The sequence below is a fragment of the Eublepharis macularius genome, chromosome 3 (genome assembly GCF_028583425.1).
Source record: "Eublepharis macularius isolate TG4126 chromosome 3, MPM_Emac_v1.0, whole genome shotgun sequence".
Taxonomy (NCBI): domain Eukaryota; kingdom Metazoa; phylum Chordata; class Lepidosauria; order Squamata; family Eublepharidae; genus Eublepharis; species Eublepharis macularius.
Window position 1 is genome coordinate 98453080 of NC_072792.1, and position 61936 is coordinate 98515015.

The window sequence follows — 61936 nt, forward strand, 5'->3', positions numbered from 1 at the left end:
AGCGCATGACATTATTTCATTAATCTAAAACAAAGGATGAGCAAGCATTCTTGGTGTGCAAAAACTCTACAGCTTTAGAAGCGCACACGCCAAACCACCTAACAGAATTCTTTCTCTCGCGTCTTAGGCCGCGCCCTGCAGGCGGAGCGGCCAAACGCTCATCAGCCCCGTGGAATTACGGAGCCACGCCACAGCCTTTCCGAATGCCTTTCGCTTTCCAAACCAAGCTTGCGCCACACTAGTTGTCCAATCAGCACGCTTCCTAAGTGGCAGCCCGTTCCGCCCCTGTGACGCCCAGCATTACAGACTGACTGGTCAGAATTCCTGTCACTCCATCCGACGCCGACCGGTGGCGGAGGCCGGCAGCCAGCCAACTGGAAGCGGTGGATGGAACAGCAGGGACTTTTCTAGGTGAGGGGCCAGGAGAGGCAGGAGCTATACCCCCCTTTTGCATTGGGGCCTGGAGGAGCCTGTGTTTGAGTGTGCGAATAAACTGTTATTCATTTCTATCGGTTTTTTTGTTAGTTTTGTTCCTGTGAGGAATCGTGAGGCTATTTTCTGTAAGGGGTGGGGGGTGGCCTAGAGGGCCACCTGTCCATTGGCACGCGCTGTTGGGCTGAGCATCAGCGGAGGGCGCCTTGCTTTTTAAAGGCTGCGAGGCTGAGCATCAGCGGAAGGTGCCTTGTTTCCTTTTCAGCTTTTGTTTGGGCGTGGAAGAAGGGGGCGTCCTCCTCCTACTGCTGACCGGGGCTGGGGGTTGATGGGAGAGGCTTTGCAGCCTGACCTTCGTGATGTTAAGGGGGCGGGAAAGGGTAGGGAAGGTTTTTAGCGGGTGCCCTGCCCTGCCCTGCGAGAGAACGAAGAGCCGTGAACGGCCTGTCTCTCGCCCTGCCCCCTCCGCTCACCTTTGTCGAAAGCCAGGGTTGAGTTCTTCTCTTATAGCTCACAATTATCTGCTACCAGAGACGCGTTTTCTCTTCCTCTGATCTTAACGTTTGCTTCGGTGACTTTCAGAAGGGGTGGAGTGAAGCCTAGTCAAGGGATGAACACCGTCGTGGGAATACTGGGGCCGTAATCTTTAGCTCGCGAGTTCATCTTTGCAACCTTCAACTTAATTACATACACAGCAATTGGTTTCACCCTTCTAATTTTTTTTTTAATCTCGTGAAACCGGTTTCCCTTGTGGGACTACACATCACGCTTGGAGATGGTGACTAAAGTTTTATCTGGATGCTGGCAAAGATTATTATCTGAATGGAGCCTTAGCAGCCTGTAACAATCTTTAAATCCTTAATAAAGTAATAAGAGTTCAAAGTTCAAAGTAGTATTTCTTAAGGGAGTTTGGTTGTTAAGGAAGTACCTGCTGTACTTTAGTTTGTGCTGCACTTAATCAAGTAAGGAGGTTGTGTATTTTGCTCGTACCAAGATGGAGCTGGTCCCCAAGGTGCACATCATACTTTTCAGAGACTTTATTTTTGTAAGTATTAATTCTGCCTAGAACTACAGGTTCCTTTCATTTCCTTTTTCTTATAGTTTCTAACCCCAACCCCACGACCAGTGATTCTCAACAGCTCAGCTGCCATGTTTCACCTTGTTATTACTGAGGTGGCTTGGAGAGATGTTTGTCCTCACAAACTGCTCTAGGTCAGAGTCTTCTTTAAGGCATTTGTAACCGATATGGAGTGTGTATGTGAAAACTTGAAAGCCATCCATCTCCTGGAAAAATAACAATGCTGTGCTTATATACCACTCTACCAAATAGATTAGTCATCACTCACAGCAGTGAACAATACAGGTGAGGAGCTGGGGCCAAAAGGAATGCTTTCCCAAGGCCACCTACTGAGTTCATGGCAGTAGGGGGATTCAAACCAGCAGAGCACTGATTTGCAATCCAACCACTTCACCTCTATGCTACAGCAATTACTTGCATTAATTGCTCATGAATGGATTTGTCAGTGATCATCTATTGTTTTTACTGAGCATCCCCCGCCCCCAAGTTTTTTTAACCTGGCACCTTAGCAACATGTCTGTCTGTCTCTGTCTCTCTCTCTCCCCCCTCCCCCCACAAGTATGTGTTAAAAGGTGGCTGAAAGTAAAAACAGCAAATGGGTTTTGTCATGGGTTCTCAGGTACTCTCTTGTATACACTTCTGCAGTTCTCATTATGAAGACTATGACAACTTTAAAACATATTCACAGGTATAACTCATTTAATTAAATGCCAACAAAAATATAGTTTTACCTGCACAACTTAACAAATTATAATATTTCTAGTAGCCTGATTAGCACTCTTGCTGCCAATTCTGTTGTTTGGGAATGGCTTGATTATGTGGTAGATGTTTTGACCATGCTCAGTCAGCAACCTAGAAAAAACTTTTTTTGGACAGTTTATCTTAAAACTTCATTTGTGCAGCTCCCCATTTTGAATAAGGTTCACGTAGGAAGCTTCTTTTAAATAGCATCCCAGGCTTTCCAGTATGTCCTGTTGTAGTCTTGAGTCTTGTGTAAAATATTGGGGGTGTTGGCTATCCAGAAAAAATGAATTGCTATTGCTACTTCTGTTTTTTTATATTTTAGATCATCCATTTATTGTTTGAGATCTGTTCAAATACAGAGTATCCATGGACTGTATGATTGGGTTAAATTAAAGCGAAGTCTTGTAGTTGACACTGGAGTTTAGGATGGCACTTTACAGCAAAGAAGGAAAAATCCAGTATTAATGGCATGCCTCTGGAGAGCTGGTATATACATTTTTTAAATATGCTGCAGTGAACAAATCTTTCCTTTCCCTTCAGTTCCAAAAATAAAACCAGCAAAGTGACTAATGGTATCCTTACAGTCCAATCCTAAAATGTAATTGTTTGGAAGTAAGTCCCATTGAATTCAAGGTTCTTGCTTTCAAGTAGGCTTAGGAGACTAGTTTTTTATCCATATACTGTCTTTAGATACCAATCTCATTTTTGCCATTTCAGAAGAATTCCTGAAACGTTATAACAAATTTTTCATGTCTTGAATGATGTCTGCATTGCTTCAACATCATAAGTATCAAGCCATGTATATCTTACAAAATATTTGTAAGTATATGACGTGTGCTTACTGTAATCCTGTCTGATTTTTAAAATGTATACGTTATGAACATATATGTATCTTCTTCTGTTTATGTTGAAGAGATGTTATTTTGGGTTTTATGTTGTACTTAGGGGGGTCAAAGTATTTTCAAAGATTTCATGCAAGCAGCTCATAGATCTTTAACATAAACCCCATAACATTTAACTTGTGATGGAGGAATCTAGTCTGTTCTTTTTCCCTAGGTGATATTATGTGTACATATGAATAATTTATAAATAAAGAGCATAGGAAACAAAGTTGCATGCTGTAGTTTTCTGGAAGGCCATTGATAAGGCTGATACTGAAAGGCAGGTTTCTGCTGTTGCTCTGACTTTATATGATTTATTTAATATGTTCCTGATTCAAACCCTTAATATTATTGCTGAACGTAATAGCCCAGTCCTAAATTATTGCTGTTAATGTTTTGCTTTTGTATACTCCAGCAATTCCTAACATCTAGGTGTATGACTGACTATTTTAGTTTAGCTGATCCTGAAAGGAGTACAAGTCTAGTGTAGTATAACACTGACAGTAAAATCCTAAGCAGAGTTACTCCATTCTATGACCATTGAAATCAGTGGGCTTTGACTGGAGCAACTCAGCTTAGGATTTCACTATAAGTGTGAACTGTGAACCAGGAAGTCCCTTATTCAGATCTCATATCACCCATGCATTCACTAGTGACCTCTGGCAAGATATTTGTCAAATACTAAGAGCCAACATGGTGTAGTGATTAGAGTGCTGGACAAATCTCCAGCTTCTCTTTGCTCAGTGAGGGAAAATAAATCTGTTCCCATGTGGTATCCTAATCACCGATCTCCTAGGTCATGTCTAATTTAGCCTTAATATATGAACATAAAACACTATATTCTTAAGGAACATCAGGGGCACAATCTAATATGTAACCTAGTTAAGATAAAATATTAATGCCACTTCTGAATATGTACCATGAAAATAACCTTGCTGATGCCTTTTGGATTTTTCTTTTTTTCTCCTTCTGTTTAGGACTTGAAAACTTGTGAAAATCTAATGTAAACACTCTCTTAAAGAAGTGAAACACAGCATTAAAAATGGCAGGCTTTCTAGACAATTTCCGATGGCCCGAATGTGAGTGTATTGATTGGAGTGAAAGAAGAAATACAGTTGCTTCTGTGGTAGCTGGCGTTCTGGTAAGACCAACAAAATAGACTCTGTTAGCATGCTATGAAGCAATACTTCATCTCTATCATGCATTTTAACTCCTTGTAAGTGATTGATATCTGGCAAACCTCCATTTTTGCAACAACTTACAGCATTTCTTTGGATAGTAAATTAAGTCACAGACATCATTGCCTTAGGCCATCTATAAATGCTGTTGCTCTTCTCAGAGAGAGATGGATGTGTTGGCCTGGAAATGTGCACAGAATGGATATATGCTAAAGAGCAAGCTTGTAAGATGACTAGCTAGAAATTCAGTTGGCCCAAAGATCAATATAAGAATGAATGTAAACTAAAACTGGAAAATGCTGCCATTAATGAGTGGGAAGCAGTCACAGATAACAACAAAATGTCCACATTACAGACGCTATGATGGCTTATACAACTGGGATAAGAAACAGCTCTGACTAACATAAAGATAAGAAATAAAGTGCAAAATCATGATATATACACAAGATGATTGGTAAATAGTTGTGGCAGGCCGTGCCATCTTGAGATTCATCTCTTCAGAAGCCAGAAACTTTGTTTTGCTGAAACATGCCTTTGTTTTTTTTTAAAAAAAATTTTTATTGGTGAGTACATAGTTATTACATACACTCCCCATCATTCCTAATTTATTTCAACCCCCACCCTTTCCCTCCCCCCTCCTTATAGACTTCCAACAGCTTTCCAACCCTTAACCTATCTTATTACTTAACTTATTTTCCATTAAATTCTTCTAAATCATATATGTATTCTATCTCTTACTCTAAGCATATTCAAATTCTCTTATATATACTCTATCAAATCCACTAATATATCCATTCTCTACATCACTGTTTAAACTGTATATTTTTGATAAAGTCTCTTAATAGTAATACTAGCTTAGGTTAGCTGAAACATGCCTTTGGACCGGTATGGCCAGAATAGGAAGTTTCTTTTCTTGAAAATTGGAAGTGCTCTACAGGTCTGAGACTATAACTTCGCTAGATCAGCATAATGCCTTGATAGTTAAGCACTATTCTAAGCACATGTGATCCAAGTGCCAAAAGTGATGACTGCTTTCCTAAAATGAGTGCTTAATTATTTAGTGATACATGGAGCCACAATAGATTTGGATAAAAACCTCTATACTTTGGCTTCAATCTTGAAAATGAGTTCTATAAATGCTAGATAGTCTCTTCTACAGAGTATGCTTCCTCTTTTGCGAAGACTTCCGTTAGCATAGGGTCCAGTAGAAAACCCTTGATCTTGTGCGAACAGAAAGTTTAGCAGAAGAGGAAGCACGTTCCATGGAAAGCACTAGCTAGTGCGTGCAAACTGATTGTAGGAGCCAAGCCTGCTACTCTGCTTAGCAAAGTTTTGAGCCTTCCTCCAACTTTAGTGACTCTCCTGCTGGCGGAAGAAAGTTTCAAGCTTTGCTGAGTGGAGTAGCTGTATACAGGCCATTAACTCAAGGGGAATATTGCTTAGGATGATGAAAAGCTGTTGTGAGAATCTTGAATGTTTATTGTGGCGAGTGAGTTGAGAGGTCTTGAAAATGCCATTCCACTACCTGTGGCATCTGCTTTGGCTGTTTCCTCCACTTCGAGCTCATACATAGTATGTCAGTCTTACAGTTCTCGCAAAAAGTAGAACACCGTGACTTACTTACTAAGCGTATTCTTAAAGATACAGTGAAACAAAGTTGAGGCAAAATAAATTTTTCTTTATACTATGTATAGAAAAAGGGAAGGCAATTAGGTCTATATCAGCTGGCAAAAACAGTAACATTTCAATATACATACAAAGTGCAAAAGTACTTATAAACTTTTTCTTACAAAGTGCATGTGCCAGCGTTAAAGTGACTGTGCTTCCTTATAAATAGATATGGTTAAATAACATACAAATTAATACAATATATTGTAAAATCCAGAATGGGAATAAGTGAAACTTTAAAGACACTATTATATCTTCATAATTCATTTGTAATAACCACATTCATAGTAACCACAATGGGTCTGCATGCGAATAGTCCTCCCATTTCCGTCATTGTAACTGCTGTGAAGAAGGGTGACTGGAATGTTACTCTTTTTGCTGATAAAAACCTAATTGACTTTCTCTATATATAGTATAAAGAACAATTTATTTGGCCTCAACTTTGTTTCACTGTATCTTTAAGAATACGCGTAGTAAGTAAGTCATGGCATTCTACTTTTTGCTTGGTCTCTTTATCATGACTCTCTCTGTAATCATTGTTCACTCTTGCAGTTCTGTCTGGGAGACACGTTTCAAAGATATACACAATATTTACTGGTAATTTATAGTGAGGGTTTTTTTGCCTCTGGTAATATTAAGAAGTTGGAAGGATCCCCTAGGTCCAGTTATATTACTTCTATAAGCTTAGAAGCGTGATTTCTGTTGGGGGAATGAGTGGAACCCAAAACTTATAGGGTAGAAAAGTAGGTTGAATTATATAGGTGGCCATTCTGTAGATTTCTAATATGGCTTACTGGTCACCTGTCTTACAGTTTTTTACAGGTTGGTGGATAATGATAGATGCAGCAGTAGTTTATCATAAGCCAGAAGATATGAATCGTGCATTCCATACTTGTGGGGTCTTTTCCACATTAGCTTTTTTCATGTAAGTACATGCAGGTAAATTCCCTATTTCAGAACAGCAATTGTTTGAAAATTGTCTCAGATAGCAAGCTGTTATAGTGAAAACAAACAGGAGTCTTGGGACACTTTCAAGACTAACAGGTTTTTATATGAGCCTAAGATTTTTTTTTTGAGCTTTCATGCATCTGAGTAACTGGGCTAGTAGTATGCAATCTTTTTGGCCGTTAATGCCAAAAGAACCTCTAATGCTTACTGGTGAAAATATTGCTGTGCTGGTAAGTGAAAGGGGAGGGAAGAGACAAGGATTGTACATGGCCAGACAGTGCTGAGCCCCAGTCACATTGGCAGCGCCTCAAGTGCTTGCCTTGGTCCCTTGGGCAAATAATTGCCACTGTGTATTGAGCAAAATAGTCTGGTGTGCCACTGTTCGGCATGTATGGGGGGTGGGGGGCGGGTTTGCCTGCCTCTTCTCTAGTTCATGAAAGCTTAGTCAGGAATAAAAACTTCATAGTTTTGAAGGTATCACACATATCCTGATAGTTTTCAAAGGGCAAAGAAAGCCTAGGAAGGAATAATGAAAAATATAATTCAGCTTTCTAATGATGTATTGTTACACAATAGTGTGGTTCTTATCATTATTAGCTCCGTGGCCACTTTCCTGGAAGTTTTTCAGCTGTTTTTCATGGTTGTAAGTAAAAGGAAGTAATTGCAGCAAGTATCTGTTATTATTTGAGCGTGCATTTTCCACAATATTTGTTATTGTGCTGTTTATTTCATTTAATCCATTCTTTACTAGTGTAACAAAGATACCTTAATTGGAACATATTTTAACATTTTATTCTATAAATCAAGTCTTCACCATTAAGTATTGTTTGAGAGGCTTGGCTTTTCATTAAACCCAGCTGACTGAATTACCACATTTGGGGAGGTAATTAAATGCTAGGTGGTAATATCTAGGGAAGACCTTGATCTCTCTGCCCTTTTTATTGGTCCTTGGGATAACCAGTTTGGCCATTATGTGGAGATGCTGGACTAGATGGACCACTGGTCAGATCCAGCAGGGCTCTGCTTTATTTATTTACCTAATTTATACTCCAGTTTCTTCCCAATGGGTGCTCAAAGTGGTTTACAATATTGCCCACTTCTCCATTTTATCTTCACAATACCCCTATGAGGTAAGTTTGAGAGAGTTCTTAATTATTCCTGTTAATTTTTAAAAGGAAAATATCCTTTCTAAATCCCAAACAAGCTGTCATTCCATGACGTAAAATTTAAAATATTAGTTGATCTTCAGAACATTCATCATCCCAGAGGGCAGTTATGCATGTAGAATTTTGAACAAGTGGCTGGTGGATTGCAGATCGTGTTAATTGCAGATATGTGGGTGGATTGCAGATGTGTTAATATTTCCTGTAACACATGAAGCTGCTGTATACTGGACCAGACCACTGGCCCATCATGGTCAGTATTGTCGATGCAGACTGGCAGCAGCTCTCCAGAGTCTCAGATTACAGGTGTTTCACATCACCCCCCCTAACTGATACTTTAAGCTGGAGACGCCAGGAATTGAACCTGGAACTTTCGTCATGCAGAGCATTTTTCTCTGCTATGGAGCCATAGTCCCTCTCCAATAACTAACTCTCTCTGTGTTATGTTTCTGTTATACTACTTCAGTGAAGAGTTAATCATATTTCCAAAATCTCACATTCTTACACATTCTCATATCTCATGTAGTTTTTTGTTACATCTTAGTATCTTAACCTAAAATGTAAACAGTTCAGCACTTTTATAAACATAATGAAACACTAATATTACTCTTACTCATATTTGTTCCTCAAAAAAAAAAGGTTAAGCATCCTTTTCATAGTGGCGTCGAGCTTTTCAAAGATGTCATGCAGTACAGATGGCCTGTAAGATTTTATAATTTTTTAATTACAAAACAATGCAAGTGATTGCCATAAATCTTATTTTTTCCTCTGTTACAGGATAAATGCTGTATCAAATGCTCAGGTGAGAGGTGACAGTTACAGTGATGGATGTTTAGGAAGAACAGGTAAGGCTGCTCCCATTTATCTGAATCAATTGCACATATAATCCTGATCACAATACTTGCTTAAGCAAGCAAAGAACTGTTTAGGATGGATCATAGCAAAACTACTGTTGCCGTGCATAGTATCTTCCAGGTGCTGTTTGTAGTTGAGATGCTGTTAGAATCTCCTCATATAAGGGTTTATTGTTCATTATTTTTAACATTATTGTTAATTACTTTTAGTAGTGTCTAGTTTCGTGAAAACAAATTTGTTAACTTGGAAATCTCACCAAATAAAGGGTAAATGCTTCATCGGTGAACTTCTTGGTGTATCACAATTTTATCTTCTATTCTCCCATACAGTTCAGAGTAGCATATATAAGGCTTTTCCTAGTTTATTTTTAACAACAATCCTGTGAAGCAGGTTACATTGGAGGATGGTGACACTCCTTAAGTGAAGATCTTGTTCATCCAAATGGAATAATCTGTCCCCTATGCCACACTGACAATGCCACTAGAGTGTTTGCTAATATCCCCTTCGCAGGACTTCCAAAACAAAGTCTTTGTGTTTTCCAAGTTCATAAAAACAGACTGAGGCATATTTCCCTGGAAATCATATTCCAGTTTTCCTGCATAATGTTATAGTTCATTTTTCTGGAAGTTCTCATGAGTCATTGATTTGGCATTTAGAAGTACAGTATCCTTTATAGATGTGTCCTGATCTGACCTATTGTGATAAAAGCAAATCTTCTGTTATTCTCAGCGGATACTGAAATAAAATTAGTAATGCTGCTTTGCACTGGCCTCCTCTTACTGACTTTGATCCTAAGAACTGTAATTAAAACACAGAAGGATCTTTGCTGCCTCTCCTTTATCACTGAAGCTGCTCTTTAGAGATAGGGAATACTTGGGAATAGTGAGATGCGCAGTGGGGACTCTAGCTGGAATTACCTTTCCCTGTTTGCAACCCACCCATCACATCCTGATGCTGTTCTTAAAGCTCTCCAGATTCAGGAATGGGGGAAGGGGAAGCTCCAGTGGGAAGGGGGAACATCTCTGTCTTGTGGATGAGTATGCCGGTTCTTGACTTGTTTTTCTTGCAGGTGCTCGTATTTGGCTCTTCATTGGCTTCATGTTGATGTTTGGCTCACTTATTGCTTCCATGTGGATCCTTTTTGGAGCATATGTTACCCGAAGTAAGTTTCATCCCTTGTTCCTGTTTATGAAAAAGAAAAGAATTGTAGTCACGATCAAGCCAAATCATGGGCTAATAATGGAATAACCAAGTTTAAATTTCATTCTGCCACAACCTTGTTCAGATTGTGCATGATCAGCCTAACAGAGTTGTTATGGCAAGGATCATGAATGCTGCCCTGAACTTCTTGGAGGCTGGGCAGAATAAAAATGCCATAAATAAAAATGACACCTTTTCCCAGTGAATATTAAGTACCTACTTAATTAGCTTTCCACAGAAGATAATTACATGGTACTTACAAGTACTTAAGAGTGGGAAATGTTGTTAACATTTATTGACGCCTTTCCTTAGAAATTGCCCAAAGTAGTATACAGGATAACCAAAAAAAATCAAAAATAATATAGAGCATTGATAATATAGCTTAAATAAAAGCAGTAGATACCACACAAGAATAACTTAAAGGTTTGGTAAATTCTGAAAAAACAATATCATGCATCAGGAGCCAAAGGTGGGGTAGGTGAGAAGGTTATTTCATAAAATTGCATTGAAGAGGATCTCCCCATGAATAGAAGGAACATGGAACAAAGCCTCACCCTATGATCTCAAGGTGAAAATCAGATTTGTGTAAGAGAAGGAGCCCTCTAAGGTATGTGAGGCATCAGACGATGTTGGGCTTTAAAAATAGTAACAAGCCCTTCAGTTGAACTTGGAAGCTAAAAATAGCAATGTTGTTGTGTCAAAACAGGAATATTGACACTAGCCAAGTTGCAGAACTGTGAATCAGCTGAACCATTTATAAAGGTAGCCTCCGTACAATGTATTACAGAAATCTAGTCTTGAGAGTACCAATTTTGAGTAGCAGTGGCTAAGTCCTGCTTATCGAGGAGGTCTGAGAAACACTGGAGGTTCCTGCCAACTGAGATGGTACAAGACCTTGCAAGATCTCATTCATCATTTGAATTGCCGTGGCAATACCTCCACCACGTGTTTTGTTATAAGATACTAGATTTAGTGCCCTCGTCCAAGTATTGAGTGCCAGGTAGATGGCCTGGTGTTTCTCAAAAGGCACTGAATCCTAAAGCCAGTCCCCCAAAGTACAAGGCACTTTCTAGTGGAGATAATATAGGGAGGAAGCAAGGACCAAAGTCATAGGTGGGGGCTTGGGTAAGTATAGGCTTTTTTCCTTGTGGGCCCCACATTTGTCATATACTGTTGTGATTTACTTTGTTTGGTAATTTCTGTGCTTATTATACAGTGTTTGATTTTCCACCAATATGTTGCAATTAAAGAGCCGTTGAGTGGGTGGAAGTTGCATGCTGACAGCAGAAGTACTTTAAATACATACTTTTATCACTCTGGTTCTAAATGCACATATTTTAAACTGAATTGCTTGGGTAAGCATTCTTGAGATTACAGCCCTCTTTTTTTACTGGACAAATTGATAGTATAATATCAAACTACTAGTGTATTTATTTTATTTTTACTTCATTTATACTCCACCTTTCTCCCCAGTGGGGACCTAAAGTGGCTTATATAATTCTGTCCTCCATTTTATCCTCGCAGCCCTATGAGGTAGGTTAGGCTAAGAATGTGTGACTTGCGCAAGGATCGCCCAGTGAGCTTCCATGGCAGAGTTGGAATTTGAACCTGGTTCTCCCAGATCCTGGTCAGACACTGTAACTACTACACCAAACTGGTTTTCTGTTTATTTAAGATGAGTACCTTACTCTTTGGTGACTTATTGAACATAATCCACCAGAAGTATTCTCTTACCACTCTGCACTTCAGTATGATTTGTACAAGGGAGATTTCCATTCACCTGTGCGCTCCATATCTTTAGCATAATTGGTACCTGGGACCCTATTCATATACTGCTTTCCTGGAAGAAGTCTTTGTGTTGGGGCCCTTACATGTCTTCCCATGGTCATGGAAATCAGCAAGAAAATGTTCTTTCCCACATTCATGAGATTTCCTTTAATTTATTATCTGCTTTCCCACTTTTATCTGGGGGTCTTATCATGGAGTCTAGAAGTTCACATGACTCTCTCTCTCTGTGCAGGGAGAGGGTAAAAAGTGGAACAAAATGACTTTTTGAGCTCTGAACATGGTCTGGATATCTGAGTGCTCCCCCATCCCCTTGCATAAAGGAGGAAGTGATAATCTCCCTCTGCCGTCTTTTTTAAAAAAAACACTCTTTCATGGCTGTATTTAGAAATTTGGTACAGAAAATATTTGAACATTTGTCTTTGTTTTTTAGATGTTAATGTCTATCCAGGATTAGCAGTGTTTTTCCAAAATGCATTGATATTTTTTAGGTAAGTAACACATTTAAAAGTTGGGTAGGTAAGCTAATTGTGCAAATATTTAAAACTTGCGGAATTCTAGGCTCAGTTCACACATGAAACGTGACTTAATTAAACTTGTTGATGTGATTGTCTGAAAATGAGCCACTGTACAATCTGAAGTTATTTAGGGACAAATCATTTATTTATTAATTAATTATATTAGATTTTTAGTCCGCCTTCCCTGCCAAGCGGGCTGAGGGCGGAGCACAACATTTTAATGTACATAAACACATAAAAGCAGATGAAACATTACAATAAAATTTAAAAACACTACCTACAATAAAAACTTCTCAGATGGCGATGGAAGAGTTACTTCATTTCAGACATGGCCCATATATCCATATCTATAGATAGATATAGGGTGGTGGACAGATCTTTTCAAGTCAAGTCAAGTATGGCTGGCGGGGGCCCAGCCTAGCCACTGGCGGAACATCTCTGTCTTACAGGCCCAGCAGAAGGATAATAAATCCTGTCGGGCCCTGGTTTCATCAGACAGAGAGTTCCACCAGGCCGGTGCCAGGACCAAAAATGCCCTGGCTCTGGTCGAGGCCAGGCGAGCCTCCCTAGGACTGGGAACCACCAAAAGTTTTTTTGTGTGTAGAACAAAGTGTCCTCTGGGGTATATATAGGGAGAGGTGGTCCCGCAGGTATACTGTACGCATAGGGCTTTATAGGTCAGCACCAAAACCTTGAACTGGACCCGGTACTCAACTGGTAGCCAATGCAGCTGGCATAATATGTTTCCCAATCGGGACTCTTGCAATCACCTGTGCAGCTGCATTTTGAACCAGCTGTAATCTCCGTATCAAGCCCAAGGGAAGCCCTGCGTAGAGCGAGTTGCAGTAGTCTAATCTAGAGGTGACTGTTGCTTGGATCACTGCTGTTAGGTCGTGGGTCGACAGGTGCCGGGCTTGTCTCAGATTGATAAATGAAGACTGGACAACTGCTGCAATCTGTACCTCCATAATCAAGGAGGCATCCAAGATCACCCGCAGGCTCCTCACTCTCGCAAGCTGTGCTCCATCAACAGCGGGGAGCCAGAGTCCCGTACCCATGGACCCCAGACCCACATGCAGGGCCTCTGTCTTTGTGGGATTTAGTTTCAACGGACTCTTTCAACCACCCAGTCACAGCTTCGAAGGCACGCTCCAAGACATCCGGGGCAGAGTTGGGCTGGCTGTCCATCAGATATAATTGTCATTGGCATATTGATGACACCCAAGTCCGAAACTCCGCACCAACTGGGTGAGGGGGCGCATATAAACATTAAACAATAGTGGGGAGAGTATCGCCTCCTGAGGGACACCGCACAGCAATGGGTGGCAGGATGACAATTTCTCCCCAAGTGCCACCCTCTGTCCCCAACCATGGAGAAAAGAGACGAGCCACTGTAAGGCAGTCCCTCGTATCCCCACATCGGTGAGGCAGTGGGTCAATAGATCATGATCGACCGCGTCGAACACTGTTGACAAATCCAACAATATCAGCAGTGCCGATCCGCCACAATCCAGTTGCCTGCAGAGATTCTCAGTGAGGGCCACCAGCAACGTCTCTGTCCCGTAACGCGGGTGGAAGCCGGACTGGAAGGGATCTAGGGATGAGGAATCGTTCAGGAAATCCTGTAGCTGCTCCACCACTGCCCGCTCAATCGCCTGACCCAGAAAAGGAAGATTTGAAACTGGGCGGTAGTTGACCAGGTCAGTGGGGTCCAAAGATGGTTTCTTCAGTAGAGGCCTAATCACAGCTTCCTTCAGTGCTCCAGGAAAGACCCCAGAGTTCAAGGACATGTTGACAATGATCTCCAAGGCAGTCTGTAGCCCATCCACACTGGCCTTCACCAGCCATGATGGGCATGGGTCCAAGGAGCATGTGGTAGGTCTCACCGCTCGCAGGGTCCTGTCAATCTCATCTCCAGAGAGTGGGTTGAATTGATCTAATATCGGCCCAGTAGACGGCCAAGAGGCCTCTAATTCACATACTGTATCAATTGTGGCTGGCAAGTCACAGAGGAGAAACAAGATTTTGTCAGCAAAAACGGTCACAAAAGCCTCACAGCTAATATTCAAATTTAAAATTTGAGAGTCTCCCCTGACAGGGAGACCAGAGACCAAACCACATTAAATAATTTTGCTGGGCGTGAGCTAGCTGACGCAATGGAAGCTGCGTAGAAATCCTTTGTAGCTTTCACCGCCATCTCATAGGCTTTCATAAATGTCCTATAAGATGTTCTTGCTTCTTCATTGCGAGATCGTCGCCACACTCGCTCAAGCCGTCTTAGTTCCCGCTTCATCCATCGTAGCTCCTCAGTGTACCAGGGAGCCAGTCTGGTGCGGGTTGAAGAAGGCGACGGGGGCGATTTTGTCAATGTGTGTCCTGTACTTGGTGTGTGGGAGTGAAAACAAACTGGGAGAGCCCCAGTGCGGCCATGGAAGACACTAGGTCTGCAGCCCAAATAGAGGCAGGAGCAGCGTGGACACTGAAGTCTCCCAACACCATCAGTCTTGGGTACTTTAAAGCCCACCCCGCTACTGTCTCCAGCAGGTGCGACAGGGTATCTGCTGGTGCGCTATGCATCGGTACACCACACAGATAGCCAAACTCTCCTCGGCGGCCCACACAATCAATGCCAGAGACCATGGGGACAGGGAGCGGCTTGAAGGAAAATGACTCTCGGACAAGAATCGCCACCCCTCCCCCCCAGCCTCCCGTTCGGGACTGATGGAGGACTGAGAACCTGGAGGGGATCAGTTCTTTTAAGGCAACTGTTTTGCCCTCCCTTACCAAGGTCTCAGTCATGCACACCAGATCCATATCATTTGCTGCAAAATAATCATGCCGTGTTCTGGTTTTATTATTTATGGACCTGGTGTTGCACAACATCAGTGTTGAAGTGGGGTTAAATTTCCTAACTCCCCATCCAGCATACCTCAGGATGGGATGAAGGTTGGAAGGACACTGAGCCCTACCATATCTCCGTGTCCTTCTCATCCTAGCCTACATCCCACCGCCATACCTCCCTTGTCCCCAGAGGACTGGGATCCCCAATCCCAGACTAGCCAGTTTCTTTGTCCACCACATTGATGCTTCCCTGTACCCGCAGCTTCATCTTAACCTGATTTGGGGGCGGGGGGGGGGAGAAGGAGGGAATTCCCTGTCTCTCCTGCATCGGGTCAGTGATCAGGGTGGCCAGTTTAAACTAGCCTCCTGGCGCTGCCTCCTTCACTAGATGCCAGGGAGGCGGGCAGTCTCTCTCCATCTCCCTGGCATCGGGTCAGTGGCCGCCTCCCCCACTCCTCCCTGCCGCTGCCTTCACCCACTGCTAACGGGGCCAGGGAGTTCCCCGGCCGCGGCAGCACTGGGTGAACCAGATGCCCAGGGACAAAGCATGGGCTGAAGCCCGCCTCCCTGCTGCCCCCTTCACCCACTGCTGATGGGACCAGGGAATTCCCCGGCAGCACCGGGTGAACGAGATGCCTGAGGACGAGGTGCGAGCTGAAGTCCACCTCCCTGCCGCCCTCTTCACCCAATGCTAATGGGGCCAGGGAGTTCCTCGGCCGCACTGGGTCAACAAGGCCCCCTGGGACGAGGTGCGGGCTAAAGCCCGCCTCCCTGCCCCCCCCTTCACCCACTGCTGACAGGGATAGGGAGTTCCCTGGCGCTGGCAACACTGGGTGAACAAAGCACCCGGGGACGAGGTGCTGGCTGAAGCCTGGCTGCCCACCACTCCTTCACCCACAGCTGACTGGGCCAGGGAACTCTGGCCCCAGCAGCACCAGGTGAATGGAGTGCCCAGCGGAGAGGTGCAGGCTTAAGCCTACTTCCCCACCATTCTCTTCCCTTTATGCAAGAGGGGCGGGGAGAATCTCTCCGTCCCTCTCGCTTTGGGAGAGCGGCACTGCTGGGCTGCTGCACCTGGTGCAAGAGCAGTGGGGAGAAGCTCCCCATCCCTCGCATCGGGAGAGCGGCAATGCCGGGCTGCTGCACCCGGTACTAGAGGGGGACAGGCATTTAAACTCCTTGACCCGAAGCTTCCCAAAGTTATACAAATAGCTTTGGGAATCTTTGATTTGGGTTTTCCAAAACAGACCCATCATGCTGCTTCGGAAATCCCAAATCTTTGCGAATCAGGTCCAATTCGGATATTTTTCCCAAATCAAAAACCCGAATCGCACATCCCTAGTTGTGAATTAGCACTCTGCTGGTTTGAATACTACTACTGCCATAAGCTCAGCAGGTGGCCTTGGGTAAGCCACTTCTCTCAGCTCCAGCTCCCCAGCTGTATTGTGGGGATAATACACTGACCTTGTTCATTGCTGTGAGTGAAGAATGGTGTAATGTTCCCTTGCTCCCCAAACAGAACTTAAGTTTTGTGAAGGGCAAGGGGTTTTTGTTGTTGTTGTTGTTCCTCTGATTCCCCGTGTCAGGAAGCCAGAGGAACCCTTTGTCTCTTCAACAAACCCTGGCAAAGACACCAGATGACCTCCCCTGGGTTCCAAGGTAGAGTAACTCACAAGTAAAAGACTCCTGTAAGTAAATACGTTATATAAGTATTCAATCAAATATTCAACTAACAATTTATTAAAATCAAACCAGAACAAATCTCAGCAGATATCAGCATTAAGAAAACAACAAAGCTTACCTTGTCTAGCTGTTATAGCAAGTACTTAGAGCTGAGTTGAAACTTTGGTCCAACACATATAGTTGAGTAGCAGTTGGACACTGAAGCATACCAGTACTGAAGCACCACAGCTGAAGTATGTAAGCACCCAGAAGGTACCAGAGTACCCAGGAACTGGGACCTTAGGCCAATTATAGCATACTGATCACTGTTAACCATTGGGAAGACCAGCTTCTGGTAACTTTCCAGAACTTTCACAGTAGTACTCATTTCTCCCCCTCCCAGCATTGAACTAATTAGTGCTGCTCTCCTGGCTGAACAGCCTTGAGATGATAACTGGAAGAGAGCATCTCTATCTAGATGCACTTGGCCGGTAGAACCGAGCTTTTAACTGTCCAATTAACCCTTGATGGGAGACTTCCGGTTTGGCTAATGGCAGGCTGACACGGTCCAGGGAGCTGGACCGTCAAGAGTGACTGTTTTGGGCAGGCCAGGTGCTCAGATCACCGGCTGCCACTCCTCTCCAGGTAGGAGAGGAGCCAGAACGCTACAAGTTCCAGAGAGAGCGAGATCTCGGCGGTGGGGAGGGTCCTGGATGAAGGATCTCCCACATTGCTTTGAGGTACTCTCGAAGAAGGATGAGCTAACATTTCTGCAGCACTCTTTGAGTCATTGTTTGGCATAAGGTCGCCAGGACCCAAGATTCAGAACCAGATTTGGCTAATTGGCAACGAAAGAGGCAGCACGGAAGACCCAAACGGAACAAACTGAGGTAAAAGATCTTTATCTGGCTTTCGGACTTAAAAAGAGAAGGAAATTTTTTATTAAAAATGAAAATCGTGGACTGAGATGATAGAATAAGACAGGAGCAAGGCATCTTGAAGGAAGAATTGAAATTTGATAGACTATAAAGTGCAAAAGAAGTGAAAATAATTTTTGTTTACACATACTTGCAGTTTGGAGAAAGATAGCTGGCTGTGAGAGAAGGGGAGGAGGTGGAGGAACGGCTGAGTAAACATCGCGAGAGAACGGAATGCAAGAAGAATAGCGAGTGGAACTGCCTAGAGAGGCTTGATTTGGAAAAGCAGGAAGAAGAAAGTAAAGCAGTAAAGAAGACCCTGAAGAAATAACGCGAGATATAGCAGCGAGAAGACAGGAGGAAGAGGATATTCATCATTTTGAACTACCATAGAGCTAACATAGAGACCCTCCGCCCGATATCTGGTGAGACTAAAACAATACGAATATTTAAAGCAAAAGATAAAAAAGATGTGGGGGGGGGAGAACTCTAGAGTAAGCTTGAAGAGAGTGGAGAAGGAATGGCAGGCTGCCATGGGATCGGCTATAAAATCGCTGGGAGAAAAAGTTGCAGAGGGTCACAAAGCATTGATACAATCTATTCGTGAAATAGCCTAATTAAAAGCATTAAGGATATACTTAAAACAGAAATGGAATTGAGAGATGAGGTGCAAGCAACTAGGCAGACAATTCAAGGAGAGGAGCAAAAAAATACTGAGGTGCCACCAAGTGTAAATGATGGAGAACAAGTGTCTCAAGATTGTGTGGCAGAAATCGAATACAGAACAGCAGGATTCAAGCAACAAAAATGCGAGAGGCAAGGAGAAGTGGTGCAGAATCTGCAAGAAGAAATGAATGAAGATCTACTAGGAACTTTAAAGAATCAAGTGCAAGAATTAGCAACAAGCATGAAAGACAGAACCATCTCCAGTTATTTCAAGCAGAAGAAGCTACTAAGTGACAGAAGAATTCAAGTGAAGAAGAAAGCCTGGAAAAGCAATATGAATACAAAAATCAAGTTACAAGTGGGAGTTACTTAAAAGACTAAGGGCATAGTTTAAAGCTAGAAGAGTTTTTTATTTTTAGAATTGGGATGTATGATGTAATTGCAATGTTAAAAGTTAAATGAAGAAATTAGTAAATTAAGACAAATGGAATAATTGGGAAATGTAATGTATAGTTAATTATGTCAATTGACATTAAGGAAATTTATACACAAAATTGTAGAAGGAATTAAGTGAAAGGTCAAATTGTTAATTTTAAATTAAAGTGTTATACTAGAGAATAAATTAAATTAAAGGATTGGGAAAATATTAAGGCAAATCTATGTATAAAAGAAATGGGAACTACAAATGGAATGTTTTGAAAAAATTTATATGTAAAAGAAATGGGAACTACAAATAGAATGTTTTGAAGAAACAAATTGTCAGTTCCAACTTAACTTGTTAATTAAGTAAGAGAGCCAGTTTGGTGTAGTGGTTAAGAGCATGGGACTCTAATCTGGAGAGCCGCGTTTGATTCCCCACTCCTCCACAAAGCCAGCTGGGTGACCTTGGGTGAGTCACAGTTCTCTTGAGCTCTCTTAGCCCCACCCACCTCACAGGGTGATTGTTGTGGGGTAATAATAACACTTTGTAAACCGCTCTGAGTGGGCATTAAGTTGTCCTGAAGGGCGGTATATAAATCGAATGTTATTATTATTATTATAATTAAATATAGGTAACTGATGTAAGAAACAATAATAATGGGGGGGAGATAGGTTTTAAATAATAGTATAAGGGGGAAAGGAGTGATAGAAAAAACAATTTATATTGAAATAGAGGGGATGTAATAGAGTATGGATAATTTGTGGGTGATTGATGGCTTTTTGATAGTTTATTAATAGTTATAGAAGTGTATCAAGAAATGATGTTAGGATTTTACCTCTAGCCATAGGGACAAATGAAAAGCAATATAGAACAAATGATAAGAAACTATGGGGTCGTAGTGTTGTTGGGAGTCTGCATAGAAAAGGGGGGAGGGGGAGGGCTGCATCTATGGATATATGGGGGAATATATCTGTAAGATATGAATGAATTGTATGTCAACCCATCCAATAAAAATTGTTATAAAAAAACAACAACAACTAACCCTTGATGGAACAGGGCTGTGCTGCATCGCTAATGGTATATAAGCGCTGTTGTTGCTGTTATACATGTGATGAGGATAACTATACTCACAGCTATCCCAGTATAACCTTGCAAAAGCATTGTTATCTGGACACCATCTTTCAGATAGGTGTGGCAACCATTCTACCAGAGTCCTTTAAGAATAATTGTGCTTATCTTTAATACCTCGATTTTGTAAATTATGTTGAGAAATTTTCATCTTTACAAGTGATTAATGTATTAAATAAAACAATGTTTGATCCATTCAAAAATGCTTCATAGCCCTTATAAAGATATCCGAGTTAAGGCACTGCCTGCTAGTATTTTGTATTCTGTTGGCTTTTCAAGCATGGCTCTCTGAACAAAAATCTGTGCAAACTAATAACTTTGTTCAAATATACAAAACTAATGATATTTCTGTGAAATGCTGCATCTAAGGACTATATATAGGCCATGAGCCTGAGATCCATGCCTCCTCTTGTATGTTGCTGTCTTCCCCATAACTGTTGAATAGAAATTTGTAAGATCGGTTCTTGCTTCTAAGCAACCTGGTTACAGTGAAATATGACAAGTCTAATTCCAAGGATTTGTGGATGTGTGAATTTGTAAAAGAAAGAAAATAGTTAATGACAGACTTGTCATATTTCACTGTAACCAGGTTGCTTGGATGCAAGAACCAATCTTTCTCTGTAGAGCTCTGGTTCTGTGTCTGTTAGATCTTGAGGTAGCACAGTCAGTTGGCAGTGTTACAACAGGGGGAGGAAAAATACTCTCACGCCTAAACTTCTGTCTTTACAGTACGCTGATCTACAAATTTGGAAGAACAGAAGAATTGTGGGGCTAATAAGTTTTTCTCCATGCTGCTTTGAGTTCTGTACGTAGATATAACTTCCATTTTGGCTGTTTTAAATTTTGCCAATCACAGATCTTGCGTTATGCATTTTGTATGTTTTCTTTTCCCAAAAAGATTTAAATATTCTGTATAAAAACTGCTGTATTAGAAACCTTTTAATAGAACAGATTTGTGAATATGTACATATCTGTATATATAAAAATGTTAACTTTCAACCACAGTTGGCAGATTTTTCTGCTCTGATAAATAGAGGATGTGTTAAAATGAACTAGATCAACTATCCATCCTGCTTGCACCAGTGAGCTGCAGTAGCGTCTCTCACATCATATTAGCTGAAGGGTAAAATTTCTGAAATAAGTGGAATTCAAGAATCTTACCTACAAGATACAGCAAGTTACTTTAAGACAACCATTTTCTGTAATGCATGATAAACAAAAAGATCCAGTTTCATATTCTTTTTAAAAGATAGTACAGTTGATAACATCCTGAAATCCCAACTACTGCTAACTCCCCAGGTACTGGGACTATTCTATACTATTGCAAAAAGAAAAAAAAACCCTTAAGTCTGCTGAACAATGGCATGAAATATGTATGAAATCTTACTAACAAAAGATTCCTTTAAAATTTGCAACCCGTGTTTGCTGAGACAGCATGTCTTAATGGGGGTAGGCATCATTGTTTAGGTCTGAAGTCTAACATGTTAAGTCTGCGCAGAATCTAGATGTGAAATTTGGGAAGGGGGTGTTAGTCATACAAACCTCATCAATACTACTTTTTCTCTTAGAGGCCTGCTTACCTAGACCCATCTTCTGTGCATGACAATACTGTGAACAGGCTTCAAGCTCAGTGACAGAACATCCCAAGGAGGAAAGAGGGCATTTAGATAATCATAGGATTGCCTTTACCGTCGATATTGTATCTATTTATGAAATATGCAAAGGAGATCTCCTTGTAGAAAACAGAGGATCGCCTGATCTGGATGTTGCTTTTTATATGTTGTAAAGAAGAAGGGTGGATAAACTTTAAGATATGCTAAATTTTAAACAAAAAGGGAGTAACTATTTTTTAAAAAAATCTCTTGCTGCAAGATTATCGTTTCCAAGAATCTTATTCATACCAATAACAGTGATGCTAATATATGTATATTATACTGTCATAAACCAGGGTTAGCTGTATTTTGTGCCCACCCAAAATTGAATATCTTGGCTTAATTTGCATAACTAAATGACACATGGTTCTCTATTTGAAATACTCTGACAAGAAAAAGTTACCGGGGAATGCTGAAGAGTCAGGTGAGCCTGTGCACTCTCTAAGTTGATAATTGGAGCTTACTTGGAGCTTTCTGTCTCTTGTACATCTTCTCCACAATCATGCCCACTTGAGGAACGGTTTTGTCTGCAAAGCCTTTAGTGGATAACCTATGAAGCAAATACCTAAGCTGAGAGTTGTCCTTTTACCTCACTCTTGTTTTGTACCTATTTTATCCCTCAAACCATCATTTTAATATATGATACAATACTTAGTTCAGTCTAATTTTGTGGGTCATCTGTAAAGTCATTAAAACCTAATAAAAATGGTATTGTATTTTGTTTTTTTAAAAAGGAATATTTGTCAGTTTGATTGTCTTAATTTGTTTACAGTATATGAAATCACAATTGTTTTACAAAAGCTCATAACAATGTCTGTTTTCTTCTGATACATTCTGTGAAATGGTTCTGCTTAACAAAAAAATTCAGGTTAAAGCATTATTATTGCAGGACAAAGAATATTCTTAAGTCTTGATATATTTAAATAACAATTTTTCCCCAGAAAATTTGCTCAATATTTCTATATTACCTCCCCCCACATCTCTTGGTACTAGTGGTCTATTCACTTCTGTTGTATTACCAGTTCAGGTATAAACAATACTTAACACATTCAATCTGCTAGTTGGTCTAATATAGGAGATTTTGAAATACAATTTTAGGGTCTGTCTAGTAAAGAAATGTTAGCCCTTGTTTTCCTTCTTACTTGTTCAGTGATACTCAAGGCACTATACAGCCAGCTTAGAACTGAATGACTAATTACAAGGACACATGAATCAGCAGCAGATAGTCCCAAAATACAATGGTTTGCTTTATAAAATGCTTTTAGAAATTTCAGCTGACAGCAGAAATTATATAGTAAAAGCAAACCAAATCTTTTCAGAGAAGGCATTTCACCCTACTGTATACCTTTCAGACCTCACTACAACAGTGAAGAAAGAAATGAGGAGCAAAATACCCAGGGATTGTAGAGAAAAGTATAGGCACTGCCCAAAGAATATATGACTTGCCACATTTTAAATGATGGACAGTAGCACCTTACAATGAGCCCAAATGCGCACTGGCAGCCTGTGCAGTCGCCTTGAAACTGGAATATGATCTTCCTTGCATATTCTGGTTGGAAGTGTAGATACTGCAGTCTGCACTGTCTGAATCATCTGAGCAGCCACCCAACAAGGACAGTCCAAAGTAAAGTTCATTATGTGAGAGATTATCATTACGTGAATGGACACACAGAATCACAGTCAATAAAGAAAGGCCTCTCGTCTGCCTTTGGCTGGTAGGCTAACTGGCTCCTCTTCCACCTGGAGGTCAACAAGTAACTTATCAAACCTAATTAACCACTCTATCTTTTTAGGATTGCACTTAAAGTCAAAAAAAGGCTGACAAGGTTTTCTGTCTTCTCCAGATGCCTCAGTCCATGGGATGAGATTACTAGAACATGCTCTTCTGTGTATTTATATGCTACTGTACTAACTGCATTTGCAGAGTCTCACATTGTTTCAGTAGCTGAAATTTATACTAAAACTGAGTTCATCTTCATTTTAGTCTCTCAGTTGACAGACAATAATGTAAATAATCTTTAGGGAAAATACTCTTCTCCATCAGTGGAGGAAGGGACTCTCGTACCTCTAGTTTACAGTTCAACATACATGAAAGTATGTCAGTATGCCACAGTACAGATAGAGGCTGTTTCTAATGAAGCCACTGAAATAATATCCTCTGGAATTGAAAAGTAGGATTCATCATCACTGAACCAAAGAAAGATGAAGGTATTTTATCTTGTCATCTAAAATCATTTGTTTCTAGAAGCTGATCTTGATTATTGTCATCTATGTGGTTTGTCATAGTTGGGTTTTGTTCCACATGGGAGATAACTGACACAGAGTCCCAATGTTCTTCTCCTGTACAGTTCTTAAATTCTTCAGTCACAGTCATTTGAGAATTTTGTAAATCCTGAAAAAAACATTAGATTGTTACACCAATATGTAAAACAATTTCTAGTAAACCTGTATGTGGGTTAATATTGTAAACATTCTAAGGGCAAATCCCACAGATCTGTTTCATCAGCAGAAAAGTTTGTTGCATCAAAGGAAGGTGGCTTGCACCACAGGAAAATGCCAACATTAGTGGAACAGATCCATAAGATCTAACCCTTAAGTTATACAATAAAGGACCTATAAATGGAAAGCAAGTTCCACAAGTCATGGGGACTTTTCATCCAGTGTGGTGTAGGACTGGCTTCAATGAATGGAAATGGCAGAAGCAGTTTTTCACTTTAATTTCTGATTAAGCAGGCAGCTTCAGTTGTGCATCTATGGTTTTAGGATTCTCCCATCCGTGCCCAATGTTACACCCTCTTTATTTGATCATGGCTAGCATGATATAGTGGTTACAGTGTCACACAAGGACGTGAGAGCCAGGCTCAAATCCCCATTCTCCCATGGAAGCTTGTTGGGTGACCTTGGGCTGGTCACACTAAGCTGAATTTATCTCACAAAGGTTGTTTTGAGGAGGGAAAGGGAAAACGTAAGCCACTTTGAATCCCCACTGGAGGGAAAAGTGTAATATGAATAAAGTAAATAAATAAAAATGTGTGGACTTTCTGGTATCAGTTTAGCTGTTTATGTAATATCCTGTAATACACACCGTGATCTAGCCACAGTTCTAAGCAGATGATTCATTGATGCTGGATCCCTCTCCCTGCATCAGCAGAGGCAGCTTAGCCTTGAAAACCCTGCATACCTGGGCAGGAGGACAGCCTGGCTCTGGAGCTGGACAAGCTGCTGTCAATGCAGCGCTGGCCGGAGGGGTCATAACAGCCCCCCATTCTAGGAAGAGCATGTCACAACAACACCTACATGGTAGCCGAACCATGTGGTCTCGCAAGTGCCAGCAAGCTTGAAGTCTGCTGTAGAGAAAGGGATGGAGGAGTCAGCACACTGCATGACACCTCTGTGCCTACTATAATTATAGTTGCCTGTATCCATACATCTTGTCAATACGCAGCAGTCATAAACACCACATACCTCTTCATAATGCAATGGTATTCTAAGAGGAGGTCGCCAAAGAGATTTAAGTACATTTTGATACTTCTGTATAATCAGCAAGCAGAGAAATATTACAACAAGTACAACAAGCGCAAATATGAATGGCAGTGTGATCGATAAAATCTTTGACGTCTCTGAAAGAAAAAAGGAGATTGCTAAACACTTTTATAACACTAGACTCAAATATACAACAACCTCTTTAAGAGAGATTCAACAAAAAATTCTTTAGTTGTATGACAACACCGATGGAGCTTTCGTGAGCAAAGTTAAGTTTGGCTAGGAGAAATCTCATACAGGGACAGAAACAGAATAAAATCTCATGAAGGGGCTCCTGCCCCTCTGCTTTTGGCAAGAGGAGGGAGGCTGAGGGATGCACAGCTAAGCGAAGAGTCCAAAGGCACTGTCTGAGGGATAGCAAAGTAGGAAGCAGCAGGAGGGGGAAAAAACCACGGACAAGAGAGGAGAATACAAAGGACTGCATACTACTGGCAAGAGTAAATGTAAAAACTTGGAAGTCTTTGGAGGAAGGCAAGAAGCTAAGCAATGAAAGGAAAGTCAATATTTCAGTATCTAAGAAATATAGCAATAGATGATCATTATCATGCAGACACATTTTCAAAACTACTCTCATGCACCACAGTTTCAGACTTCCTGCAAACTAAGAAAGTAAAGCAACAACCTTTTTCTGCTTCCTTGTAGTCATGAAGCCTAGATTCTGCTGACTCAAACTACCTAAAACACGAAGTGCTATATATTCTGGTAGTGGCAGAAAAAAGGGAAGAGCTGGATGGGGGTTCATTTCCAGCCATATTTGATGACAGTAAAACAATCTAATGGTAATTCCTGCTAAAGATTTAAGTGAGGCAAAAAATGTTACACATTTTCTACATGAAAAGCATTTTGTGCAGGAGAAAATGATAAAATGCAAATACAGTGATGGACATCAAGTGCATGCACATCTATTTCACTGCTGTTCCTGAAAAGTAATAGCTGACTCCAAAAGCTGAGTTTGGTGTAATGGTTAGGAGTGCAAGACTCTAATGTGGAGAACCGGGTTTGATTCCCCATTCCTCCACTTGAAGCCAGCTGGGTGACCTTGGATCAGTCACAGCTTCTAGGAGCTCTCTCAGCCCCACCTACCTCACAGGGTGTTGTTGCTGTGGGGATAATAATGACATTGTAAACTGCTCTGAGTGGGTGTAAGTCATCCTGAAGGGTGGTATATAAATCGAATGTTGTTGTTATTCATGAGCACTATGCAGCAGTACAGATGTGCAATCACTAAAAATGGATTTCACACTTTCATACATGTATGAAATAAGTGCAGGAAATGTATAGCGTATGAAGGGTCCTGCAAAAACCACAGAGAGTTTAGGGCTTCCAGTAGCCTGAATGAAAGGCTTTGTTTTTGAAATTGCTTCTAGTTTTTCCTCACAGTCCAGTTCTATCTTTTTGCCTTGAACACAGTACCACACACTGATACCTAGTAAAATATTTTATACAGAAAATCTGCACATAAATAAATAGCTAAACCCTCTCCCAAACAGGAAAAATATATTAGAAACGTCGTTAAAATATGTTACATGCTGCATGCCAAATACAGAAACTTAAGGTTTTTTAAAAGGCATAGAATGTTTCACACCCACAACTATGCTTCTTGCTTTTTGGATTTTTATATGGATAGGTTCAGTCCTCAAGGCAACTGCTCAAGATGCCTCAAGGCAAACTGCTAGACGCAGTCCTCAAGGCAACTTTGCCACTTAAAAATACTCTTTAATATCTGGTTTGTTTATATACGTCAATTTAGCTTCAGGAAATGGGTTAAACTAGATTGCTTTAGCTATCAGTTCATTCCACAATGACTTAAAGATACAGTAATTAAAATCCTATTGTTTACTGAATAAACGTACCACTGAGAGAGGTTGTTTTGCAGTAAGTATCACTTAATTCTCCATGTAGATTATGTTCAGGAAGCATTGCTTGTATACGAAAACAATACTCTGTCATTTCCTTCAGATTCTTAAGTTTGCACTTTGTATCGCTGGTGTTCCTTGCCTCCTGTGTAAACAGAGGAAAGAGAAATAAGGTGCCAGTAGTTTTAGCCAAATTCAATTCAGTTGTTATATTCTAGTACACAAAATGAACTTTACAGGTTAGCTCTGAAATAGATCATGAAGTAATATATAAGTCTACACTGGCAGTCCACAAGCCATTTAACCTAAATAGCTGTGCTCTACTGATTTTTAGTTTTGCTCTGATTAGCTTTGCTCTACAGGATTTCCCCCCAAATTTCTTGTTACTTGTACGAATTTACATTCCAATACTTATCAATAATGATCTCTCCCTTGTCCCAGGTATAACACCTCTGCAAAAAAGGCCTTATGTCATCATTTATGATGCCGTATCATTGACGTCCCTGCACTAAGTGCTTGCACTTCAGAGGTATTCCTTAAGAAAAAGTGGTGCTTAAAGCTATCTCACATAAACCAGTGCCCTGTATCTTGCCCCTACCTTGGCAAGTCAGGCCCTTCTTCAACCTCAGCAGCATGGCCATTTCTTTCACTTAAAAATGCCTTGTAAATAGAAAGAAAAATGCTTCTTTGAGAGTATTTGTCTATGTGACTATGCCAGTCGTTGGCCAAAAACATCAGTAAAACAGTACACTAGTTATACTTCACTGAACAGATCCATACCAATCCACAAAGTGTTTGGAGCCTTACCAACAAATGTTGGCTCCTTCAATGTATAATTAGGTTAAACTTCTGACTATAGATTGAAGAATGTGGAGACTGGGTTCTGTACAAGGTACTGAAATGCATCTTAGTATGACGATCTGCTTGTATAAAAATCAATTTTTAACTCTTCAGTGAAATTAGGGCTTTTTATTTATACCCCACATTTCTCCCCAATAAGAACCCAAAATGGTTCTCAACATTCTCCTCCGTTTTGTTCTCACAAAAAAACCTGTCAGGTAAATTAGACGGTGTGATTAGACCCAGGTCACTCAGAAAACTCTCATGGCAAAATGAGGGTTTGAAGCTGGGTCTCCCAGATTCTAGTCTGATACTCTTAACCACTACACAAAAGTGCCTCCTTTTAAAAAGTTTTTTCTAATACGAAGACTAAAAAAAATGGAAGGCTTGCAGAAAATAGCCACTTTAACAGCAAGAAAAAAGAAGAAAATGTTAAGTGCAATTCAGTGCTTCCCAAAGTCAATAGCATTTTCTGAAATTCTGCCTATTTTTAAAATAGCCAAAGTATTTACACTATTTGATATATACACACATTCTAAAGGAAAATGAATAGCTTTGAAAAGAATGTTTCACCATTTAAACTTCACCCAGAAGTTTTTAATTACCATCTTGTCAGATGAAGGTGGGTCCTTATATGTTGACTTCTCCCAGTAAAATATATTATATTTTAAAGGAAAGAAACTTGAATTACTGTCAAAGGGAGCCTTATAGCTAATAACAAGAGAGTTAGATCCTGTGGTCACATCTATTTCTCTTGGAGGACCTAAAATAGCTGAAATGGAAAAAGACAAAACAGTTAAGCACAGCCTCAGTCAACAGATCTGTGTAGCACCTCTAGTGATCAAAATGTCCACACAACAGGAACAGACATGTGCAAACATAGTGGAGGGAGGGGGCTGAGTTCAGACAACATTTTAGATTGGTTGGGCCTGGCATGTGGGGTCCCTTATTTTATTTCAATGGAAGCACCTGATCTGAATCCACACTTGCAACCTAAAAGGGTGCCTGATATTACGGTAGTGGTGCCAGCCAGCAGCATCATGAGGAGGAGGAAATGGAAGTGGTGATGGAGGAAAGAAGGTGCCCCAGGCAGTGAGCAAGGGGTGGGGAAATAAGGTAGAAAGCAGAGGGAAAATGAACAGTGATGGGAAAGCGAGTTCAGAGGGTGAAATAGAGGCAAAGGGAGCAAGGAACAGGCATGGACTATTGGAATCAGGGAATGGGGGTGGGGAGAAGATGGAGGAAGTGAAGCAAGCAACAAGGAGGCAAGTGTGGGGGGACAGAGTCAGTAGGAGGAGAGATGGGATTTCAACTCCCCAGTGAGTCCTCATAGATCTCTGCTTGTTTTCTGCTCATTTTGATCAGATGCAATCCAAAGGCCCACATGCATTCTTTCTAACAAGCACACGAGAATTGGGGTGTGTGTGTGGGGGGGGGGTCCTCATACATGAGATGTGTGATATGAATTAAGACATGTGGGCAGACGTGAACTCTGGCAGTGGGACCAAGAGGGTGCCCCACAAACACTTTTGCTCACGAAAAGAGTTTGGAATTGAAGGCAGAAGATCCTGTTCCTGCAGCACTCCACAGTAGAGGTGGGCACGAACTGCAATACGGAAAAAAAAATGCATGAACTGGGTCGATTTGTGGTTCATCAAAATGTGGTTTGTGGGGCTGCATTTTCCATGAACCCCACGACTTTTTAGGCCCGGTTTGTTAGGTTCGTGAGCGGTTCATGACTCAGGCTGGCTTCGCTCAATTGATTTCCTAGGCAACATAGGCCCAGAATGTCTGCAGACCTTTTGTTGCCGTGGAAACCCCAATCTTAGCCCACCTAACCTTGATAGGCAGGTCTCTTTTCAACCGTGGAGCTCCCATTCTGTTACATGGGAGCCAAGAAGCAGGGAGGAGACAGGCCTTCTGTGGCCATGGGAACTGCCAACCAGAAAGCTCCTGTTCTGCTCTATGAGAGCGTTTCTTATATAAGGCACAGGTTTCTGCCTCCTGCTTTCAGTTTCAGCAGAAAGTGGGAGAGTGAGGACTGTTGCTGGCATTGGAGGGAGAGGGAGAGTGGATTAGTGGAAGTGAGCTTGGCTGCTGCTGGCTGGTTGAAAAGAGAGACTGAAAAGCTCTTCTGCTTCAGTCTTGGCACTACTGGGAAGGGTGCCTTCTTTCCTTCACCCCACCCCAGTCCCAGGGCCACTGCCTGGCTGAGGGCTGGAGCCTAGCTTGACTGAGGCCTACCCTTTTTTCCCTGGGATTTTCTTTGTTTCTCCTTTTTCCTTCTGGGCTAAATTATTATCTTTGTGCACCTGTCCTGCCATCTCAGATCAGGTGCCTGTGTGTGTGGTGGGGTAGGGCTCAACCCCACCCCTCCGTCTCAGGGTCACCATCTGGCTCTGGGGCCAAGCTAAGCGGACACCTTGGCTGAGGGCCCACACTCACTCTTCTTTTGTTTCCTAGTTTTTCTTATTTTTCAGCACTATAAGGCTTAGAGTGGGGGCCAAGGGTGGTAGTGGGGGGAAGTGCAAAAGTTGTCCCGGTTGCCCATCGACCAGCAGTACAGTGGGGGAAGTCTTGGTGGCACCAGAGACTCCTACTGCAGAAGATCCTCCTGCGGGGACTGTGGAGGAGGCAGAAGATGTCTTACTGCTGGGGGAAGAGGATCTCCTAAAACTGTTTGAGGAGGAGGATTGATTTCAGGAGGAATGGTGGGTGTTTACCTCCAGCCCTCCCACATCCTAACTCTTGGGGCTGTTCCTGCCCACAGTCCACCCCTCACTCCGTCTTCCCGGCCCAGCTGCACACCGTGGCTGGTAATCCTAAATTCTCCTTGTGACCCACCTCCCAGTCCCCATTTCAATCTCTCCATCTGGCAGCACTTTTGGACAGTGCCCAACAACCTGTGTGGCATGGTGCCGCTCCTGGGATGGCCTGGTGCATAGGGGCTGCAACCCTAAGCACTTGACATCCACAGCCCTATGCAAGCACCTGCAGAGGCACCACTTGAGCCTGCTGCCTCCGGCCTCGCCCCGCAAAACATCTGGCGGAGGGAGAAAGAGGGCGGCTTCAAGTTCAGCTCAGGGAGAAGTGGGAGGGGAAGGGGAGTCCACCCAGAGCAAGAAGCCTTGCCCTGAGGGTGCTGCAGGTGGGAGCGGAACGCCCAGGCAGGCCACCCTTGCGGAGACTTTCCCTCGGGGTCAGGGACAGCACCCTTGAAAAGAGTGAGGTTGAGGGCTCAGGAGGTGGGTGGTTGCGTAGTGGCAGAGACGATTGCCCTGGAAGGACTCCCTTTGTCCATTGTGGAGGGAGTGGGCTTTCGCAGGCTGCTGCACCATTTCATCCCGTGGTTCACGATGCCCTCACAGCACACCATGGGCCGGCGCTCTCTACCAGTGTGTTCGGGATATGGTCTTTAAGGAGCTGTTGGGTGCCAGATGCTGGACCGTCCACTTCACAGCAGATATGTGGAGCGACTGTCATCATGGCTACCTCGGCCTCACCGCCCACTGGTGGCAAATGGAGGACCTCCGCTGCCCCAGGCAAAGACCAGGGCCTCCGAACAAGGTGCCACCCTTGGGTCCAGGCTACAGGATGGTTCTCCAGACATGGGGGATGGACAACATTCACACGGGGAGGAACATTGCTGCCATGGTCAGGGCGGGTCTGAGGGAGTGGGCGCCGGGGGGTGTTGAGTGTGGCTTCATGGTCACCGATGCGGGAAGCAACATGCTGGCAGCCCTGAAAGAGGCTTCCCTTCTGGGCCTTGTCTGCTTGGTGCATAAGCCGCACCTAGTCATGAGGGATGCTCTCGAGCTAGGTAGCAAGCCGAGGGATGCCTGGGATGAGGGAACATTGTCCATGAGCCAATTGTTGGACACCTACTGGCATGTGGCTGCCCACTTCTCCCACAGCGTGAACTCTTTGCGCAAACTTCTCGAGGCCAGGGAAGGGGGGTGATCCCAAACACTACCTGTATCAGGACATGGCCACCCGCTAGAACTCCACCTTTGACATAATAAGTCGTCTGGTGGAGCAAAAAAACCCGGTACAGGACATAATGTCATCGGCGGCCATTTTGCAGAAGGGAGAGGAGCTGGAGGAGGAGGTGAACAAGCCAGCCCATGAGAGTTCTCCCAAAACAGGCCCCCTCGAAATGTGGTCCTTGTTGGTGGGCTGAGCGGTTGGCAGCAGCAGGGTGGGTGGGTCTGTCACGGCAGAGGACTTGGAGGGGGCCATGGTGCGGGAGAACCTTGCCGAGCCTTCCGAGCCCCCCACCCTCGAACCGCCTGGAGTACTGGGCATGGAAATCTGCCATCTGGCCAGACCTCTCCATCATAGCCACTAACATCCTCTCCTGCCTTCCCACCAGTTTCCAGAGCAAGTGGGTGTTTTCCCACCTGGGAGACCTCCTCCGTCCCTGCCGCGCACATCTGCTCCTGGACCTGATAGACATGTTGTCTTTCATTAAGGTCAACCTCCACCTGCTCGGCTATCCCTCCCTGGACCTGGACTTATCTGGGCTCTGAGCCACCCCAGTCTATCGGGGTCTTCAGTTCCAAGGCCAAGCTCCTCTGCTGCAGCTCAAAGTCTCACAGCCAACATCTGGTTCTGGGGCCAAACTAACTGGGTACCTCGGCTGAGGGCTCACCATTTGTATGTAGCGGGGTAGGGCTCTAATCCCCCTGGTCTCAGGGCCACTGCTAGGCTTTGGGGCCAAGCAAAATGGACACCTCGGCCGAGAACTCACCATCTGTGTGTGGCGGGGTAGGGCTCTACCCCTCCTGTCTTAGGGCCACTGTCCTGCCTGCTCAGGTCAGGTCCCTCTGTGTGTGGTGGGGAAGGGCTCTACACCCCGTCTCAGGGCCACTGTCTGGCTTTGGAGCCAAGCTAAGCGGGCACCTCGGCTGAGGGCTCACTTTCTTCTTTCTTTTTGAATGTATTATTTTTTCTCTTTTTCTTTTGCGCACCTGTCCTGCCTGCTCGAGACAGGTCTGTGTGTGGCGGGATAGGGCTCTACTCTCCCCACCTCAGGGCCACCGTCTGGCTCTGGGGCAAAGCTAAGCTGGCACCTTGGCTGAGGGCTCACCTTTCTTTTTGGGTTTATTATTCTTCTCTTTTTGTTTTATGAACCTGGCCTGCCTGCTCGGGTCACGTGCCTCTGTATGTGGTGGGATAGGGCTCTACCCCCCCCCCCAAATCTCAGGGCCACTGCTAGGCTCTGGAGCCAAGCTAATTGGGCACCTCGGCCTAGGGTTCACCTTCTTCTTTCTTTGATCTGATTACTATCTCTTTATTTTGTGCACCTGTCCTGCCTGCCCAAGTCAGGTCTCTGTGCATGGAGGGGTAGTGCTCGAGGGATCTCACAAGGAATGGTGGGGGTTTGGAGAAACCTTCAATCCCTCCCCCACATCCTAAACTCTTGGGGCTGTCCCTGCCCGCAGTCCACCTGGCCCAGCTCCACACCGTGGCTGGAAAATCCTTAGTTCTCCTCGTGATCTAGCTCCCGGTTCCCAGTTTCAATCTCTCATTCTGGCAGCACTTTCAGACCATTCCCAATGACCCCTGTGTGACATGGTGCTGTTCCTGCGATGGCCTGGTGCGTAGCGCCAGTTTGATGTAGCCAGTTTGCCAGTTTGGTGTAGTGGTTTGGTGAGAAAGCCAGTTTGGTGTAGTGGTTAAGAGTGTAGGACTCTAATCTGGAGAGCCGGGTTTGATTCCCTACTCCTCCATTTGAAGCCAGCTGGGTGACCTTGGGTCAGTCACAGCTCTCTGGAGCTCTCTCAGCCCCACCCACCTCACAGGGTGTTTTGTTGTGGGGATAATAATGAGATACTTTGTAAACTGCTCTGAGTGGACATTAAGTTGTCCTGAAGGGCAGTATATAAATTGAATGTTGTTGTTATTGTTATTATTATTAGGGGGAGGTGATACTATCTCTTTATTTTGCGCAACAGTCCTGCCTGCTCAGGTCGGGTGTCTGTGTGTGGTGAGTTAGGGCTCCCACGCAACAGGGATTGATGTCTCTGTCCCTTCTGGGTGCAACTTGCCCCTATCTATGGGACTTGGTCTCTCCCCTGCCCCGATGGGGGGAAGGGGTTCCGCCCTTGCCGCCACGGCCGGAAGGTGGGTTATGTCAGCTGCCACGTCTTCTGGTGCGGGGGGGGGAATCATTTCTGTGTCTGTGTTCTCCTGCCCCCTGACAGAGGCATCCCTTGAGGGCCCTGTTTGCCTGCTGCCAATAAGCTGCACCTGCTCATGATGGGATGCACACCATGAAGGCCAGTGGGTCTTGCCCCACAAGGAGCGGGAGGCATCCTTCTCATCCACATGGCCGGCAGGTGAGTGATGTCTGTGTCCACTACTGCTCAGCACAAGGAATGGTGTTACACATGTCGCTGTGCAGGACCGTGGGAGGATCTCCTATCATGGTACTTGGTGTATCCCTTAACCACCGATTGGGGAAGGAGTTTCATCCTTGCCGCCACGGCTGGCAGGTGGGTGATGTCTGTGGCCGCCGCATCCTATCCTATCTGCTGTGGGCTCAAAGTCTCAGGGCCACCACTGGCCTCTGGGGCCAAGCTAAGTGGGCACCTCAAAGGAGGGCGTACGCTCTTGTTCTTTCTTATTAAGTTACTCCTCCTCTTTTTATTTGAGTTACTCTTACTCCTCTTTTTATTTTGTGCACCTGTCCTGCCTGGCCAGGTCAGGTGTTTGTGTGTGGTAGGGTAGGGCGCTCCCCCCACCCCCTGTCTCAGGGCCACCGCTGGCCTCGGGGGCCAAGCTAAGTGGGCACCTCGCCCGAGGGCCCACAGGACCAACTTTTGTTTCCTGTTCTCATTACTCTTGTTTTGTGCCCCTCTCTCGCCTGGGAAGGGGAAGGCTTCCCTCAGAGCCACCATTTTCATGATGTTTTCTTCTGGGTCTTGCAGCAGCTTCTAGCCATCTGTGGAAGGTGATGATGGAAGGCTTCTATCAAGGCTTCCCCATTGGTGAGGCAGGTTATGCCCTTCCCTTAGCCTCTGCTCCTCCCCAGAGGGGAAAGTGTTCACTCCCCCACCCCGCTGCTTTCCCATCGGTAGGGCCAGCCATCTCCCCCCCCCGCGGCAAGGGGATTTCCAATTGGTTGACAAAGGCATCCATGACTGCCACCAGTGTCTGGCAAATGGGTTTTGCTGCTGAACATAACACTTTGCGAGGTAACCCCCCACGGTCCTCAAGAGTGGGACTTATAACAGGCTCGTTTCAAGGAGGGGGAGGCCTCCGTCATTGCTGCCACGGCCGGACCATGCGTTTTGTTGGCGGCTGCATCCCTCACAGGCTCCATGCGTGGGACTAGGTCTGTCACTCACTCCCCCCCCCGGGGTGTTTCAGCAGTTGCACTTGCTCTGGCAAGAGAAAAGGCCGCTAACCCACCACCCAGACACCTTCCCAAGTGGGACAGGTGCTGCAAGAAAGACGACTTAAGAGACAAAATAAAAAGGAGTACTGAGCGCCTTCAGCCAAGGAACACATTAAGCTAGGCCAAAGAGTCTAGCAGTGGGCATGGGACCCATGGGTTATGTTGGTGGCAGCTGCTCCTCAGCATGAGGGATGGTTTGCACATGAAGCTGTACAGGATGGTGGGAGGGCCCCCTATCTGTGGGACTTAAAATGGCCCTCCCCCACCGCCATGGCCAGCCCATAGGTTCTGCTGCTGCACGCAACATTTAGGACCCCCCCCCCCCACATCCTGATGCTGAATCCTGTCCCTCCTGGTTTGTCGGGGAGGGCATCCATCACTGCTGCCATGGCCGAACCATGGGTTTTGTCGGAGGCCACATCTTCTAGGGCGGTGGGCAGCCCAATGCTGTTTTGATCACGTTCAGTGTTGTTGTACTGGTCACTCTTGCCACCCGCCACAGCAGGACCATGGCCACTCCCCCCAGAGTGTTTCAGCAGCTGCTCTTGTTCTGGCCACAGAAGAGTCCGCCATGGCAAGACCATGGTTTATGGGGGAGGCATCCGTCGATCCATCCTTCCGTCTCTTCCATGCAAGTCCTGGGGTGAGGGAGACAGCCCCCCCTGGGCATTTAGAATAGCCTCCTCAAAGGGGGAGGCATCCATTGATCCGTCCCTTCACTTCCCCGGAAGGTGGGTTCAGTAGGTTCCTGTTCCTGCCACCACTTCTGGGAGGTGGGTTCTGGTCCCTTTTGGTCCCTCCCTGGCAGGGGGTGTGAGTGTAGTTCTGCTTTGCTGCCCTGCAGTCTCCATGTGGAGGAAAAGGGAACTGTCTGTTCCCCTCCCTGACCCAAGGCAGGGGCCCTATCAGTGCCGCCATGTCCGGAAGGTGGGTTTTGGTGGTCCCTATTAATCTCTGTGTGGGGCCCTTATTTTGTGAACCTGTCTGGCCTGGCCCTGGGTCCGTCATTCACTCTCCGCACCTGGGGGAAGGGGTTGCATCAGTGTCACCTGCCCTCCACGGCAGGGCCATGGGTTGTCGGTGGCCGCATCTTTCACGGCTCCCATGCGTGAGAAGCCGACGATCCCCTGGCATTAGACATGATCCTCCACTCACTCCTGCGGCTCGCCACGGCCGGACCATCAGTTTTGTCGGCGGCTGCATCCTTCATGGCCCCCATGAATGAGAAGCCAACAATCCCCCAGCGTGGGATATGGTCCTCCACTCACTCCTGCTGCTTGCCACGGCCGGACCATGGGTTTTGTTGGCGGCCTCATCCTTCATGGCCCCCATGCGTGAGGAGTAGCCGACAATCCCCCGCCGTGGGACACTGTCCTCCACTTACTGCTGCTGCTCACGACGGCTGGACCATGGAGGCCTTACTTTGTTGACCTGTCCCGCCTGCCACGTCCAGAAGGTTCCTGTTGGTCTCTGTGTGGGGGCCTTATTTTGTGACCCTATCCTGCCCAAAAAGGTTTGGAGGGCTTCCATTGGCTCCACAACTGGCAACATGATTCCGTCGCATTACTCTGCTGTCCCAGGGCGGGCGGGGGAGGCGCCCCTGCCCCATACGCAGGACTAACACTTCCCTCTGCTCAAAAAAAGAAAGGCATCTGTTGATGCCCCCATGTCCAGGAGATGGGTACTGTTGTTTCCTGGCATGGGGACAGGTATAGTTCTGTGCTGGCAGAACTGCAGTGGGGTCTAAAAGCATCTTACATCATTCTCTCCTTCATTTCCTCACAAGAACCCCATGGAGGATTGCCTTCCCTGGGCCTGTGAGGAGGGGGTGCCCTCCAACAAAACCCATGGGTCCAGACATGTGGGCAGGCACAGGAGGATGCCACCAGCTGGTGGCCAAAACCCCTGCCCCCAAGAAGGGAGGTGGCCGGCAGCCTCCCTAGGGCTGTGAGGGGGTGGCCACCAACAAAACCCATGTTCTGGATGTGAAGGTGGCTGCCTATTGGTGCGGCCCGGCAGGCACAAGGGGTGCCACCAGCTGGTGGTAAAAAAACCCACCACCGAGAAGGGAGGCACCCAGCCACCTCCCCAAGCCCACGAGGAGGGAGTAGCTACGAACAAAACCCATGTTCCGGACGTGAGGGTGGCCACCCAATGGGGTGTGTGGGTGGGCACAGGAGGGGTCCTGCCGGCTGGTGGCCAAACCTCCCACCCTCGAGAAGGAAGGTGGCCGGCCGCCTCCCCAAGCCCGCAAGGAGTGGGTGGCCACCAACAAAACCCATGTTCTGGACATGAGGGTGCCCGCCCATTGGGGCGTTTTGGTGGGCACAGTGGGGTGCCACCAGCTGGCTGCCAAACCCCCCACCCCCAAGAAGGGAGGCAGCCTGCTGCCTCCCTGAGCCCGTGAATAGGGTGTGGCCACCGACAAAACCCATGTTCCGGACATGAGGGTGGCTGCCCAATGGGGTGTTCGGGCGGGCACGAGGGGTGCCCAAACCCTCCATCCCCGAGCCCGCGAGGAGGGGGTGGCCACCGACATCATCCATGTGCCAGATGTCAGGTTCAGTGTGTTTATGAGCTGTACTGACTCCATTTTCTAATGCTTCTAGTGTGTAAGTGTTTTCCCCACAGGTGCACCAGTTCCCAAGCAGTCTTCTCACCGAACAAGATTGTTTTGTCTAACACCGTTCCACCATGGATTGGCCTTGAGAGAGTCCAGCTTCCCAAGACTGAAGGATGTTGTTTTGAGAACTGTGGGGGGAGGCTGGTTCAGCTGGGAACTGTTACTTTGTACCTCATGCTTTGCTCTTCATTGGTAACAATGATCTTGTACCATCCTGAGTCTCCTATTCAGGACAGTGGACTATAATGAACCATTTCTGCAGTAAAGTTTCCTTATTCAAACAATGGACTCTTGTTTGCTTGTAAGGGGGACCTGTAAGAAGGACATTATCTAGCCACAGTCTGACATTTTGTTACCAATCATGCCTAAGCCGGGCCCTTCGGATTCCAAAGCAGTCCCGGACAGGGATCCTTTGTTCGATCCGTATGCTTCTCCCGGTGATCACCAGGTACAACCTCAAGGCCCTGCTCTGGCAGGGAACGGAGCTTCAGCTACCACCCCTCCTCTCATCGATCTCAGCAGTGAGGGCGAAAAGCCGACGGCCATCACCGTCCCGCTGTTCTCGGTACCCACACCCTCAGAGTGGGGAGCCCGACCCCGAGAAACGAGAGAGCGCAGGGCCAGTGGGGTGCCCCAGTCGTTACCCATGGATGGGCGCCGAAGCTTGGAAACAGTCCCTGAAATGGACAGCAGCCAACCATGGCTATTCTGGAACAGGACGACTGAACAGATTGAATGGGAAACGTCCCGCCGCGGCGTCCTGAGTTGGGATTATTCGGAACTCACTCCGTGGATGGAGCAACCAGAGGTTTCCGAACAAAGTTGGGTACAGATGCAAAATCGTACCCCGGCTGTGGATTCCGGCATTTCAGTAGTTACTGGACTGGCCAAAGGAATTCTAGCAGCGAGATCGCGAGACGAGCAGGGAGACCCACCACCTTGGGGGCCGGATACCCCGGGGGCGGCCGCCGCTGGGGACTCTATAACGGACCAACCGGGTCCAAGCAGAATTCAATTGCTGGAAGCTAGGTTAATCGATATGGAAGAAAACCTGGCTCATGCCATACACCTACTTTCATTAATGGTGGCGGGAGAGAGACCTTCACCAGAAGAAATGGCAGTACAAATAGCGACTCTACAAAGCGTTATTTCTAACCCGAGGGAGTCAGTTCCGTCGCAGCCGCCGCCCACGGATATCCCAGGGAAAGGAGAGGAAGGGGATTCCTGCTCCAATTCCCGCGCTGACGATACATCAGAATCAGAGGGAGAGGGGGATCCTGGCCCTGGAGAGACGCCAACGGAAATTCCAAAAACGGAGGAAAATCCAGATCCCGGAGATACCCCGGTGGAGGTCCCAGGAGGGAACGGAGAGGAACCGAGACGTCCAACGGAGTCCCCCGTAGTACCCCCTCCAACTTCTCCGATAGTCACCCAACCGGATCAGCTCGAAGAGCCTCCGGCTCCTCCAAGGGGGGAGATACACCACCAAGCACCGATAACTACTATTGTACAACAACCCCCAGGGGGGGATCAACCCTTGCCGATCGTACCCCGGGGACTCCTTCCGAGGCCGAGAATGACGACGCCGGGAGGGGCAAGCCCGCGCGGCCCAGCACCTACCAGAACCATGCCGCAGCGGCCCCTTCCGCTCCGACCTCAACAAATACCACCACAACAACCAGTAAGATTACCTCCAACTCAACCGGTGTTGCCACCTACGGATCAACCGGTCAGGCCTCCCCCACTTCGACCACATCGGCCCACTCCCCAACGGCCCATTCCGGCCCAACCTGTTCGGCCACCTCCGACCCAACCGGTACAGCCGCCGCCAGCTCAACCGGTGATACCACCTCCAACCCAACCGCTCAGACCACCACCAATACAACCGGCCCCACATCTGCCGCCGCAGCCAGGGGCTCCCGGGCAGCCGTTCCCGCAGCCACAACCCTGGCCGCAACTACCCCCACCTCTCCAGCCTCCTGTTACGCAGCAAACCCAACTGACCATTCCGATGGACTATTACCCTGCACCAGCCCCGAGACAGGATCTTCCCATGGGCTGGGTGAAGCTGGAAGCCACGTTTGACGGAGATCCCTCCAAGTTAGGATTTTTCCTGGTACAAGTGGTGCAATTCTTCAATCGGTGGGGACACCTATTCGGAAGTGAGGCCAGCCAGATCGAACATCTCGGTTCACGGCTTCAAGGAAGAGCGGCGGACTGGTATGTAGGACTATACAATGTTGGGGCACCGGAACTCAACACCTTGCAAGGGTTGGTGGATGCTATTAGAGCACAATATGAGGACCCCTTAGAAGAAACCAGGGCCAGAACAGAATTGCAAGCTATTAAGCAAGGCGGCTTGTCGGCCAGAGACTATGTTACAAAATTCCGACAGCTAGCCGCCAAATGCCCTAGGTGTGAGGAGTCCACCAAAATAATACTGTTCAAACAAGGGCTAAACCCGAGACTCCTGGACCGGGCTCTCATGCAAGACAATCCTCCTACGCTGTTAGGATGGATTCAACTAGCCTGTGAAGTTGAAAACCGCATACTAGAAGTCCGGTTAGTTGAGCAACAACAATCGGGGCAAAGGCGGCCCCTAACGTTGCAAAGGGGAGGAAGGGGTACCGGGTACGCTACCCGAGGAGCGAGAGATGCTAGGTGGCAACAGGGTCTGTGCTTGCAATGCGGGCAAGCTGGCCACTTTGCAGCTCAATGTCCTTACAGGCCTGTTGTGCAACGACCTCCGCTCCAATTACGACGTTCTACCCCTACTCCTTTTCCCACATCGCAACGCCCCACACCAGCTCCCAGATCGGGTAGGGGTCGCAGCTCTTCCCAACGAAGTGCCCCAGACAGAGGATTGGAAGCGGAAGAACTCATGGAATATGATCCCACTACCCTAAACGTGGAGGAGAGTCCAGAAAGCCCCCAGTCGGGAAACGAAATGGATCTGTCGTAAAAGGACCCAAACGGCAGATCCACTCCCGACCCGTCCCGATCAGGGACCGGCCACAAGGGTCCATATTGTTCATACCAGTAACTTTGTTACACCCTGAACGGAAGATGCACATCCGTGTACAAGCCTTAATTGACTCCGGCTGCTCTAGAGACATTATTGCCCCGGCCCTGGTCAATGGATTAGGGTTACCAGTGCGGGAATTACAACACCCAGTCATTTTTGAGCAAATGGATGGCACCAACATGAACCCCGTCACCACAGAAACGACCCCGGTGGTGACGGGCATGGGCCAACACTGGGAGAAAAGATCGTTTGTTATCAGCACCACAGCCAAATACCCGTTAATTCTTGGCAGTAAGTGGCTATGCGATCACAACCCCTATATAAATTGGGCAGAGGGAAGCATCACCTTCAGCCACGCTGACTGTGAAAACCATCGATGGAATCAAAACTGGGGTCTCAATCCGACCCACACCGAGAAAGCTCTCCTTACTCAGGCGGAAATAGACCAAATACCCAAACATTATTGGTCTTACCTACCGGCTTTCTCAGAAGAGGAAGCCGATGCCCTGCCTCCGCACAGACGAACTGATTGTGCAGTGGAAATTCTACCGGGAGCCTCGCTACCAAAAGGCCGTCTCTACCCTATGAGTCTCTATGAAAGGGAAGAACTTAGAAAATTCATCGACACCAATCTCCAGAGAGGGTTCATCCGTCCGGCCAATAGTCCCCACGCAGCGCCAGTACTTTTCGTAAAGAAGAAAGACGGGGGACTCCGGCTATGTACTGACTTTAGAGGACTGAATGCAGTATCTACCAACAACGCCTACCCCATTCCACTCGTCCGAGACCTTCTCAACGTCGTGGCCCAAGGTAAGATCTTTACAAAATTGGATTTGAAAGACGCTTACTTTCATGTTCGTATCAAGGCTGGGGATGAGTGGAAAACCGCATTTAATATGCCCCTCGGACAATATGAATACTTAGTTATGCCTTTTGGATTAGCTGGGGCCCCATCTGTATTCATGTCTATGATCAATGAAGTGCTGCATGAATTTCTGTATAAAGGAGTGGTGGTGTACCTTGATGATGTATTAATTTATTCAGAATCAGAAGAAGACCATGTGCAATTGGTTCAAAAGGTCCTAGCAACCTTAATGAATAACAAACTGCCCATCAAACTGTCCAAGTGTGAATTCCATAAAACCGAACTCACCTACCTTGGTTATTGTATATCTCAAGATGGCTTGAAAATGGACCCAGCCAAAATACGGGCGATCCAAGAATGGCAAACTCCCACCACCCGTAAAGAACTGCAATCTTTCTTGGGATTTGCCAACTTCTATAGGGAATTCATTGCAAATTTTGCACAGATCACGCTTCCCCTGACAGAGCTGTTAAAAACCAAAGATAGAGGGGAACAAGCGAAAAAACCCTCCTCCAAATTGCTATGGACCCCAGAATGCCAAGCAGCCTTTGAAAGCTTAAAACTGCAATTCATAACAGAACCCATTCTCTGCCACCCCGATGAAAACTACCCCTTCATAGTGCAGGTCGACGCCAGCGATACTGCGATTGGGGGAGTCTTATTGCAAAGGGGGGAGGACGGGAAGCTTCGACCTTGTGCATTCCTCTCGAGAAAGTTTTCTGATGCAGAACGAAATTGGAATGTGTGGGAAAAGGAAGCCTTTGCAGTAAAAGCGGCCCTTACGAATTGGCGACATTGGTTAGAGGGAGCGCGCCACCCATTTGAGGTTTGGACAGACCATAAAAATCTGGAGGCCCTCCGTAGCCCTCGCCGATTGAATGCCAAACAATTGCGGTGGGCAGAATTTTTCTCCAAATTCAATTTCACTTTAAATTACCTCCCGGGCAAAACTAACTTCTTAGCGGACGCCCTATCGCGCATGCCCCAACACAAGAGCAAAAGGGAGGAGACTATAGATACAGTCTTCTCGCCTACGCAGTTGGGGGGCGTGGTAACTACACGCAGCCTCGCAAGCCAGCCCCTTTCGCACAACCAAGACTGGAGATCGAAACTTAAAACTGAAGTGGAGAAGGAGGGGAATAAGGTGCCCACATCCAAACTCAAACAATCCCCGCAGGGGGACTGGTTGTCAGGAAACAGATTTTATGTACCCGACAGTCTACGGAAGGAGGTCTTACAGAGATGTCATGATGCTCCCACCGCCGGACACTATGGGTACTTGAAAACGTTGCACTTAATACAGCGGCAATTCTGGTGGCCGGGCATGCGCAAAGACATTTCCCAATACGTAGCCTCCTGCCCCATTTGCCTCAGCGCCAAAACCCGCAAAGGGAAACCTCCGGGTCTACTGCAACCATTGGAAACGCCCAGCAGACCTTGGGAAACGATCTCCATGGACTTTATCACTGATTTACCAGTTTCCAAGGGACATAATTGCATTTTAGTGGTGGTGGATTTGTTTTCGAAGCAAGCCCATTTCATTCCCTGTACCTCTATCCCCACCGCTCGAAAACTGGCAGATCTATTCTTAAAACACATTGTAAAATTACATTATTTTCCGTCCAAGGTGATATCGGATCGCGGCGGACAATTCGTTGCCAACTTCTGGCAGGAGCTTTTACAAATGTTGAATATTGAGCAAGGAATCAGTTCAAGCCACCACCCTCAAACCGACGGACAATCGGAAAAAACTAATCAAATCTTGGAACAGTTCCTTCGTTGCTACATCAACTTCCAACAAGATAACTGGGTGGACCTCCTCCCCCTCGCAGAATTTTCATACAACAATAGTGTCCATGCCTCTACAGGTGAGGCCCCTTTCAAAGTCGTGTATGGGGCTCACTTTAACCCTTTTCCGTTGGACGCTCCCCCGTCCTACTCCTCCGCTGCACCAGACGTGTCTTCATGGTGGAGGAAGGCAGCCCAACAATGGACTCTCATCAAGAAACACCTCGAGAAAGCCAAACAGGATTACAAAAAGTATGCTGATCGCCACCGTGCGGCCGAATGGAATTTACAACCTGGAGATCATGTGTATATTTCCACCAAAAATTTGAAACTAGCACAAAGCAGCCGCAAACTAGCATTAAAGTTCCTTGGACCTTTTCCAGTGCGCAAAGTAATCAACAACGTAACTGTTGCTGTAAATTTGCCCAAAAATCTACGCCATGTTCATGATACATTCCACGTCAGCCTATTGAAAAGGGCTCCATCAGATGATAAATGGCACATCAAAGCTCCACCCATTCCAACGTTAATCGATGACCAAATACACTATGAGGTACAACAGATCCTGGACTCTAAAATCAAACGCAATCAGCTGTTTTACCTCATCAGGTGGAAAGACTTTGACTCTGGATTTGATGAATGGGTGAATTCTGTACATGTTCATGCTCCTAGATTAACCAAAGCTTTTCATACTCGCTACCCATATAAACCTGGGGGGGATTTATTTTAAGGGGGGCAGAATGTCAGGTTCAGTGTGTTTATGAGCTGTACTGACTCCATTTTCTAATGCTTCTAGTGTGTAAGTGTTTTCCCCACAGGTGCACCAGTTCCCAAGCAGTCTTCTCACCGAACAAGATTGTTTTGTCTAACACCGTTCCACCATGGATTGGCCTTGAGAGAGTCCAGCTTCCCAAGACTGAAGGATGTTGTTTTGAGAACTGTGGGGGGAGGCTGGTTCAGCTGGGAACTGTTACTTTGTACCTCATGCTTTGCTCTTCATTGGTAACAATGATCTTGTACCATCCTGAGTCTCCTATTCAGGACAGTGGACTATAATGAACCATTTCTGCAGTAAAGTTTCCTTATTCAAACAATGGACTCTTGTTTGCTTGTAAGGGGGACCTGTAAGAAGGACATTATCTAGCCACAGTCTGACACCAGACATGAGGGTGGCTGCCCATTGGGGCATGTGGGCGGGCACAGGGGGTGCTGCTGGCTGGTGGCCAAATCCCTGCCCCCAAGAAGGGAGGCAGCTGACCACCTCCCCGAGAGGGGCCACTGACATTACCCATATCTGGGGTTCCATCACTTCAAATGGAGCCATAAGTCAATTGGCATCGATGACTCCAATTCTATCGAATGGGACTTCCTTGGTGGTGCCGGCTTTGGGGGTCTATAACTAGGAGATCCATATTGCAATCTTCACCAAACTTGGAGGGGGGTTAGAGGAGAGTCTGCTGAAGACTCCCTGTGAGTTTGGGCCCTCTGAGTGCGGAGGGAGCCGTCCTGGGCCCCCACGAACCACGAACAACAAACCAGTTCGTGAACTGGGTCAAGTTCGTCACAGTTCATGGTTTGTGAAACTGAACAAACCATGAATCACGTGGCAGGTGGGTGGCGTTCGGTTCATGCCCATGTCTACTCCACAGCAGAATGGCGACCCACACTGCTTTTTACAGTGACTCCTCTGTCACATGTGCAAATTCAAATTGAGTCAGGTGACCCGACATGACCCGCATCCCATGTCTCATGTAATGAGGACCCAATTTTATTTCACTGGAAGCAATTGATCTGTGTTCTCACTTGTAGCATTTGCTGCTGCTACCACCACAGAGTGTTTTCTGACACCCTGCATTTTACCCCCCTTGTAAGTATCTGTGCAACTACTTTGTAACATCATCTGAATTCTGTCTTGCACTAGAAAAGAGGAAAGTCAATGCGAATGCATAAGCATGGTCAAAACAACATCACCATAACAGCAAAAGGATCATATATAATTGCTTATATATTCTAACATGGAAGAAGCTCATTTCTGTTCCACAAGCCATGATTTCTTTCATAAATGAAATTATGACATTTCCAAGAGATATGAAAATGGAAGCAAATATGCATACTTTTATCTGTTGCTTGAAAGGGAGAGGCTTCTACCCAGTCAGATGTTAATTCCCCTTGTTCGGTCCTAACACGGAAAATGACTTCCCACCATATTTTGATCTCTCTTGAGAAATCACATTCAGGCTTCGTAGTATTTTTAAAACTTTCCCAGAATGTATATGATGTTCTGTAATATAATGTGAAGAAACAGCAATAAGCAGTGAACCTCATTCTTCTGTTTTACCATGACTGATTAAAAACTACTTCAGAAATATCTAGTCAGACCATGAAATACAATTGTACACTTTCTACAATAATGGCAAAAAAAGATTTGGCTTTTTGAAAGTGGTATACAGCAAACAGTGTGCAGAAATGGGTGGCATTTTTCAGTCATATGGTGTGATATAGTTCCATAGTCAATAAAAAAGAAGGGGGGGGGGTCACTCCAAGGCAAAACGAAGAAGGAACAGCAATTGGTGCAAAGGGAAGAATTAAATATAAAGTAACCCCTACACGTTTCGCATCAGCTCCATCAGGGGGATCTTCAAAATTCCTTTTCGTGTCTATCCCATATGTGCACTTATTGCAAAGAACACATATGGGATAGACACTAAAAGGAATTTTGAATATTCCCCTGATGAAGCTGATGCAAAATGCATAGGAGTTACTTTATATTTAACTCTTTGCACCAATTGCTGTTCCTTCTTCGTAGTTCCATAGTCACATCATGGGAAAAATTCTATCAAAAATTAAAAGGGTCTTATGTTCATCATATGTTGGCATGAATCCTGTGGAACAATGTTGGAACAATAATTCCTTGTCTCCCTCTTCCTGCTACATTCCATAATGGTCCGTGAAATGCTGCTCTTGTGGGACAGTAAAAAAAAAAATCACCCCCCCCCCCCGCCATTAGCAGAATTTTTCTGAGGGAATCAAGCCATTATCAGCTAATCAAATGGCTTAGATATGTAAAAGAAATAGGTAGAACTTTGCACAGTGGTACCCATTCACTGATGGCCATAATTTGATGTGACTATACTGCACCATGCGGAGAGGCGTCCTCCATTTAAAAATTACCTTCTATCATCTGTTTTCATTACTCCTTCCTTTCACATGAGTTGTATCAATTTAGTTTGGATGGGCTACATTTTTAAGCACTACTATTTTCTCCAAATGGGCAGTCTGAGTGACAGCCCAGATACAAATAAAATGACACTGATTTGGAGAAGAGACCCTGTCTTAGGAAAGTAAGCCTCATTAATTTTAAAGGAGCCTATTTGTAAGGGTTGGATTCTACAAATCTGTTCCACTGGCTCCAGAAGCCTTGCCTTCACGAGTACAACAGGGAGAAGGGGCAATCATATCCACTATCCCCTGCTTGTTGCACCCATGCATATTGTACGGCTATGAATTCATTACTCTGTTTAGGGAATTTATATGCCATCTCTCCAGAGTAGAGGGGTGTGCGATCCGGCATTCATATACCAAATTTATTCGGTTTAATCCAGCAAATGCTGCAGGTTGGCTTCTCCAAGATTTTTTTTTTCTTTCCAGGCATGGTGGGGAGGCAAGACTCTCTTCCCTTGGCCGTGCCCTCACAGCTCCCTATGCTCCTGACTGGCCCCTCTTCCAGCCTCTCTGCCTGCTGCCTCCTGTCCCCCCTCCCCACCCCATCATCAACCTTGTGCTGCTCTCCTGACGTGGAACTTGCCTTAGCACTTTGAGCCACTTTGTGACTCTGTCCTCTCGCTCGCTGCTGCTCCACCTCTGCTGTCTGCTTTTCTCTTCAAGGGCTGTGGATTCTGATACCACCTCTACCCCTGAGCTCCAAAAGAGTCCTTCAAGCTACTGCTGGCTGCCTTTTCAACTCTGTGGCTTGTCCAGCAAGCCTCACCCCTCTTGCTTCAACTTGGGATTCTCTAGTTTGACACTGGGGTTCTCTGGTGTGACATTAGTTCCTTTACTGTAGTTTGGTTCTATTGGGTTTTGTTGGTTCAGCTTGCATGGGGAGTGGCACCTGTATTGGGACTGACTTTTGGCCAGGGGTTGCCTTTGCTTGAGGTTTCTTTTTGCTTGGAAAGCATTGGAAATGTTTCCCCTGTGAATTGAAACAATGGTCAAATTGAAAGAATCTGGTACAGTAGCGGGTTTTAAGCTTAACAAACAGAAGACTAAAATGTTAACAAAAATATGAAAATCCAGGATCAATTGAAATTTGAAGACAAAGCAGGTTATACAATTGAGGGGAAAAAGTAAAATATTTGGGTATTGTTTTGGCTAATATGAATTTTATGTTGTATCAAAATAATTATATTAAGCCCTGAAATTAAAATATATTTAAGCAAGAGGGGAGAAAATTCAACTGTCACTTTTGGGAAGAATAGCTATAATTAAATGAATCGTTTACCCAAAAAGTTATTTTTATTCAGACAATTCCGGTTCTGACAATGGTGGCACCACTTAAAACAGCGGCAGAAAGATGTATCTAGATTTATATAGCAAGGAGGGAAACCAAGGTTAAATGTAAGGTTTTGAAGGATACAAAGGAATACATATTTAAACAGATAATATGAAAGGCAACATAATGGCGAAATCTATGGCTCCTAACTCATTAGCAAAACATCTGTGACTCCTTTCCTACAGTACTGCCCTCTTAGCTGAGAAAAAGGCCTTTTTAAATAATTCAGTTTTGCATTGTTTGCGGAAGCCAGGAGCACGGGGGCTCTCCTGACCTCCTCTGGCAGGCCGTTCCATAGGGTAGGGGCCATCACAGCATCACTTAAGTATAGCAGTTAGAAATCTGAAAGGCAATAGCAAGGAGGAAATTAACAAAATTAGTTTTCCCTTCATTATTAAGCCACATCCCTAGAATATTGATCTTTTTCCATTTCTGAATACATCTGAAAAGACTGTCACTTGCACATTTCCATTCTGATTTTCTAGTAGAATAAACACAATTAGATAGTGTGACAATGAAACCAATTATGTATTTTAAACAATTTTGTATGTACAGGTACTTAAAACACGGAACAATGTGAAGTTTTTGGTATACAGGAACTGTTTACTTACGTGCAATATTCAACTCTGTATGTGACGGCACTGTTATTGATCCCCATAACAGGAGACCATTTTAACTTGCTTTGAAAATTGTATGAGACAACTGTCACATTCTGTGGTGCTGGTAAATGGAATGATGATTCTAAGGAGAAGCAAAAGAACGTGACATGGGAGTAAATGTAATAACACTGAAAACATACACAGCTGCCTCCAGCATGCACAGCAGAAGATAATGCTAGGAGTAGCAATGGCAGGTTGGCTTCCAATACCGGTAAAGACAGAGAGATGCTGTGGATGATGAAAGCAGGGCCTAATGTCTAATATGAAAGGAGTCCAACAACTAGAAGCAGTGTGTGGCACTTAGTAAAGTCTAATTTAACCTTCATGGACACTCCACGCAGCTTCAGCAATGCATGAAGCAATAAAACAGCAAGGCGTATATCTACAACAGGATCTTTTGCTTATAAAACCAGGATCATTTAGCTATCTGGTATTTGCATATATAATTATTGGGGATTGGGGAATACAACCCTTGAAATTTTTACCCACACTGGTGGGAAAACAAGGAAGTTACAACCAAAATTTGTTTCCATTGAAACCAATGGAAATGAAAATTTATGGATGAATTCATTCATTTGCATTACAGTTGTTTTCATTTCAAGGGAAATGAAAATAAGCAAGTTTTTCCAGTTCATTCATTCTGAAATGTATGTGTATCCCTGTACACTAAGACACCTTACACTTTGCTTCATGGACACTCCATGCAGCTTCAGCACTGATTTTCCATTAGAATAAACACAATTAGTGTGACAATGAAACCAATTCTGTATGTTAAACAATTTTGTATGTACAGTTACTTAAAACAAGAAACAATGTGAAGTTAGAGATGGCCTCTAGAAGCACCTATTGGCAGACTGAAGAGGTGGACAGGCTGCATAAAGCACTAGGAATTCCAGGTTGCAACAGGGATAAATTTTGCTTCCAACTAAGAACGTTTATGTAATTCTGCAATTTCTCTTTAAACAACAACAACAGGGAATCTGTTATTTTAAAAATTTCCTTCACTTAATGAGTAGAGTTTAAGCACTTTCAAATTCACTCATGTATCAAAAAAATTGACACTGCAACTTAAGGGTGCCACCTTAACTTCACAGCAAGTAAACTGCCGAAGTAATTTAAACTGAAAATTTTGTGCTCTCACAACTTAGGCTCCATGTTTCATGGCAAATTAACAAGGCTGTTACATCAATTCCTTCAAAAGACAAGGCATGTCATTAATTTAACATGTAACCACATTCTTGTCTAACATTTCAATAGCACTTGACCCCCTATAAATATTGCACTCCCAACCTAGAGGATGTAAACTAGAATAAAAGAGAAAGATGACTATAATGGTAAACAAACTCACTGTTCTGTATAGCTCAGAAGGCAGCAACTTTAACTTACATTTTTCATTTTTTTGAGAGAATGAGTCAGGTTGTGTGTTGGTTTTAACGAAATAGCTAACTCAACCTTTGACCTGGACTACATAACCAAATTTAAAGCTAGGTATAGGAATTATTGAAGAATTTCTGGCACCAACTAAATCAAGAAGATTTGTTCCAGTCAGCTGTGTGCTTTGGGAATTCTTATGTTGCTTTAGAGTGTCTTAATTACAAGTTTTAGAGTAATACAAATCAGCTTATATTAGCATAGCCAAAGCAGCTTTTCTTTCTCAATTTTGCAACATCCCTTAAATCCTCTCTAAAAAGGAGAGCAACAACAAAATAAATCTTGTACTAAATAAAGCAGTAAATACACTAGGGTTTAGTCAACTTGTTTTCTCCTGATTACTGCCTTTACATGTCCTTAATCACTGAAGTTACACAGTCTAACATGTTATCCTCAGCTCTATAGATGTTCTGGCTCCTGTGCCCACATATCACATTTCCTACTTAGGATCACTTTACCTGCAACTTCAGGACTTATATATTCCAACCATTCATTTTGAATGCATTTTATCATTAATACAGCACCTGGAGGGTGAAAATTGCATTAATAGCTACAAAAATTCTTCAAGCCAAGTGCATATGTAGCAGAAGGGCAATGAAAGACTGATGAGGGGTCAAAGTTTTGCTGTTGCCCCAGTGTCAAGATAGCATTCATGATCACGTATGTATGTGGTTTTATATTACCATTGGTCCATTTCCTGTGACTTGTCTATTGTGTTCTCCAGGGTCTCTGGTAAAGAAAGACCCCACCCCCACTTGCTACCTGATAACCTTTAACTGGAGGGATCATGTTTGAGACTTTCTAAGTGCAAGACACATGCACCATCACTGGGTTCTAGCCCTTTCCCAGCTTTGCCACGTCCTGCTGCCCACTCCTCCCACACATTCTAGGATAAGTGACTGAAACCCCAACACTCACACACTATACAATCCCAAGCAACATCATTCCCTTTCTTATTCACACACTGTATCCCAACACAGGCATGCTCAATTACAAAGTTCACTGGATAACAAGTTACTATCAACTTAATCTACCACACAAAGTTGATGTGAGAATAAAAGCAGTGGACTGTAAATGTAGCCAGGAGCACCTCAGAGAAAAAGCAGGATAAAGAAAAAAGTAATTAATTAAAATTAAAATACCTTTAACTGCAGCACCCCCTCCCAGTTGCTCATTCTAGATCCTCATATACAATTCGGTGCATACTACTCAACCCTATATTTTCCAAAAGGGCAAAGGCACCAAAATATGTCTTGCTTGTCCCCTTAAGACCCATGTGCACACCTGATCAGGGTTGGGAAAGTGTGTTCTAATGCAATGCAGGCATCTGGGCAGTGTGGGGATTCTGGTTACAGGGCTTAATCCAAGCTAGAACTCAAGGGGCAAAGTCCCAGAACCTGCTTTCAGTAGCATAGACTACCTTGGAATAGGAAAAACAATAATGAATATATCTGAGCATCCCTGGAGCGCTGTTCCCTCCAGCTGTACAACTTTTTTGCTTCAATAAAGCTCTCGTGCCTTTAATATTTTCAAAAGCAGTTAAACACATAGAACTTTTGCCACCCTTAAATCATCCATAAAGGTGAAAGGCACACAGGATTGCAGGCTACAGGTTTTCCTGAAGATTTGGGGGGGGGGGTGGAGCCTAGGAAGGAAATTCAGCGGGGTATAATGCCATGGAGTCCGCCCTCCAAACCAGCCATTTTCTCTAGGGAAACTGATCTCTGTGATCTGGAGATCACTTGTCATTCCGGGAGGCTGGCAAATCTAAACCTATTGCAGTTCTACCTACAGCTGCTAAAACAAAGGCATCCTATTTGGAAAAGGCAAAGACAATCCAGCCCCACCCAGAGACGACGTCTTCCAGTCAGCCTTGAGCCCCGGCAAGTCCTTGTTAGACAGAAGCCGCTGCCCCGCCTCACAGCTCTGCCGCGCGCCCCTGACCCACCTGTGCCTGCTGCGGCTGCCTCAAGAAGGGGCCTCGACAGGAAGACCAGCAGTGGGAGGCTGCGACACAGCATGGCCGTTGGACTCCGTCTGTCCTTCCTCCTCTCAAGCTCCTTCTGAGAGGGAGAGGGGGACCGAAAACGGCAACTTTTCTGCCGCCGTAGCCGCTTGGGTGTCGTCTGGCCCCGGCAACAACAACGGCCGCACGTCCCTCAAACCTCCCATCGAAGCTCATCCTCTTCCTGGACTTGCTGGGAGTGGCCGAGGCGGGAGAGGGAGGAGGAGCCTGACGGTCAAAGGGTTCCGCTGTTTCCTCGCTGGCGCAGCAGAAAACTTAGCTGAGGGGTTGCGGCTCTCTCGCTTTGCCTTGGTTTCAGCGTGCCATTTTGGGCTTGAAAGAGACGATGTAGTTCAAGTAGGAAACGAGCATATTCATTCCCTAGATTCAGAGGAGTTAGCCGTGTTAGTCCGTAGTTGAAAAATAGTAAAGAGTCCAGTAGCACTTTTAAAACTAACCAACTTTATTGTAGCATAAGCTTTCGAGAACCACAGTTCTCTTCATCAGATGCACAGTTCTCTTCGTGCATCTGACGAAGAGAACTGTGGTTCTCAAAAGCGTATGCTACAATAAAGTCGGTTAGTCTTAAAGGTGCTACTGGACTCTTTACTATATTCATTCCGGAGACCCACATCATCACCCTAATACATTAAAAAGAGCCGTGCTGGATGAAACCAGCCGTCCATTTAGTCCAGCATCTTGTTTCACACAATGGCCCACCAGTTACTCTGGAGAGACAACAAACAGTGCATAGCAGCCACTCTTGATGTTGCCTCCTAGCATCTGTATTTGGAAACCCACCTTCTCTGATTATGGAAACCTTCGGTAGTTATTTATTGGACCTACTGTCCATGAATCTGTATAATCCCCCCTTAAAGCCATCTAACTTTGTGGCCATCATTACTATGTCCACTGGCAGTGAATTCTACAATTTAATTACTTCATTGATTTGATTTTGACATCTGACTTAACATCCTTTCTTTACTTGCAAGCATACTTCCTGGAACAAAAATGAAAATGAAATTGAACAAGGGAGGGGGCATGTAATAATAACCTTAAAAAAAATTCTGCCCCCCAAAACTTCTAAATCTAGCTTCTAAAGCTGATCCAGCTTTCCTTATGATATGTTCTGCACATAAGTTGAACAGATAGGGAGATATTATGCATCCACGTCTGGCACCTTTGCCAATTGGAATGAAAACCATTCCATTCCCCCATATTCTGTCCTGTTTCCATCTTTATTTTATCTGTATTTTTGTGTTAGGCTTTCAGCATCCCTATCCGTGGTTTGAATTTCCCTTTTATCGCCTGGATTTTGTGAAACAGGTCTCTTATTCTTGCTTTTTTTGTTGATTGCGTCTATTTCTTTGCACTGGTTATTATAATAGATCTCTTTGTCTCTATGTGCAAGTCACTGAAAAGCTGCATTTAGAATTCTGATTCTATTTCTGTCACCTTTTACTTTTGCTTCTCATCTTTAGCAATTTTTAATTTTTAAGAGTTTCATCTCTCATCCACCTGTGTTTTCCCTGTCATTTGGCTCCAGGAATAGTCTCTGCACATTCTTCCTTGATAATATCTCTGGTTTCAGCCCACAGTTCTTCTGGTTCACATTCAGTAATGTAAATCTGTTCTTTACATCATCCTTAACTTCTTCAGGAATATTATTTAGATGGTATCTTGGCAGTATGATCCCTTTAGTGTTTTTCTTCAACTTTATTCTAATTTTTGATATTAACAGTTCATGATCTGTGCCACAATCAACTCCTTATCTTGTTTTAGCAGAGAGAATAGAGTTTTTCCATCTTCTGCTTCCGATTATGTAATCTGTTTGCTTCCTATATTGGCCATTTGGTGCTCTCCACATATACCATCATCTGTGAAGTACGTGTTTGTAATGAACAAGTTGTTGGCTTCACAAAATTCTGCAAGTCACTCTCCTGCTTCATTTCATGATCCTAGTCTAAGTTTTCAAACAATTTTTGATTCTGCTTTGTGTTCTGCTTTTGCATTCCAGTCACCTATGATTATCTGCATCTTGTTTAGGTGTGTGATCAGTTTCTTCTTGGACCCTCATGTAAAAACTTTCAATTTCTTCCTTCTCAGCATCTGTAGCTGGGGCATAAATTTGAATGATGGTTATGTTAATAGGCCTTCCATGAAGTCTGTTATTAATCAGTCAGACTTTGCGCTGTAGCTCTTGATTGCTTGTGCTATATCTTGCCTCACTATTACAGCAAGACTTCTTCTGAGTTTATCATTTCCAGAGTAAAACATTTTGTAATTTTCTGACTGAAAATGTCCTAATCCGGTCGACTTCAGTTCACTCACACCCAGGATTACAATGTTTAAACATTCTATTTCTTGTTTTATGATTTCAAGCTTACCTTGATGCATACTTCTCATGTTCTGTGTTCCTATTATATGTGTTGCACAGCTTTGGACATTCCTTTTGCATCTATTCACATCAGCAACTGGACATCCTTTTGGCTTTAATTCAGGCTAAACAGCGCTATTCGTATGTGTCCTCTGCTCTTTCCCAGTAGTCAACTGAGTGTCATCCAACCTGGAAGTCCTGTCTTCCTGCATTATATCTTTTTTTCATTTTGAATTGTCCCATCATAAGGTTTTCAAGGTAAGGGATTGTCAGAAATGGTTTACTATTGCCTTCTTCTGCGCAGTACTAACCAGGATTTGCTGAAATGACACTGACGTCTGTGAGAGATCCTCCACCAGTGTCGCCTTCCACTACTGCTGCCGCCCAGTAGCTGTCCTTCAAGGGTTCCTCTGCCCCATCACCATTCTCCTCTGCTGATGTGACCATGGATTTTTGAAGGAAGTGGATGCATCGTAGTCTGGTGTCTCAGCTTTGACTATTCTACCTTGAATGACTCTGCTAGTTTAGACTCTTGACCAAGTCTGTGCTCTTGATGGTATTGCTCTCAGCTTCACTGACACATTCATCCCCCATCACCACATTAAGGTGTGTATCCATGAGGAGGATTGTATATTAGACTTGTATTATGCCCTATATTGCAGCAGAGAGAACAGTGGTTTCCTTGAGGCCCCTTAATGAATTCATAGTTGAAGCGAAATCTGAACAGGAGACTTCCCACCTTAAAGCTCACATACTTTCTTTACCTTAAATAAAATCTGTGACTACACAGAAACTTACAAAACTGGTTCATTTCCAGTCTTCACTATGCATCAGAAGCATGTAGAACTGAACAAGTGAAAGTGAGGAATTTTTAAATAAGTAAAATAACAACATTGTTGGTGCAGGGGAACAGCCTTTACAAAGTAGTTACCAAATACTTGCACTTATTAAAATTACACCCAGCATGTTTGAACAGTGAGCACTAAACACTGTTTTTCATTTAATGTCTGAAGGACGGCAACTTCTCAACTTATGGCGCCTTCACAGTCTCCAGTGCCAAAGCCAGGCTTTTTTAATACTGTTCTCCATTGTGCTCAGTATATGGGTGGGCTGCTGTCATAAAGGAAAAAGGATTAGTGCAGACTATACCACCGTGTTTAGGATGCATTACCTGTTTTGCTGAATATATTACCCTGTTGTTGTCGCTTTATTTTCTACTTATGCGATATTTTTCTGTATAATATCTCCACCCTGTATCATGTCGATTATGCTATGCTTTTACAGATTTCTGTAATCCTAGTATATTGCTTAATAGATGTCTGTTCATATTGATTTTATTAATTTACACTGTGTAATCCACTTTGAATCTCAATGAGTAAGGTGGACTATAACTACAGTAAATAAATTCTCTCCCACTCACTCTTCATGATAGTGGCTGGTGCTGGCACTTGTAGCCTTGTGTTTGTACCTGATATAAAGTTGATAGTGGAGGAACACCAACCCTTCCTGAACTACTTTTGTGCTGACTGCAGATGCTACAGAGACTGACTTACAATACTGTTAATATAAGCAACTCCATGCCTTGCCCACAGCACATTCAGGCGTGATCATAACATCAAAGTTACAAATTAATTTTTACACCTACGACTAGCAAAAGGCCTATACAAATTCACAGGCTGGGCCAAGGATAATGTGTTTGTAAAAAAAATTAAATTCCTTGCCTGTACTCGGCCTTCACCTCCCCATTCCTGCACTTAGCCTCCAAGCCTTCTGTTCTTTTCTTGTGCCACTGTACCCTGTAAGCTTCCTACTTCTTTTAGCACTAGCAAAAAGAATATTCAAGCTGGTGTCACTACCTACAGCAGTTTCTGTTGGAAGAGGAGGATTCCGTGCTCTTTTCCCAGGTTTCAGAGGGGGATAAACCAAAGAATTAGAAAGATAGAGAGGTCAGGGCTCTCTGTTTACTGCTCTGACTATCCCTTTGATATGTAGATTGCTATTCTCAGGACTTCCTCCTCCTGACTTCCTTCCTCTCATTCTTTTCTTCCTGGCTTTGTTCCAGACACCATCTCTCTCCTTCTCCCACTTCCATCTTGCAACCATGGATGCGGGACTTGTCCTAGCATCCATGTGCATCCTTAGACTAGATAGATAAATAGGATCGATCTCTCCTCCTTTCCTATCAGTGTATGGGGTGCTTACAATACAGAACTCTTATTTTCTTTCTAAATATAAGCAAGTGTATGCTTTGTTATTTTCTCTTCTGCACATACACCAGCCAGCAGAACCAGGTCACAACCACCTCTAATCATGCTTCCACTGCTAAACAATAAACTCTGCTAATGGCCCAAACATGGAAATCCTCTAATTAGGTTTCTGGAGCCAACATATGATTTATTTATCATATTTATCCTCAACATACGGTTTATTTATTAGTTTCCTCAGTTTGTGAAGAGACTTTGAAAGATACAAACATCTCAATAAGTCAATTTATGTAAATATATATATATATTACTATATTACTATATATATTACTATCCTGCTGATATCAATTGCAGTCTCTATAATGTTTGCTTGTGCTTGCTTATTGCCTTTTAGCATGGCTGGGCTAAGCATCTAGCAGCATCATTAATACCATTTTCTAGTGCCATCCTAAGTAAGTGTACATAATAGGGCTTACCCCCAGCAAATTGCACTGCATTATCATGGATCCCACTCATTCTAATTAGCTGACTCATCAACCACCTTTGCAAAACTAGAACAGGGAAGTCACTATTCTTATGGCATAGCCCTTTATTTATTCTTTCTCATTTCTTTGTGAGATGATTGAAGATTTCAGTGTCTCTGTAGTGCTGTAGCGATTGCACTGAGACTATACAAAATTAAGGTCCGAGTGTCTGACACTACAATTTGCTGGGGCTTATAATATTCTACAGAGATGATGTTTTCTGGTACAATGGAAAAAATGATTTGTGCAATTCATGAATACTTGGCTACACTGGAGACCAAATTACATGTACTGTCTTCCCAGCCTAGGGCCATTTTGGCATTTGGGAAAGGCAAGAGCCCCTCTTGCACCATGTTCTGAAGTCAAAATAGGCCTATCTAGATCTTTAAAATGCTATTCCCCACATATGCTGTGTGTCGTGGGGCTGGCTTCTGGAATGGACTCTGACCTTGCTACTGTACCAGCCCACGACACTATGTGACTGCAGGTAAAGCAAGTCAGTTTCAGAGAACCCAGGCACAACTTGTTATAAAATGTAAAGTGTAGCCTGGCTCTGATTTAGTCTGATTCAATGGTTCACCTAATTCTGACAAATTTCTTTTAAGTTTAAGGAAGTGTTCCAAAAACAGCAGCCTCTGGCAAATTTCAAGTACTATGAAGACTTAATATATTTCAAAAGATAATCCAAACATTGGTATTCCCCATTATGATGTATGGATGTGAAAGTTGGACAGTGAAGAAAGTTGACAGGAATTGATTCATTTGAAATGTAGTGCTGGAGGAGAGTTCTGTGGATACCATGGACAGCCAAAAAGACAAGTAAGTGGGTACTAGATCAAATCAAGCCTGAATTCTCCCTAGAAGCTAAAATGACAAAACTGAGGCTAATGTACTTTGGTCACATTATGAGAAGACAAGATTCTCTGGAAAAGTTAATAATGCTAGGAAAAGTAAAAAAGAGGAAGACCTAAAACGAGATGGCTTGATTCAATAAAAGAAGCCACGTCCTCCTGTTTGCAAGATCTGAGCAAGTCTGTTAATGATAGAACATTTCGGAGATCTTTCATTCGTAGGGTTGCCATAGGTTGGAGGCGACTTGACAGCACACACACACACATTTCAAAAGAGGTGGTTCATTTTGTTACTGACAAAAAGAAAGTTATGCATCTTATATAAGAAATTATAGGGATCAGAATGCCTAAAACAGATTACAGTAGAGCTGATTAGATCCAGCATTATTTATTTGTGAATATGATTTTTTAGCAAATAAAATTGACATAAATGTAAAAAATAGAGCATATTGTAACCAAACACAAATGCTACTGACAAAAACCAAAATCCCTGTGGGGTTTATATTCCTTTTCCAAATGGCCAGTGTAATTTGTAATAACACATCTTTAATTATATTCTTCAGAACAATTAAGTGTAGTTCAGGAAAATTTACTCAAGATTAATCACTGGCCTGAAAGGCTCATCAACATTTTGAACTAGGTACTCCACATCCAAACACCTTGCACTATTTACAAAATGCAGACAGAAATATACTATGCATAATGCCATTTAATGCAGAGATCTTGTATAATTTGTTTGCTGCTGGTCCGACTAGCAGCTTCAGTTAGATGAAACTGCCAGTTAAGGAGAAAAGAAAGAGGGCTACACCAATCATAGAAATAATAAAAGCAGGCAAAAAAGCCAATAGTGCATGTAGGAAAAAATATTTGTTTAATCAGATTAAAATTTATGCCATAGAGGCTTCTTCAGGAGAATCTCATTTGTCTTTTGATGTTCTACTACTGAGCTTGCATTCTCATTGAAAGAGTATCAAAAGACAAATAAGACTGCCCTGAAAAAGCCTCCTTGGCAAAACATATAGGGAATTTTAATCTGAATTAACAATCTTTTTCCTATTGCACCATTGGCTTTTTTGCTTACTTTTTAGTCTCTGAAAATGTCAGCCAAATATAACAGGAGTTTTACTATTACAGGTTTCATATTTGATGAATTTCTTGTCGATCTCCTGGGAACATCTATAATCACAGTGAGTGGCAATATGATGAATACTTAATGTGGTCTCAGATCCTTCAAAGAAAATGTAAAACTGGCTCAGGACTAGTTTGACCGTGCCATCCTAAGCAGAGTTGCAACTATAGTAGATCATGCCATCCTGTTGAAGTGTTGGAGGCAGAAGCAGGTATCAGAGGATGTGCCTTGGACTAGTTTAAGTCATTGCTTACAGAATGGACTCAAAGGGTTGCTGTTGGAGACCAGCTATCTTCCGCACGGAGAGTATCTTGCAGGGTTCCAAAGGGCATAATCTTATGCCTCATTTTATCCAACCTCTATGTACAGCCTTAAAGGAGAAATCATTCATAGTTATGGAGTTGGATGCCATCAATATGCAGATGACACACAACTCTATCTCTTGCTATCCAAATCCCGATATAGCAGGAGTCTTGAGTGGTCAATTGGCTGTAAGCAAACAAACTGAAAATGAACCCAAACAAGACAGAAATGATGCTCAAAAGCAGGTTAAGGCAGCTGCAAAAAATTGCCTTCTACAAACTCAGTCTAGCCTGGAAGATGGTCCCCTACCTTTACATGGTTGATCTGGCCATCAGGATCCATGGTATGACAACACTGAGACTAGCCTACTGTAATACACTCTACACAGGTCTCCCCTCAAAGTCAATTTGCAGAACATTACAGATCAATTATTACTAGAAGCTAGGTGGAGCATGCATATTGCTCCCATTCTGCAGTCATTCATATCATAGAATCATAGAGTTGGAAGGGGCCATACAGACCATCTAGTCCAACCCCCTGCCCAGTGCAGGATCAGCCTAAAGCATCTCTGACAAGTATTCATCCAGCCTCTTCTTGAAAACTGCCAGTGAGGGGGAGCTCACCACCTCCCTAGGCAGCTGATTCCACTTTTGAACTACTCTGACCGTGAAAAAGTTTTTCCTAATATCCAGCCAGTACCTTTGTGCATGTAATTTAAACCCATTGCTTCAGGTCCTACCCTCTGCTGCCAACTGGAACAGCTCCTTGCCCTCCTCCAAACGACAGCCTTTCAAATATTTAAAGAGAGCAATCATGTCCCCCCTCAACCTCCTCTTCTCCAAACTAAACATTCCCAAGGCCCTCAGCCTTTCCTCGTAGGGCTCAGTCTCCAGACCCGATCATCCTTGTCGCTCTCCTCTGCACCCTCTCGATTTTGTCCACATCCTTTTTGAAGTGAGGCCTCCAGAACTGCACACAATACTCCAGGTGTGGCCTGACCAAGGCAGTATAGAGAGGGGCTATGACCTCCTGCGATTTCGATGCTATGGACCCTTTGATACAACCCAAGACTGAATTAGCCTTTTTTGCCACCGCATCACACTGACTGCTCATATTCAGTTTACAGTCCACTCTTACCCCAAGATCTCTTCCACATATACTACTGCCCAGAAGTGTATCCCCCATCCAGTATTTGTGCTTCCCATTTTTGTGGCCCAGATGTAATACTGTGCACTTGTCTTTGTTGAATTGCATCCTATTCACAGCTGCCCACTTCTCCAGAGTATTCAGGTCTTGTTGAATTTTAATTCTATCTTCTTGGGTGTTTGCTACCCCTCCCAATTTGGTATCATCAGCAAATTTAATGAACAGCCCTTCCACTCCTTCATCCAGATCATTGACAAAAATATTGAAAAGTACCGGGCCCCAAACTGAGCCCTGCGGCACCCCACTGGACACCTCCCTCCAATCTGATGAAACGCCGTTGACTACCACTCTTTGAGTGCGGTCCTCCAACCAGTTCCCTATCCACCAAACTGTCCTATAGTCCACTCCACAGTCTTCCAGTTTGCCCATCAGAATGTCATGGGGGACCTTATCAAAAGTTCAGCTTTACTGAAATCCAGATCCAGATATTCCATTGACTACCCATCAGTTACTGGTCTCAATTCAAGGTTTTGGCTTTCACATACAAAGCCCTTCATGGCCTTGATCCCTCATATCTACATAAATGCTTTTCTCCCTATGGTCAGACATGGCAGCTTCACTAATCAGAACAGGACTTCCTGTAGGTGCCACCCTGTAAATAGGTAAAATCAATAGCTGCCAGTACACAGGCATTCTCTGAAGTGACCCCTGTCTTATGAAACAGTCTGCCTGAAGAGGTCAGGAAAACTCCTACTCTCCTCGCTTTCTTCAAACTGTGCAAAACTGAATTATTCAGGAGGCCTTTTTTTACACAGGTAATAAGGCTGTGCTGTAAGATTTGAGTGATGGTTTGAAGAGAGATAGGACAGTAGACTATACTACTGTGTACTATCTGTTGCCATAAATATGTTCCTATTGAGTAGTTTCCACATTGTTTAATATGTCATGTCAAATTGCAGAAATGTAAAAACAAGCAGAAATCCAATACAGAGTAGATACAATGCTGAAACATAAGCAATCTTTACCATATTGCATTGCTTATTGAATGTCCCAGCCATTGATCATGTAGATATACC

The 61936-nt window shown here is 44.2% G+C and overlaps 2 protein-coding genes across 9 annotated transcripts; one reads left to right on the forward strand and one right to left on the reverse strand.

Moving 5' to 3' along the window:
- Nucleotides 1-322: 322 nt before the first annotated feature.
- On the forward strand, nt 323-22446 carry TMEM50B (transmembrane protein 50B). Of its 8 annotated transcripts, XM_054973170.1 has the most exons (9): nt 327-411; nt 1534-1644; nt 2972-3073; nt 4113-4276; nt 6794-6906; nt 8870-8937; nt 10017-10109; nt 12366-12423; nt 20815-22446. In XM_054973170.1, the coding sequence occupies exons 4-9, from the start codon at nt 4178-4180 to the stop codon at nt 20858-20860; spliced, it is 477 nt and encodes a 158-aa protein (XP_054829145.1). In that variant the 5' UTR covers nt 327-411; nt 1534-1644; nt 2972-3073; nt 4113-4177; the 3' UTR covers nt 20861-22446. The 8 variants fall into 8 exon arrangements, with proteins under 8 accessions (XP_054829143.1, XP_054829142.1, XP_054829144.1 ...); XM_054973168.1 differs by lacking the exons at nt 1534-1644; nt 2972-3073 and having other exon boundaries at nt 323-411; nt 20815-20890; nt 21654-22446; XM_054973169.1 differs by lacking the exon at nt 1534-1644 and having other exon boundaries at nt 325-411.
- Nucleotides 22447-22484: 38 nt separating this feature from the next.
- Nucleotides 22485-52504, reverse strand: IFNGR2 (interferon gamma receptor 2). Its single transcript, XM_054973166.1, has 7 exons — nt 52270-52504; nt 48843-48972; nt 45794-45960; nt 28582-28748; nt 27134-27281; nt 25203-25357; nt 22485-24129 (listed from the first exon to the last, which is right to left on the reverse strand). The coding sequence occupies exons 1-7, from the start codon at nt 52340-52342 to the stop codon at nt 23959-23961; spliced, it is 1011 nt and encodes a 336-aa protein (XP_054829141.1). The 5' UTR covers nt 52343-52504; the 3' UTR covers nt 22485-23958.
- Between the last annotated feature and the right edge of the window lie 9432 nt (nt 52505-61936).

Coding starts and splice junctions, on each gene's coding strand:
- IFNGR2 (XM_054973166.1), bottom strand. CDS start 52,342: ATGCTGTGTCGCAGCCTCCCACTGCTGGTCTTCCTGTCGAGGCCCCTT. Junction 45,961..48,842: donor TACAGAGTTGAATATTGCAC/GTAAGTAAACAG, acceptor ATTATATTACAG/AACATCATATACATTCTGGG. Junction 27,282..28,581: donor CACCTTCATCTGACAAGATG/GTAATTAAAAAC, acceptor CTGTTTACACAG/GAGGCAAGGAACACCAGCGA.
- TMEM50B (XM_054973167.1), top strand. CDS start 4,178: ATGGCAGGCTTTCTAGACAATTTCCGATGGCCCGAATGTGAGTGTATT. Junction 4,277..6,793: donor CTGTGGTAGCTGGCGTTCTG/GTAAGACCAACA, acceptor CCTGTCTTACAG/TTTTTTACAGGTTGGTGGAT. Junction 8,938..10,016: donor TGGATGTTTAGGAAGAACAG/GTAAGGCTGCTC, acceptor TTTTTCTTGCAG/GTGCTCGTATTTGGCTCTTC.